This window comes from Oncorhynchus mykiss, chromosome 15 (genome assembly GCF_013265735.2).
Source record: "Oncorhynchus mykiss isolate Arlee chromosome 15, USDA_OmykA_1.1, whole genome shotgun sequence".
NCBI classification, from domain to species: domain Eukaryota; kingdom Metazoa; phylum Chordata; class Actinopteri; order Salmoniformes; family Salmonidae; genus Oncorhynchus; species Oncorhynchus mykiss.
This window is the reverse complement of record NC_048579.1, coordinates 72,158,665-72,229,687: the sequence shown is the minus strand read 5'-3', so window position 1 is coordinate 72,229,687 and position 71,023 is coordinate 72,158,665. Positions and strand designations below refer to the sequence as shown.

Here is a 71,023-nt window from a genome sequence, read left to right as displayed (position 1 = left end):
GACTACTGTTAAGGTAATGCTTTATTTGGTAGGTGCCATTTCCTGGTTCCATCACCTTGGGAACAGAGTCCAGCTCCTCGTTGTTCTTAATAATTAACTACTCCCACGCATGAAGGTATCACACACACACGCACGCACACACACACGTACGCACGCACACACACACACACGCACGCACGCACACACACACACACACACGCACACACACACACACACACCTATCTACCTACTTACCTTCCTGATACTTGAAGTGCTGTGGTCCTGGATCCTATGTCCTAGTAGCCTATGAGACAACATTATTGTTATGGCATGGGTTTGAATCCTGGGTCTACCATGGTAGGGATAACCTACATTTCTTGACACACAAAGTCAGCATGCTGTTTGGGCGTTTGTTACAGAACAATTAACTGATGTTTGAGAGCAGTGGAGGCTGCTGAGGGGAGGACGGCTCACACTAATGGAATGGTATCAAACACATGTAATCCTCTTCTGTTCACTGCATTATTATATTATTATTATGAGCCGTCCTCCCCTCAGCAGCCTCCACTGTTTGAGAGACACAGTTACAGTTTTTTACAATCCCTTTGGCACTCATTTCAGAACCTTGTGGTCATTTTTCAAAACTCTAGACACAAAACTCAAAACGGTCATCACTTGTAACACAGGCTGTCCAATGTTCAAAACATTGCATTGTGCATTCATATCTTTAAATAAACCTTGTACTTGCAGAACCATTGGTTCAAATAACTCATTTATCATGAAATACCATAGGAACATTCATTTAGATCGCCCACACACAAGATACGGATAGTTTCACTGTGTAGTTGTCCGTACAATCATTAAATATTGTAGTATAAAATATGTGATACATGTTTCATTATGCTACTACACGTAAATACATCACTGTAAAAGGACTAGTAGAGAGAATACTACAGACACAGTGAAATCATTGAACAAAATATGAAATGTATTGATGAAATACAATAAAATCAGTCAGGTTTCTTTGAATCAAAGCAAAAATAATTAGCTACAAAAAAAAGAAAAAAACTACAGTAAAACATCACTGCAGTGTTCCTCACCTGGCTTACTGTAAAACATCACTGCAGTGTTCCTCACCGGGCTTACTGTAAAACATCACTGCAGTGTTCCTCACCGGGCTTACTGTAAAACATCACTGCAGTGTTCCTCACCTGGCTTACTGTAAAACATCGCTGCAGTGTTCCTCACCGGGCTTACTGTAAAACATCACTGCAGTGTTCCTCACCTGGCTTACTGTAAAACATCACTGCAGTGTTCCTCACCTGGCTTACTGTAAAACATCACTGCAGTGTTCCTCACCTGCCTTACTGTAAAACATCGCTGCAGTGTTCCTCACCTGGCTTACTGTAAAACAACAACTGCAGTGTTCCTCACCTGGCTTACTGTAAAACATCACTGCAGTGTTCCTCACCTGGCTTACTGTAAAACATCACTGCAGTGTTCCTCACCTGGCTTACTGTAAAACATCACTGCAGTGTTCCTCACCTGGCTTACTGTAAAACATCACTGCAGTGTTCCTCACCTGGCTTACTGTAAAACATCACTGCAGTGTTCCTCACCTGGCTTACTGTAAAACATCACTGCAGTGTTCCTCACCGGGCTTACTGTAAAACATCACTGCAGTGTTCCTCACCTGGCTTACTGTAAAACATCACTGCAGTGTTCCTCACCTGGCTTACTGTAAAACATCACTGCAGTGTTCCTCACCTGGCTTACTGTAAAACATCACTGCAGTGTTCCTCACCTGGCTTACTGTAAAACATCACTGCAGTGTTCCTCACCTGGCTTACTGTAAAACATCACTGCAGTGTTCCTCACCGGGCTTACTGTAAAACATCACTGCAGTGTTCCTCACCTGGCTTACTGTAAAACATCACTGCAGTGTTCCTCACCGGGCTTACTGTAAAACATCACTGCAGTGTTCCTCACCGGGCTTACTGTAAAACATCACTGCAGTGTTCCTCACCGGGCTTACTGTAAAACATCACTGCAGTGTTCCTCACCGGGCTTACTGTAAAACATCACTGCAGTGTTCCTCACCGGGCTTACTGTAAAACATCACTGCAGTGTTCCTCACCTGGCTTACTGTAAAACATCACTGCAGTGTTCCTCACCTGGCTTACTGTAAAACATCACTACAGTGTTCCTCACCTGGCTTACTGTAAAACATCACTGCAGTGTTCCTCACCTGGCTTACTGTAAAACATCACTGCAGTGTTCCTCACCTGGCTTACTGTAAAACATCACTGCAGTGTTCCTCACCTGGCTTACTGTAAAACAACAACTGCAGTGTTCCTCACCTGGCTTACTGTAAAACAACACTGCAGTGTTCCTCACCTGGCTTACTGTAAAACTTCACTGCAGTGTTCCTCACCGGGCTTACTGTAAAACATCACTGCAGTGTTCCTCACCGGGCTTACTGTAAAACATCACTGCAGTGTTCCTCACCGGGCTTACTGTAAAACATCACTGCAGTGTTCCTCACCGGGCTTACTGTAAAACATCACTGCAGTGTTCCTCACCGGGCTTACTGTAAAACATCACTGCAGTGTTCCTCACCTGGCTTACTGTAAAACATCACTGCAGTGTTCCTCACCTGGCTTACTGTAAAACATCACTACAGTGTTCCTCACCTGGCTTACTGTAAAACATCACTGCAGTGTTCCTCACCTGGCTTACTGTAAAACATCACTGCAGTGTTCCTCACCTGGCTTACTGTAAAACATCACTGCAGTGTTCCTCACCTGGCTTACTGTAAAACAACAACTGCAGTGTTCCTCACCTGGCTTACTGTAAAACAACACTGCAGTGTTCCTCACCTGGCTTACTGTAAAACATCACTGCAGTGTTCCTCACCGGGCTTACTGTAAAACATCACTGCAGTGTTCCTCACCGGGCTTACTGTAAAACATCACTGCAGTGTTCCTCACCGGGCTTACTGTAAAACATCACTGCAGTGTTCCTCACCGGGCTTACTGTAAAACATCACTGCAGTGTTCCTCACCGGGCTTACTGTAAAACATCACTGCAGTGTTCCTCACCTGGCTTACTGTAAAACATCAACTGCAGTGTTCCTCACCTGGCTTACTGTAAAAAGCTAAACAAAGGATTGACTACTGTACTTCTAAATTTCCCTCAACCTTGTCTTGTGGATTTGGCCATAGGTTCTCATGCACATCACAATGGATGTTTTCATTAGCCAAACCTCTTGGGAAGAATCTTCGGGCAGGGCAAATCCAGGCCTGACACTGGTCTGCAGTGATGTCATTGCATGGTGAATCCAGGCCTGACACTGGTCTGCAGTGATGTCATTGCATGGTGAATCCAGGCCTGACACTGGTCTGCTGTGATGTCATTGCATGGTGAATCCAGGCCTGACACTGGTCTGCCGTGATGTCATTGCATGCGTCATCCATGGCCTGGAGAAGGGTGGCCTGTTCGTGAGGGCGCCTTTCATATACCTCCATGTGGATAAAAATTCCTCAATCGGGTTTTTAGGAAAGGAGAGTATGGGGGTAAGTACAGGGTGGTAAATTGTGGATGGGCCTGAAACCATGCTTGCACCATTTGAGCATGGTGGAACCTGACATTATCCCACACAATGACATAGGTCTACAGCTCTACAGACCTGATTTAGCCCATCAAGGAAGGTTACATTCGAACAGCGAATCATGTGGCTGCCTGCAACTCAATATATAGAGTATATAGAGTAGAGAGCTTTAGTTGTTGTTCGACCAAACATTAGAATGGGAAACATGCGTAATCTAAGCAACTTTGACCGTGGTATGATTGTTGATGCCACACATGGTGATTCCAGCATCTCAGAAACAGCTGCCTTCCTGGGATTTTTACACACTACAGTCTCTAGAGTTTACAGAGAATGGTGTGATAAACAAAACACATTCAGTGAGCGGCAGTTCTGTGGTCAAAAACACCTTGTTAATGAGAGAGGTCAGAGGAGAATGTCCAGACTCATTCCAGCTAACAGAAAGGCCACAAATGCTCAAATAACAGCTGTTTAAAACAGTGGTGTGCAGAAGGGCATCTCTTAACGTACAACACCGTGAATAATTTTGGCTGTTGTGGAGGTGAAAGGGGGTCCTACCCAGTACTAGATAGGTGTACCTAATAAAGTGGCTGGTGAGTGTACAGTAATGTCAGATCTGAAAACATGATCTGGAAAAGTGGTACATGGGACCATAGAAACAGTGTCTGATAAAGAATGATGATGAAATATTACATCCATAGATAATGTAGTCCAATTAGTTCATGTTCCACGGTAATTGGTGTCAATGGATCTCATTATCCAGAAACTTTCATGATCTAAACATGGAATATTGTTTGTCAGTTTCCATAAAACTATGCATTAAGAGTAACGCAACAGTTACTCATCATTTTGAGCAGTTGTATCAATCTGATAGTTAGATCATTGTAATGAAATGAATAGACAGTCATCTCAGATGTAATGTGTGAATTGCATTTTGAAATGGTAATACTTTGATGTTAAGTTGTGTCATTTTGAACAGGTCATTTTAGTTCAATGAACAAATGCTCTTAGCTTTATGTGTATTGTATCCAAGCAATTGGAAAAAAGTGTTAGAGTTTTGAAAAGTTTGCATTTTGACATTGGTTGTGTTTTGTGTATAGAGTTTTGGAAAATGACATCAAGGTTCCGAAATTAGTGCTAAAGTGATTGTAAATAACTGTAACATCTAAATGCAGAATGGCAGTTCCACCGCCAAGCGCAAGAGGGCAGTGTCATTTGGACACTGAGCCACAACTTACGTGCCGCAGCCATAGAGTAGAGGAAGACCGAAAGACTTCCGCGTACAGACGTTTAATGTATTTTCAGGTGAAATATGCCCCGTTACTGTGCTGTAAAACTTTGCAAAAATCGTGGAGGAACACCCTCTAAAGAAAACAAGAGAATAAGCTTTTACCCGTACGGTATCTAATATTTTCCCATCACGTTTCTATGTGCAGATACAGTCCTACTCCTAGCTAGCTTAACGAGCATGCTCATATTGGTTGCTGGCTAGCGTTGTGTATCCAGCAGTGCCCTCAGAACAAATAGTTTAGCTGTCATAGAAAAACACAAAGCCTCCTTTGTTTACCTTTGTGTTTAACAATTGACGAATGACTGGTGCTGCATTTGTTGTTATTGTGTTTCTTGGTCTTCAGCCTAGGCTGAAACACTAGTAACGTTACAGAAGCAATGCTTTGTATGTAATCTTGATACTTTGGATGGGGCTGACAAATTGAATTAAGGCATGTCAACAAATGTAGCTGTCTTAACAACATGTTTGTATTGTCTCCTCACACAGGTTCCCTTTGCAAGATGAGGTCAGGCTACAGATATGGGTAGACAACATGAAGCGAGAGGAGTGGACCCCCAGCAGACACCAGTACCTGTGTAGTGAACATTTCACTGAGGACTGCTTTGACCTGCGATGGGGGATCCGGTACCTGAAACACACGGCCTTCCCTACCATCTTCCCTCACACACACGATGTAAGTAGACAGACTTCTGTGACACCCAACACAATTATCAGAAGTCTTAATGCACATTTCCAGAATAGTGACAGCTATAAGAGTTTCACATTAGTTTGATCATGCATTTTACACTGATCGTCATTGCAGTGTACAAAGCATTGTGTGGGGATATTTTCTTTGGGATTCATCGGGGCTGGGGTCAATTCAATTTGAAGCCAGTCGATTCAGGAATTTATTTTAATTTAAAATTTAACAATGAAAAAAAAAGTTTTGAAATGAATAGCTTCTTTGTGAATAATAACTCAGTTTATTGAGAGTTTATTGAGAAGTCATTGAAATAGATGCTGTTTTTTCACATTTTGAATAGTTTTTTAAGTTGACTGCCTTGATTTTGAATTGTTTTTTAAGTTGACTGCCTTGATTTTGAATAGTTTTTTAAGTTGACTGCCTTGATTTTGAATTGTTTTTTAAGTTGACTGCCTTGATTTTGAATAGTTTTTTAAGTTGACTGCCTTGATTTTGAATAGTTTTTTAAGTTGACTGCCTTGATTTTGAATAGTTTTTTAAGTTGACTGCCTTGATTTTGAATTGTTTTTTAAGTTGACTGCCTTGATTTTGAATAGTTTTTTAAGTTGACTGCCTTGATTTTGAATTGTTTTTTAAGTTGACTGCCTTGATTTTGAATAGTTTTTTAAGTTGACTGCCTTGATTTTGAATAGTTTTTTAAGTTGACTGCCTTGATTTTGAATAGTTTTTTAAGTTGACTGCCTTGATTTTGAATTGTTTTTTAAGTTGACTGCCTTGATTTTGAATAGTTTTTTAAGTTGACTGCCTTGATTTTGAATAGTTTTTTAAGTTGACTGCCTTGATTTTGAATAGTTTTTTAAGTTGACTGCCTTGATTTTGAATAGTTTTTTAAGTTGACTGCCTTGATTTTGAATAGTTTTTTAAGTTGACTGCCTTGATTTTGAATAGTTTTTTAAGTTGACTGCCTTGATTTTGAATAGTTTTTTAAGTTGACTGCCTTGATTTTGAATAGTTTTTTAAGTTGACTGCCTTGATTTTGAATAGTTTTTTAAGTTGACTGCCTTGATTTTGAATTGTTTTTTAAGTTGACTGCCTTGATTTTGAATAGTTTTTTAAGTTGACTGCCTTGATTTTGAATAGTTTTTTAAGTTGACTGCCTTGATTTTGAATAGTTTTTTAAGTTGACTGCCTTGATTTTGAATAGTTTTTTAAGTTGACTGCCTTGATTTTGAATAGTTTTTTAAGTTGACTGCCTTGATTTTGAATAGTTTTTTAAGTTGACTGCCTTGATTTTGAATAGTTTTTTAAGTTGACTGCCTTGATTTTGAATAGTTTTTTAAGTTGACTGCCTTGATTTTGAATTGTTTTTTAAGTTGACTGCCTTGATTTTGAATAGTTTTTTAAGTTGACTGCCTTGATTTTGAATAGTTTTTTAAGTTGACTGCCTTGATTTTGAATAGTTTTTTAAGTTGACTGCCTTGATTTTGAATAGTTTTTTAAGTTGACTGCCTTGATTTTGAATAGTTTTTTAAGTTGACTGCCTTGATTTTGAATAGTTTTTTAAGTTGACTGCCTTGATTTTGAATAGTTTTTTAAGTTGACTGCCTTGATTTTGAATAGTTTTTTAAGTTGACTGCCTTGATTTTGAATAGTTTTTTAAGTTGACTGCCTTGATTTTGAATAGTTTTTTAAGTTGACTGCCTTGATTTTGAATAGTTTTTTAAGTTGACTGCCTTGATTTTGAATAGTTTTTTAAGTTGACTGCCTTGATTTTGAATAGTTTTTTAAGTTGACTGCCTTGATTTTGAATAGTTTTTTAAGTTGACTGCCTTGATTTTGAATTGTTTTTTAAGTTGACTGCCTTGATTTTGAATTGTTTTTTAAGTTGACTGCCTTGATTTTGAATAGTTTAAGTTGACTGCCTTGATTTTGAATAGTTTTTTAAGTTGACTGCCTTGATTTTGAATAGTTTTTTAAGTTGACTGCCTTGATTTTGAATAGTTTTTTAAGTTGACTGCCTTGATTTTGAATTGTTTTTTAAGTTGACTGCCTTGATTTTGAATAGTTTTTTAAGTTGACTGCCTTGATTTTGAATTGTTTTTTAAGTTGACTGCCTTGATTTTGAATAGTTTTTTAAGTTGACTGCCTTGATTTTGAATAGTTTTTTAAGTTGACTGCCTTGATTTTGAATAGTTTTTTAAGTTGACTGCCTTGATTTTGAATTGTTTTTTAAGTTGACTGCCTTGATTTTGAATAGTTTTTTAAGTTGACTGCCTTGATTTTGAATAGTTTTTTAAGTTGACTGCCTTGATTTTGAATAGTTTTTTAAGTTGACTGCCTTGATTTTGAATAGTTTTTTAAGTTGACTGCCTTGATTTTGAATAGTTTTTTAAGTTGACTGCCTTGATTTTGAATAGTTTTTTAAGTTGACTGCCTTGATTTTGAATAGTTTTTTAAGTTGACTGCCTTGATTTTGAATAGTTTTTTAAGTTGACTGCCTTGATTTTGAATAGTTTTTTAAGTTGACTGCCTTGATTTTGAATTGTTTTTTAAGTTGACTGCCTTGATTTTGAATAGTTTTTTAAGTTGACTGCCTTGATTTTGAATAGTTTTTTAAGTTGACTGCCTTGATTTTGAATAGTTTTTTAAGTTGACTGCCTTGATTTTGAATAGTTTTTTAAGTTGACTGCCTTGATTTTGAATAGTTTTTTAAGTTGACTGCCTTGATTTTGAATAGTTTTTTAAGTTGACTGCCTTGATTTTGAATAGTTTTTTAAGTTGACTGCCTTGATTTTGAATAGTTTTTTAAGTTGACTGCCTTGATTTTGAATTGTTTTTTAAGTTGACTGCCTTGATTTTGAATAGTTTTTTAAGTTGACTGCCTTGATTTTGAATAGTTTTTTAAGTTGACTGCCTTGATTTTGAATAGTTTTTTAAGTTGACTGCCTTGATTTTGAATAGTTTTTTAAGTTGACTGCCTTGATTTTGAATAGTTTTTTAAGTTGACTGCCTTGATTTTGAATAGTTTTTTAAGTTGACTGCCTTGATTTTGAATAGTTTTTTAAGTTGACTGCCTTGATTTTGAATAGTTTTTTAAGTTGACTGCCTTGATTTTGAATAGTTTTTTAAGTTGACTGCCTTGATTTTGAATAGTTTTTTAAGTTGACTGCCTTGATTTTGAATAGTTTTTTAAGTTGACTGCCTTGATTTTGAATAGTTTTTTAAGTTGACTGCCTTGATTTTGAATAGTTTTTTAAGTTGACTGCCTTGATTTTGAATAGTTTTTTAAGTTGACTGCCTTGATTTTGAATTGTTTTTTAAGTTGACTGCCTTGATTTTGAATTGTTTTTTAAGTTGACTGCCTTGATTTTGAATAGTTTTTTAAGTTGACTGCCTTGATTTTGAATAGTTTTTTAAGTTGACTGCCTTGATTTTGAATAGTTTTTTAAGTTGACTGCCTTGATTTTGAATAGTTTTTTAAGTTGACTGCCTTGATTTTGAATTGTTTTTTAAGTTGACTGCCTTGATTTTGAATAGTTTTTTAAGTTGACTGCCTTGATTTTGAATTGTTTTTTAAGTTGACTGCCTTGATTTTGAATAGTTTTTTAAGTTGACTGCCTTGATTTTGAATAGTTTTTTAAGTTGACTGCCTTGATTTTGAATAGTTTTTTAAGTTGACTGCCTTGATTTTGAATTGTTTTTTAAGTTGACTGCCTTGATTTTGAATAGTTTTTTAAGTTGACTGCCTTGATTTTGAATAGTTTTTTAAGTTGACTGCCTTGATTTTGAATAGTTTTTTAAGTTGACTGCCTTGATTTTGAATAGTTTTTTAAGTTGACTGCCTTGATTTTGAATAGTTTTTTAAGTTGACTGCCTTGATTTTGAATTGTTTTTTAAGTTGACTGCCTTGATTTTGAATAGTTTTTTAAGTTGACTGCCTTGATTTTGAATAGTTTTTTAAGTTGACTGCCTTGATTTTGAATAGTTTTTTAAGTTGACTGCCTTGATTTTGAATAGTTTTTTAAGTTGACTGCCTTGATTTTGAATTGTTTTTTAAGTTGACTGCCTTGATTTTGAATAGTTTTTTAAGTTGACTGCCTTGATTTTGAATTGTTTTTTAAGTTGACTGCCTTGATTTTGAATAGTTTTTTAAGTTGACTGCCTTGATTTTGAATAGTTTTTTAAGTTGACTGCCTTGATTTTGAATTGTTTTTTAAGTTGACTGCCTTGATTTTGAATTGTTTTTTAAGTTGACTGCCTTGATTTTGAATAGTTTTTTAAGTTGACTGCCTTGATTTTGAATTGTTTTTCAAGTTGACTGCCTTGATTTTGAAAAGTTTTTTAAGTTGACTGCCTTGATTTTGAATAGTTTTTTAAGTTGACTGCCTTGATTTTGAATTGTTTTTTAAGTTGACTGCCTTGATTTTGAATTGTTTTTTAAGTTGACTGCCTTGATTTTGAATTGTTTTTTAAGTTGACTGCCTTGATTTTGAATAGTTTTTTAAGTTGACTGCCTTGATTTTGAATAGTTTTTTAAGTTGACTGCCTTGATTTTGAATAGTTTTTTAAGTTGACTGCCTTGATTTTGAATAGTTTTTTAAGTTGACTGCCTTGATTTTGAATTGTTTTTTAAGTTGACTGCCTTGATTTTGAATTGTTTTTTAAGTTGACTGCCTTGATTTTGAATAGTTTTTTAAGTTGACTGCCTTGATTTTGAATAGTTTTTTAAGTTGACTGCCTTGATTTTGAATAGTTTTTTAAGTTGACTGCCTTGATTTTGAATAGTTTTTTAAGTTGACTGCCTTGATTTTGAATAGTTTTTTAAGTTGACTGCCTTGATTTTGAATTGAACCATCCCTGGAATTGATTAAAGTGCAACATCACATTGTATCGGTCGTACAACATATTTTACAGTGAAACGCTTTCATTTCTAGATCCAACAATGCAGTTCACCTAATAATACAAAATAACACACAAATCCCCCCAAATAAAAATACATCAATTACAGCACTATACACGGCTATATTATGACAGCATGATTTCTGTTTGTGTTTAATCATCAGTCTTTCCCCCCAGGACGAAGATAAAACCGTTTCCACCAGTAAGAACACCACCAAGCCCAAAACCAGGATATGCGACGCCAACATTGAACTCATCCGCTCCCCCTCCCCTCCTGGCAAGAATACACCTCTGATTCTGAAAAGGACAGTCAGAGTGGAACCAGTCATGGTGAGTGTCACTCCTGTCCCTAACCCTGAGGATGCCAGTGAATCTACGGTCACTACACTGTTATATGAAAGACCACTTGTTTCAGACACAGAGGCCTCTACTCCTAGTGAAATGGTCCTGGGGGAGGTGATGCTCTCAGAGACCCAGGCTGCAGTGTGTGAGGTGAACAGAGAACTATCTGGAGACAGTGGTGGGATACTGACAGCCTCATGCTTGAACCTGTCTGGTGAGACACAGACACTGCAGCAGCTGGATACACTGGACTCCACTGTGACTGTGCTCTGCTGTGAATCCGTCGTCCCTGTCGGTCGTTTCTCTGAATGTGAAGCCACGGTGGACGCCCTCCACGTGGCCCTCGGTCAGACGTTTAGGATCTTCCCTCTGGAGCTGCGGAGGGAGGAGTGGGTGGGAGACCGGGAGGAGGGCCCCGAGGAGGGGGGACACATCTCTGTGTACGAGCACTCCTACTCCAAACAGGACACGGACCAGGAACAGCTGTGGAGGAAGACAGCCAGCCTCCACACCAAGATCATGGAGCTGGATAGGAGAGAGGAAAGTACCATGGCTAAAATACGATCGCTTAAGAGCGAGATGGCACATCTGAAGAAGAGCAACGTTGTTTTAAAAGAAAAGCAGAAATTACTAGAGGACTATATTACTTCTGCGTTGCTCTGATGTCTTAACCTCAGTGCTTTGTTTCCATTAACAACGGTCTTTCTAATGAGATGTATTTTGTCTAGTTATTACAGGGTTATTACAGGGTTATTATAGGGTTATTACAGTCTCAATCACTTGTACTTATTTATTATCTGTTTACATGTTTCACCAGAGTTATATTACTTACTAGTAGTGAAGCCCTTCTCAAAGAGCGTTGGCCAAGGCTACAATCTGTTCTCCAGCTCGTTCTAGCTCTTCCGTTTGTCTCCGCTAGGTGGCACTGTGTCTTTAGGACAGGCCCTGGCACGATGCACTACTGTTTCATGTTTCGACATCACTGACTGACATATTGTCAATATTAGTGGTGTAATTTGGAGCGTTTTAAGGGACGTGATATTCCCTATTCTTGTGCTACAGATGGCTGCTTGTTTTATTCAATGGTATAGTATTCGTATATCAAATCAAATCTACTGTGCGGTCATACGGATCCTTACTGGTTATTAATGTATAAAAAGGTGTTTTTCACTAATGTTTTATGTTTATTTGGATAATAACAAGCAGCCTGCGGTACGTAAGTATCCGAGTGACTGAGACGACTACACCGTTTTAGGTGCATCTTCTTGGTTCTAATTAAATGGTTGAATAGGAAAATGTGCAATGCTTGCTCACTATTCAAAATATATTTTTTATCCAAGCAACTATTAAAAGCTTGACGTTTCGGGTCTTCGGCAATTTCCTTAAATAGACAGGTTCTGATAAATGAACCGGTTCTGGTGAAGACCATTGAAGGCCGAAACGTCAAGCTTTTAATACTTTCTCAAATAAAATCATATATTTGAATGTTAAACAAGCTTTGCACCTTTTTGATGATGTAACTGGTTGCTCCTTGACTCCCATTGGTTGGGCGTCCTCTACTTCTTTCCATAAAGAAATTAAATGGTCAACTGATTTCTCATCACTGAAAATGCAACACTGCGGTCCTCTTTCTTGATGGAAATGGCTTACATTACCTGCAACCCTTTTATCAATGCAATGACATCACACGTGTCATGATGAAGCTGATGGTGCTTTCAAGACAACTGGGGGGGGTCAAATCATGACGTCAGTGAGCTTCATGTTGGAGCTTTATGCAGCTGGGGGGGGTCTAGCTCCGACTCTTTCTGGAGCTCCGACCTTCCTACCTGTGGATCGCTGACATTATGATTTGACCTTATATTTTATGGAGTTCCCGGGCTTCAGAGGCCTGAGTTCCCGAGCTTCAGAGGTCTGAGTTCCCGGGCTTCAGAGGCCTGAGTTCCCGGGCTTAAGAGGCCTGAGTTCCCGGGCTTCAGAGGCCTGAGTTCCCGGGCTTCAGAGGTCTGAGTTCCCGAGCTTCAGAGGCCTGAGTTCCCGGGCTTCAGAGGCCTGAGTTCCCGTGCTTCAGAGGCCTGAGTTCCCGGTGCTTCAGAGGCCTGAGTTCCCGGGCTTCAGAGGCCTGAGTTCCCGGGCTTCAGAGGTCTGAGTTCCCGGGCTTCAGAGGCCTGAGTTCCCGAGCTTCAGAGGCCTGAGTTCCCGGGCTTCAGAGGCCTGAGTTCCCGGGCTTCAGAGGCCTGAGTTCCCGGGCTTCAGAGGCCTGAGTTCCCGACTTGGAATTCCGAGTTGAACGACCGTTCAAAACTATTTTTCCCAGAGCTCGGAGCTCGTTTTAATCCAAATTCACAGATGTTTTGAACGCACTGAAGTCTGAGATTTCCGAGTTCACAGTTGTTATGAACGTGGCGTAACCTCAAACCAGAACTGACCGTTTCATTTCACTTGTAGTGAAACATAATGTGAGCAACCACTAGCATTCCAAAAGGAGCAACAGTAGAGAGATATAGCAGACACATAAAGCAGAATAGAATAGAAGGGCTGCTTGTAGGAAGGGCTGCTTGTAGGAAGGGCTGCTTGTTGGAAGGGCTGCTTGTAGGAAGGGCTGCTTGTAGGAAGGGCTGCTTGTAGCAAGGGCTGCTTGTAGGAAGGGCTGCTTGTAGCAAGGGCTGCTTGTAGGAAGGGCTGCTTGTAGGAAGGGCTGCTTGTAGCAAGGGCTGCCTGTAGGAAGGACTGCTTGTAGCAAGGGCTGCCTGTAGGAAGGGCTGCCTGTAGGAAGGGCTGCTTGTAGGAAGGGCTGCTTGTAGACTATTGTGAGATGAAGGGAGCTCTAATCACAGTGGAGACGACACGCTGTAATTTGGACCTGAGATCTATAAGAGAAACGTCACACGCCTCACAGAGCCACTCTGAAGACACACGACATTGTCACTTTCCCAGTTTATTGATCTCGGGTAAAAAGAACAGCATGTACACTGAGATGACTGATTGATTACTAGTCTGCAATGCTACAAAGTCAACTTCACAGCAATGTTATTGATATCCGAGAAGAACTTTTGAGCAGTAATGAAGAAGCTTGGGACTTCACTGACGATTTAAAATCATATAGGTTGACTTTGATAATGTAAAGATTGGCCTATAGGTCCTGTCTTTGGCTCTAGATGATTGGCCCACGCCCTTGTTCTGTCTCTGTCCAATAGAATGTAGCAGCAGCACAAATACAAGGACACAACAACCAATCATGTCGGTGATAGGAAAACAACATTTATTCAATTCCAGATGTTAATTGCTGTGCTTGTGTGTTTCAATGCAGTACCTTTGTGTTCGCAACACATCTAATGAACTTTATATTACATTAGAACATGGCCCTCAAAATGCTCTCAGCTCTGTCTGTTGCCAAGTGATAGTCTCATCCTGTTTGTATCCTAGATCCTATGCAGAATGCAACCTGCCATCGGGCAGGCGTAATGTCTGCACTGCACCAACCCAGCGGGGTATTTCAGACAGCAGGATTGTTAACTTAGCCAGCTAACTTTGATTAGCAGCCACATGTAACTGTTGATGTTCTGGTTGATTAAGAAAGCTATTTTTTTTATTGGTTGTTTTTATTGGAAATATTGTTTTTATTGGAAACTTCAGAACTGTGAAGTTATTTCAGGCCGTTTTGGACAGTTAGCTGCTAACTCATTGATCCATGTTTTTGGAGCAGCAGCCGATTCACAGGGTTTGTGTGGATACAGGGAGAACTCCAGGTATGGTTGAACTGAACATCTAAGCACTGACTTTTTGCCCTAGAAAAGCACTTACTTTAATTGTAGCCGTAGTCATAACAAAAGACAAGTGGTTGTTAGGTTTTATCAATGCTAATTATATGCTGATGCATTCGTCATAACTGACCTTTCTAAAGGCTATCATTAGATGCCAAATGTTCACTTAGTCTCCCGGTGACATCGCTGCACGACTACGTCAACATTCGTTAGGATTCACCCCTGCATCTTTCTGCCTCCATCCCCTGAGAGAAACGCCTTCCATCCCTGGGACCCGAGGCCTGGTCTGCTTCCCAAAGGGGCTGTGTAACACACTACTCTGGCCCATTTGGAACACGCTCTCTGACTGCACTTGCCTGAACGACTCGTGTGAATAAATGAGGTGTTTAGCATTATTCCAACGCATCAGTCAAGACTCTAAACAAACAGACTTAATGGGGGCCATTGTTTGTTCTGTACTTAGAGTCTAATTTCATTCCAGAGTGAGAAGTCTTTTGATGGTGTTGTTGTTTGTGAAAGGCTAATGCTAAATGAAGCATCCATCCACTGTGTTATGTCCATTCAAACATAGAGCATACTTCTAGTAGTTGAAGGCAAGCTACTAATCACCTCGAGTCTAAAGTATAAACATGTATTATGCATGGTGTTGTCAGAACAGGTCAGTCGTTTTTTGATTTTCTTTTGAGAAAAATGACTCCAGCAAGAGGAAAAAAAAGTGTTTTCTGGAAGTATTTACACGATCATTATTGGTTCAATTGAGTCATGGCGCTGTTCCACGTGTTTCATGCACATCAGTAACCTGCCGCAGCGGGCGTTTCTCTCTGGTCCTGATGAGAAGAATGTACTGTCGGGGGAGGTTCTCTTCTGCACTGTTGAACCAATCCAATAAATATGGAGGAGGAGTTAAGATGGAGTGTTGCCTTGTTGACGTCCTAAAGCGGAAGTCCCGTCACAGACTTCCTATTTCCCCTGAAAACCAGATGCATCCGGTTGTTACCAACCCGCCGAGGGTGGAGGAGATGAGACACGAAGACATCCAATTCATTCACCATGGGTATGTCCCAAATGGCACCCTATTCCCTTTATAGTGCACTACTTATGGCCATAACCCTATGTGGGGAATAGGGAGCCATTTGGGATGCCCACAAGAAGACATCCAATCTATCTCTGAGACTGTGCTTTTAATGTTTGTGATGGGATTAGATGGACATACCAGGGAATTCTTTAACGATCACTCAAGCTTCATGTTAAGCCTGACTGTTGGTCTATCCTGGAGATGGAGGTTGACATGTCTGATCACAGCTGTTGGTCTCTCCTGGAGATGGAAGATGACATGTTTGATCACAGAGCTGTTGGTCTCTCCTGGAGATAGAGGATGACATGTCTGATCACAGAGCTGTTGATCTCTCCTGGAGATGGAAGATGACATGTCTGATCACAGAGCTGTTGGTCTCTCCTGGAGATGGAAGATGACATGTCTGATCACAGAGCTGTTGGTCTCTCCTGGAGATGGAGGATGACATGTCTGATCACAGAGCTGTTGGTCTCTCCTGGAGATAGAGGATGACATGTCTGATCACAGAGCTGTTGATCTCTCCTGGAGATAGAGGATGACATGTCTGATCACAGCTGTTGATCTCTCCTGGAGATGGAGGATGACATGTCTGATCACAGAGCTGTTGATCTCTCCTGGAGATGGAGGAGGACATGTCTGATCACAGAGCTGTTGATCTCTCCTGGAGATAGAGGATGACATGTCTGATCACAGAGCTGTTGATCTCTCCTGGAGATGGAGGATGACATGTCTGATCACAGAGCTGTTGGTCTCTCCTGGAGATGGAGGATGACATGTCTGATCACAGAGCTGTTGATCTCTCCTGGAGATAGAGGATGACATGTCTGATTACAGAGCTGTTGATCTCTCCTGGAGATAGAGGATGACATGTCTGATCACAGAGGGACTAAAGAAGGGTCTGAGGACCACTACAGTCTCTCTCTCTGTCTCTGTCTCTCTCACTCTTGCTCGCTCACAAGCACACTTAGAATCACTACAGTGTCAATGGGGAGGAGTGGCCATAACCACTCCCAAGACATGCTAATATAGCTTAGCCTATAATTGCCATGGAGACACAAAAGCCCCACAGTAACCACTCTGAACCATAGAAGCCAATGAAGAGTCCAAATTGAGTGTTTGTTTGCAGTACAAGACGAGCCAAGTAAACAAACCTGTGGTTGCTGACAGGTGTTCCCGTCATTGTTCATTAGAAATCATCTGTAATTGGGACTGATTGGCTGGGAGAGAAGTCTCTTAATTGATTTTGTATTGAATGCTCAGTCGGTGTCCATCAAGGCTAATTGAGGCTTGTTCATCAAGTAAATGAACAACATGTTTCTTCAGTTAATTCTATAAAGGCAGGTGAGTGACAGGTGAGGTAATCTAACTTCAGTTAATTCTATAAAGGCAGGTGAGTGACAGGTGAGGTAATCTAACTTCAGTTAATTCTATAAAGGCAGGTGAGGTAATCTAACTTCAGTTAATTCTATAAAGGCAGGTAAGTGACAGGTGAGGTAATCTAACTTCAGTTAATTCTATAAAGGCAGGTGAGTGATAGGTGAGGTAATCTAACTTCAGTTAATTCTATAAAGGCAGATGAGTGACAGGTGAGGTAATCTAACTTCAGTTAATTCTATAAAGGCAGGTGAGTGACAGGTGAGGTAATCTAACTTCAGTTAATTCTATAAAGGCAGGTGAGTGACAGGTGAGGTAATCTAACTTCAGTTAATTCTATAAAGGCAGGTGAGGTAATCTAACTTCAGTTAATTCTATAAAGGCAGGTGAGTGACAGGTGAGGTAATCTAACTTCAGTTAATTCTATAAAGGCAGGTGAGTGACAGGTGAGGTAATCTAACTTCAGTTAATTCTATAAAGGCAGATGAGTGACAGGTGAGGTAATCTAACTTCAGTTAATTCTATAAAGGCAGGTGAGTGACAGGTGAGGTAATCTAACTTCAGTTAATTCTATAAAGGCAGGTAAGTGACAGGTGAGGTAATCTAACTTCAGTTAATTCTATAAAGGCAGGTGAGGTAATCTAACTTCAGTTAATTCTATAAAGGCAGGTAAGTGACAGGTGAGGTAATCTAACTTCAGTTAATTCTATAAAGGCAGGTGAGGTAATCTAACTTCAGTTAATTCTATAAAGGCAGGTGAGTGACAGGTGAGGTAATCTAACTTCAGTTAATTCTATAAAGGCAGGTGAGTGACAGGTGAGGTAATCTAACTTCAGTTAATTCTATAAAGGCAGGTGAGTGACAGGTGAGGTAATCTAACTTCAGTTAATTCTATAAAGGCAGGTGAGGTAATCTAACTTCAGTTAATTCTATAAAGGCAGGTGAGTGACAGGTGAGGTAATCTAACTTCAGTTAATTCTATAAAGGCAGGTGAGTGACAGGTGAGGTAATCTAACTTCAGTTAATTCTATAAAGGCAGGTGAGTGACAGGTGAGGTAATCTAACTTCAGTTAATTCTATAAAGGCAGATGAGTGACAGGTGAGGTAATCTAACTTCAGTTAATTCTATAAAGGCAGGTGAGTGACAGGTGAGGTAATCTAACTTCAGTTAATTCTATAAAGGCAGGTAAGTGACAGGTGAGGTAATCTAACTTCAGTTAATTCTATAAAGGCAGGTGAGGTAATCTAACTTCAGTTAATTCTATAAAGGCAGGTAAGTGACAGGTGAGGTAATCTAACTTCAGTTAATTCTATAAAGGCAGGTGAGTGACAGGTGAGGTAATCTAACTTCAGTTAATTCTATAAAGGCAGGTAAGTGACAGGTGAGGTAATCTAACTTCAGTTAATTCTATAAAGGCAGGTGAGGTAATCTAACTTCAGTTAATTCTATAAAGGCAGGTAAGTGACAGGTGAGGTAATCTAACTTCAGTTAATTCTATAAAGGCAGGTGAGGTAATCTAACTTCAGTTAATTCTATAAAGGCAGGTGAGTGACAGGTGAGGTAATCTAACTTCAGTTAATTCTATAAAGGCAGGTGAGTGACAGGTGAGGTAATCTAACTTCAGTTAATTCTATAAAGGCAGGTGAGTGACAGGTGAGGTAATCTAACTTCAGTTAATTCTATAAAGGCAGGTGAGGTAATCTAACTTCAGTTAATTCTATAAAGGCAGGTGAGTGACAGGTGAGGTAATCTAACTTCAGTTAATTCTATAAAGGCAGGTGAGTGACAGGTGAGGTAATCTAACTTCAGTTAATTCTATAAAGGCAGGTGAGTGACAGGTGAGGTAATCTAACTTCAGTTAATTCTATAAAGGCAGATGAGTGACAGGTGAGGTAATCTAACTTCAGTTAATTCTATAAAGGCAGGTGAGTGACAGGTGAGGTAATCTAACTTCAGTTAATTCTATAAAGGCAGGTAAGTGACAGGTGAGGTAATCTAACTTCAGTTAATTCTATAAAGGCAGGTGAGGTAATCTAACTTCAGTTAATTCTATAAAGGCAGGTAAGTGACAGGTGAGGTAATCTAACTTCAGTTAATTCTATAAAGGCAGGTGAGGTAATCTAACTTCAGTTAATTCTATAAAGGCAGGTGAGTGACAGGTGAGGTAATCTAACTTCAGTTAATTCTATAAAGGCAGGTGAGTGACAGGTGAGGTAATCTAACTTCAGTTAATTCTATAAAGGCAGGTGAGTGACAGGTGAGGTAATCTAACTTCAGTTAATTCTATAAAGGCAGGTGAGGTAATCTAACTTCAGTTAATTCTATAAAGGCAGGTGAGTGACAGGTGAGGTAATCTAACTTCAGTTAATTCTATAAAGGCAGGTGAGTGACAGGTGAGGTAATCTAACTTCAGTTAATTCTATAAAGGCAGATGAGTGACAGGTGAGGTAATCTAACTTCAGTTAATTCTATAAAGGCAGGTGAGTGACAGGTGAGGTAATCTAACTTCAGTTAATTCTATAAAGGCAGGTAAGTGACAGGTGAGGTAATCTAACTTCAGTTAATTCTATAAAGGCAGGTGAGGTAATCTAACTTCAGTTAATTCTATAAAGGCAGGTAAGTGACAGGTGAGGTAATCTAACTTCAGTTAATTCTATAAAGGCAGGTGAGGTAATCTAACTTCAGTTAATTCTATAAAGGCAGGTAAGTGACAGGTGAGGTAATCTAACTTCAGTTAATTCTATAAAGGCAGATGAGTGACAGGTGAGGTAATCTAACTTCAGTTAATTCTATAAAGGCAGGTGAGTGACAGGTGAGGTAATCTAACTTCAGTTAATTCTATAAAGGCAGGTGAGTGACAGGTGAGGTAATATACCTTCAGTTAATTCTATAAAGGCAGGTGAGTGACAGGTGAGGTAATATAACTTCAGTTAATTTTATAAAGGCAGGTGAGTGACAGGTGAGGTAATCTAACTTCAGTTAATTCTATAAAGGCAGATGAGTGACAGGTGAGGTAATCTAACTTCAGTTAATTCTATAAAGGCAGGTGAGTGACAGGCGTGGTAATCTAACTTCAGTTAATTCTATAAAGGCAGGTGAGTGACAGGCGCGGTAATCTAACTGTAACCTGTAGAATAAACCCTACAGTACAGCACATACAGTAACATGTAGGAGCCATGTCTTAGGAACAGTGGGTCTTTATAAACTATATTAAAGCAGCACCACACCACTGTTTTGGTAAAAAGCTGAGGGAGAACTATATGTTTAACCATGTTTTGAGGCTATACACTGTTTACAATTGCATTGTTTACAAATATTGGAGTAAAACAAGTTTTTCGATTGGGTTCTGATAGGGTACGACAATTAAACTAAACTCATAGGTCATTCCTAAGTAATATTCTTTAAGAATCGATGGGTAGATAGAATTAATTTCAAAGCCCAAAGATGGATGTAGGAAACGCAGCCTGCCCCCTTAAAGACAAAGTACAGTCATTATGTGAATGCAGGTAGTGGTTATGAAACCCGTTGGACAAGCCATACTACATATCCTATATTGGCATGAGGGGGTGTGGTATATGACCAATATACCACGGTTAAGGGCTGTTCTGAAGCGCAATGCAACACAGAGTGCCTGGATACAGCCCTTAGCCGTGGCATATTGGCCATGTACCACACCCCCTCATGCCAATATACCACGGCTAAGGGCTGTTCTGAAGCGCAACGCAACACAGAGTGCCTGGATACAGCCCTTAGCCGTGGTATATTGGCCATGTACCACACACTTGCTGAAGTATGATGATAGCTTTCAAAGTGAACATGAAAGGCATTTCTCTTCCTCACAGGCAATTTGCAATCAAGTCCTTTGTTCTATTGTCTGCATGTTTACAAGATGGATAAACGTTTGGGAAGAGAATAGATCGTCTTGTGTTTGTCATTTCATGGTCTGTTATTCAGGCAGTCTGAAATTCACAGTAAGTGACCATGAAGAAAACCACAGCCAGGAGCAATCATAACAACATTGTTATAAAGGAGTTTTTGTCAACTCATAAGATTAGTTATTAGTCCGGGGGTGTCCTCGGATGGGGCCACAGTGTCTCCTGACCCCTCCTGTCTCAGCCTCCAGTATTTATGCTGCAGTAGTTTATGTGTCGGGGGGCTAGGGTCAGTTTGTTATATCTGGAGTACTTCTCCTGTCCTATTCGGTGTCCTGTGTGAATCTAAGTGTGTGTTCTCTAATTCTCTCCTTCTCTCTTTCTCTCTCTCGGAGGACCTGAGCCCTAGGACCATGCCCCAGGACTACCTGACATGATGACTCCTTGCTGTCCCCAGTCCACCTGGCTGTGCTGCTGCTCCAGTTTCAACTGACCTGAGCCATAGGACCATGCCCCAGGAATACCTGACATGATGACTCCTTGCTGTCCCCAGTCCACCTGACTGTGCTGCTGCTCCAGTTTCAACTATTCTGCCTTATTATAATTCGACCATGCTGGTCATTTATGAACATTTGAACATCTTGACCATGTTTTGTTATAATCTCCACCCGGCACAGCCAGAAGAGGACTGGCCACCCCACATAGCCTGGTTCCTCTCTAGGTTTCTTCCTAGGTTTTGGCCTTTCTAGGGAGTTTTTCCTAGCCACCGTGCTTCTACACCTGCATTGCTTGCTGTTTGGGGTTTTAGGCTGGGTTTCTGTACAGCACTTTGAGATATCAGCTGATGTACGAAGGGCTATATAAATACATTTGATTTGATTTGATTAGTTGTAAGGCATTTGTTAATGGTTGATTAATGGTTTGACTCAACATTTATATACATTTTTATCAATGTATTTATATACAGTAGTAGTTTATATACAGTAGCAGTCAAAATACTACCTCATGAAGCTGGTTGAGAGAATGCCAAGAGTGTGCAGAGCTGTCATCAAGGCAAAGGGAGGCTACTTTAAATAATCTCAAGTATAAACAAATCAAAATATAATTTAACACTTTTCTGGTTACTACATATGTGTTATTTTATAGTTCTGATGTCTTCACTATTATTCTACAATGTAGAAAATAGTCAAAATAAAGAAAAAACCCTTGAATGAGTAGGTGTGTCCAGACTTTAGACTGGTGCTCTATGTTACTGTGTTTAGTTAGCCAAGACTCAACTTGAAGTTCAGTCTGCCTTCAAGTCAAAACTGTCCTATTCCAATATGTTTTCACCGCAGTGACGGAGGAGGGATTTGGCTTGAAAAACGTATGTCAATCCGTGAATAGAAGGTGTTGCTTGTACTCCTAATTATCCCATTATCCAAGCCACAAAACTGAGAAGATTTTAATAATGCTTGTTTTTCATTAAACTGCATTTTTCGTCAGCATGCTAGGCTAGGTAATGCTAAAGCAACTCATTGGATTCACAACATTATATTAGGGGCTGCAAAATACCTTATTAATAATTAGTAAATGGTTTATAAGGATTTAAATGAATCATCAACTGAGGTATTAGTAAGTAAATGTTCTCACATTTATAAATGTACTCATTAACAATGAATAAATATACCATTCATGACATACTGTATATAAATGCATTTATAAATATGTAAATATATGCTGAGTCAAACCATTAATCAACCAATTAACAAATACATGATCAATAATCTTATGTTGACAATAACTTAGGTTGACAAATAAGTACATTAGTTGTAGATGATTAATAATTTACTAGTTAACATACTATGATGAAACAATTTATGAATGATCTCATAAATCGTTAATAAATCATTTAAAATAACGTTTATAAATGCGTAAATGACTATTTAGAGATTTCTTAATGACATTTACAAATGTAGGAATAATGATGAATAAGTGGTAAGTAATCTCTTTACAAACTGTTTATATATTGTTTATTAAGGGACCTTAACATAAAGTGTTACCAAACTGTCAATAGCATGCATGCAGGGTTGGGTGGGTTACTTTCTAAATGTATCTGTTACAGTTATTAGTTGTCTGTCCAACATTGTAATCAGTAATGTAACTTTGGATTGCCCAAACTCAGTAATGTCATCTGATTATTTTCCCTTTAAGAGGCGTTAGAAGAAGACAAAATGGATCCATCAAATGTGTGTCATCATAGTAGTCTCTGATTGGTGGTCATCATTTGGTGTGTCATCATAGTGCTCTCTGATTGGTGGTCATCATTTGGTGTGTCATCATAGTGCTCTCTGATTGGTGGTCATCATTTGGTGTGTCATCATAGTGCTCTCTGATTGGTGGTCAGACTTGCACAGGTGGAACAAACTTTAACTTGCGTATTTTTACAATTGAATGTCATTGAGGAAACAGAAAGGTGTCATAATGTATTTTTTCCTTCAAACATCCTTTTTGAATTGAAAAGTAATGGAAGACGTAACCATCTAGTATTTCAACAGCATCTGTAATCTGATTACAATATTCATCTAGTATTTCAACAGCATCTGTAATCTGATTACAATATTATTGCCGGTAACGTAACTGATGGTTATCAGATTACATGTAATCAGATACTCCCCAACCCTGCCTGCATGTGTCATACCATTTTGTTTGAAGCTAGAAGGGAGAGAGCACAAGCATATGTCAGTCATTGGAGTTATTCCTTTGACAGTGTGCTTTCCCAGAAACCCCTGAATTATTTCACTTCCCTGTGGAACTTTTTATTTCACCTTTATTTAACCAGGAAAAGCCATTTGAGACACAGAGTCTCACGGGAGGCCTGGTCGAGAAGGCAGCAGCAATCAACACAACAGTAGAGTAGTGTTCAACAGGAAACATTTACACTCCTTCTGAGCAGAGTAATGTTCAACATGAAACACAGTCAGCACAACCACATGACCCCACCTACAGGAAACACAGTCAGCACAACCACATGACCCCACCTACAGGAAACACAGTCAGCACAACCACATGACCCCACCTACAGGAAACATTTACACTCGTCCTGAACAGAGTTTTGCACCAGAATTTTAAAATAATGTTCGTATTAGTAGATAGATACATTCAGACGTGTTCAGTGAATTATTCAAATCATGTACAGACGTGTTTTATTGTTGCATTACACAAAACAGAGAACATACAGATATCTACAGTGCCTTGCGAAAGTATTCGGCCCCCTTGAACTTTGCAACCTTTTGCCACATTTCAGGCTTCAAACATAAAGATACAAAACTTTATTTTTTTGTGAAGAATCAACAACAAGTGGGACACAATCATGAAGTGGAACGACATTTATTGGATATTTCAAACTTTTTTAACAAATCAAAAACTGAAAAATTGGGCGTGCAAAAATATTCAGCCCCCTTAAGTTAATACTTTGTAGCGCCACCTTTTGCTGCAATTACAGCTGTAAGTCGCTTGGGGTATGTCTCTATCAGTTTTGCACATCGAGAGACTGAACGTTTTAACCCATTCCTCCTTGCAAAACAGCTCGAGCTCAGTGAGGTTGGATGGAGAGCATTTGTGAACAGCAGTTTTCAGTTCTTTCCACAGATTCTCGATTGGATTCAGGTCTGGACTTTGACTTGGCCATTCTAACACCTGGATATGTTTATTTTTGAACCATTCCATTGTAGATTTTGCTTTATGTTTTGGATCATTGTCTTGTTGGAAGACAAATCTCCGTCCCAGTCTCAGGTCTTTTGCAGACTCCATCAGGTTTTCTTCCAGAATGGTCCTGTATTTGGTTCCATCCATCTTCCCATCAATTTTAACCATCTTCCCTGTCCCTGCTGAAGAAAAGCAGGCCCAAACCATGATGCTGCCACCACCATGTTTGACAGTGGGGATGGTGTGTTCAGCTGTGTTGCTTTTACGCTAAACATAACGTTTTGCATTGTTGCCAAAAAGTTCAATTTTGGTTTCATCTGACCAGAGCACCTTCTTCCACATGTTTGGTGTGTCTCCCAGGTGGCTTGTGGCAAACTTTAAACAACACTTTTTATGGATATCTTTAAGAAATGGCTTTCTTCTTGCCACTCTTCCATAAAGGCCAGATTTGTGCAATATACGACTGATTGTTGCTCTATGGACAGACTCTCCCACCTCAGCTGTAGATCTCTGCAGTTCATCCAGAGAGATCATGGGCCTCTTGGCTGCATCTCTGATCAGTCTTCTCCTTGTATGAGCTGAAAGTTTAGAGGGACGGCCAGGTCTTGGTAGATTTGCAGTGGTCTGATACTCCTTCCATTTCAATATTATCGCTTGCACAGTGCTCCTTGGGATGTTTAAAGCTTGGGAAATCTTTTTGTATCCAAATCCGGCTTTAAACTTCTTCACAACAGTATCTCGGACCTGCCTGGTGTGTTCCTTGTTCTTCATGATGCTCTCTGCGCTTTTGATGGACCTCTGAGACTATCACAGTGCAGGTGCATTTATACGGAGACTTGATTACACACAGGTGGATTGTATTTATCATCATTAGTCATTTAGGTCAACATTGGATCATTCAGAGATCCTCACTGAACACCTGGAGAGAGTTTGCTGCACTGAAAGTAAAGGGGCTGAATAATTTTGCACGCCCAATTTTTCAGTTTTTGATTTGTTAAAAAAGTTTGAAATATCCAATAAATGTCGTTCCACTTCATGATTGTGTCCCAGTTGTTGTTGATTCTTCACAAAAAAATACAGTTTTATATCTTTATGTTTGAAGCCTGAAATGTGGCAAAAGGTCGCAAAGTTCAAGGGGGCCGAATACTTTCGCAAGGCACTGTATGTAAAGACACGTCAGAGCTCAAACACATCAATAAATAAATGGACCAGATCGTGATAAGAATATACATTATACTCACAAAGCAACCATTCGTTGTTCACCGATGCCCATATCCTTCCTCACAATAGTTTTTCTGGTGGCCAGTCATCCCAGATAATCAGTGATTGATTAGGACAGGAGCTCACCGGAACTGAGTCCCGCCACCTCAAATGTTCTACTGCTCCAGTTCCTGCACCTCTGATAGAATATTAGCTTGACAGAATATACATTACATTTGCTTACTGCTGAGAGCTAAAATGGTCGGCTTGACATACCAATATTGATGTTGAATCAACGAGGATATTTACAAATATTTCCATGTGTCTAAACCATGGGTCCTTAATGACATCAAAGAAATGCTACATACAGTACAAGGTGAAGCAGTGGAGTAGGAGGAGTTCCCATATTGTCCACATGGTCCATCAATAGCTCTGGTCCATGGTGTTATGTATGTGTGGCTTGCTGATGCTGAGCCTTCTGTGAAGCTGAAAGTAGCGCCCTGGGCCAGAGCTAGTCCAACATAGTGTCTCCTAGCTGTAGTAAAGATAGATCCAGGGGTTGGTACAGCTGTTTAGACTGGCAAGCAGCATGATGATGACAAACAGTGGACCTGAGAGAGAGAGAGAGAGAGAGAGAGAGAGAGAGGGAGAGGGAGAGGGAGAGAGAGAAGGGGGGGATATGGCATGATAAAAATAGCACTACAGGTTTCCACAGAAAGAATTGGAAAGGTCATGCAAATCAATGGAACTGGAGGCCAATCAGTGTGATTAAACTAGATACCTGTGGCTTCTAGATACCTGTGGCTTCTAGATACCTGTGGCTTCTAGATACCTGTGGCTTCTAGATATCTGTGGCTTCTAGATACCTGTGGCTTCTAGATACCTGTGGCTTCTAGATACCTTTGGCTTCTAGATATCTGTGGCTTCTAGATATCTGTGGCTTCTAGATACCTGTGGCTTCTAGATACCTGTGGCTTCTAGATACCTGTGGCTTCTAGATACCTGTGGCTTCTAGATACCTGTGGCTTCTAGATAACTGTGGCGTCTAGATACCTGTGGCTTCTAGATACCTGTGGCTTCTAGATACCTGTGGCTTCTAGATACCCGTGGCTTCTAGATACCTGTGGCTTCTAGATACCTGTGGCTTCTAGATATCTGTGGCTTCTAGATACCTGTGGCTTCTAGATATCTGTGGCTTCTAGATACCTGTGGCTTCTAGATACCTGTGGCTTCTAGATATCTGTGGCTTCTAGATACCTGTGGCTTCTAGATATCTGTGGCTTCTAGATACCTGTGGCTTCTAGATACCTGTGGTTTCTAGATATCTGTGGCTTCTAGATAACTGTGCTCCTAACAATGTAGTAAAATGACAAGCAGGTACACAAATAAAATTGAATGTACCATTTGTGGGCGCTGTACTGGGACTCCATGCAGACCACAACTGGACCACAAAGAAGGGGCTCCAGCATATCGAGTAGACCATAATGATGACGAATGTCATTTTGACCGTCTTCAACATCGCGCTCGAGACCCCTTTGGTGCCCGTGCGCCTGTCGCTCGTGGAAGCCTGGAGCGCCTTTCTCTTCATGTTAAAGTATATCCCCGTGCATATTTTAATCTGGCAGTACAGCAAGATGATAACCGGGAGAACAAACACTGATAAAGTAATCCAGCTGATGTATATTTTAGAACCCCAAGGTTCGATAAATGTCGCCCAACAATCATACAGGTTGTCCTCTAGTTCTTGGAGAGAGAAGATGAAGAGTTGCGGAGTGCTGAAAGCCAGAGAGACCAGCCACGCTGCGCCTATGGCGACGTACCTCTTAAAAGAACCCTTCAAGAACGACACCATGGGTTTGCAGACCGCATGGTACCGATCTATGGTCATGGCCACTATCATGTATGTGGAGGCGAACATCCCAACCACCTGAAGATATTTCACCGACCTACAGACGAAATCTGAGCCCCGGAACCGGTGCGTAATCTCCATGCAGAACTGCGGTAGGACTTGGAAGAAAGCGACCACTAGGTCCGCAAAACACAGGTGCAGAAGGAACAGTTGGGTCCTTGTATTCATCTTGCGCTTCCTCCAAAGTGCATGCAGAAGGCACAAATTCCCACATGTGGCTAAGACAAAAATCAATCCCAAAACCCCAGCTTTTATAAGCGCAAAGTCGTGTTCACCTGTCTCATCAGTTCCTCCCGCGTCCTCCCGCTCCGAACTGCCATTGCCACTATAATTGAGTTGTAAACTCATTGTCCCTTACAAGATTTTTTGGTTACCATTTTTTTTCCATTGTTAATTATGTTCAGAAAATTAGGTCCAATACTTTCCTATTGGCAATTCGGCCACTATCTCTCGCCCGATGATGCGCAGTAGTTCTGCGCAGCAGCAACAAGTGCTGGTAGCTGGTAGTAGCGTCGTATTTGCCTGACGACTCACCCTGAATTTGCTGCTCCATTGATAGCTACATACCTTCAAGAAACGTCAGTTTGGCCGCCCGGCGCTATGTGGTTGGGTAACCCTGCAAGCATCGTCTGTCTATGACATGTTGTACGGGCCATCACCGTCCCAGAAAAGATGGGCAGCAACGACAGGTGCACCAGAGCTGGAGGCCTGTTTAAATATGGCTCTGGATGCACGGATGAAATCAGAATGTGCTGTATAGGTAGGTGCGCAGTGCGCATTCCCAGAGTGTAATGAACATCTAGGCTTCAATATGAACACCTCCCCTGGCTTCACACGTGAGTGCACATTCATTTCCTTCAATGTCCCTCATTTCCATTTTCTGTCAATATTAATTGTAGACATAGACCAGTACTTTGTGACCATCAGCCACATGGGCCTAATGAAAAGCCTTTCTTCCACAGAATACAAAAGGAATAGACGACATCCACCCCTAAACTAGACTCTTTCCAATTGAATCCATGTTGAATATGATTGATAAAAGTCAGGTATAAGGACTTGTATCCTTTACAATGTAATGTAAAAGAACATTGGTGTTTCCCCCTCAGCATCCATGTATCAACATGACCCATGTTGATTTAGAAGCATCAAGTCAACATCTGTATTGACTGGTCACTTCATATTCCTGGAGGAAATGAATTCCTAGAGATGCAGACTGTGGTAAATGTCATATTGTGACATGATGTGTTTCTACCGTTACTCTGGGCTCTGTGAGAGCACTTCTCTCAGTCCTGTTTCACCCAGGTCCTTTGTGACAGTCGTGAAGAAAAGGTGATTTGTACAGTACTTATCAGCAGGAAGGCACATATCTGACAGGATGTATTGAAGCTGAGATTTGTGTCTAGCAGCTTGCAGATCCTTCGCTTCTGAGTGTTACAGTGTGCTGAGTGCTGTTATTCATTATCCACAACCTCTCCACACCATGACTGTGTCCCAAATGGCACCCCATTCCCTACATAGTGCACTACTTTAGACCCTATGGGCCCTGGTCAAACGTAGTGCACTATATAGGGAATAGGGTGCCATTTGGGCCGCACATCACATCATGCTAGAATAAAAGGCTGTTCTCCATCAGTGTGAGGAAACACCGACACTGTTTATGGTGCTGTTAAGTACCACATAATAGTATTTTCCTACTATACATATATTATGCATTTCATGCCACCCATCCATGCCACCCATCCATGCCACCCGTCCATGCCACCCATCCATGCCACCCGTCCATGCCACCCATCCATGCCACCCATCTATGCCACCCGTCATGCCACCCGTCCATGCCACCTGTCTATGCCACCCGCCCATGCCACCCATCCATGCCACCCATCCATGCCACCCATCTATGCCACCCGCCATGCCACCCATCCATGCCACCTGTCTATGCCACCCGTCCATGCCACCCATCTATGCCACCCGTCATGCCACCCGTCCATGCCACCTGCCTATGCCAGCCGTCCATGCCACCTGTCTATGCCACCCGTCCATGCCACCCATCCATGCCACCCGTCCATGCCACCTGTCTATGCCACCCGTCATGCCACCCATCTATGCCACCCGTCATGCCACCCATCTATGCCACCCGTCATGCCACCCATCCATGCCATCCGTCCATCAATCAATCAAATGTATTTATTTATAAAGCCATTTTTACATCAGCAGATGTCACAAAGTGCTGTACAGAAACCCAGCCTGAAACCCCAAACAGCAAACAATGCAGATGTAGAAGCACGGTGGCTGGGGAAAACTCCCTAGAGAGGCAGGAACAGGAAGAAACCTAGAGAGGAACCAGGCTCTGAGGGGAGGCCAGTCCTCTTCTGGCTGTGCCAGGTAGAGATTATAACAGTACATGGCCAAGATGTTCAAAAGTTCATAGATGACCAGCAGAGTCAAATAATAATAGTCACAATGCTACTTAATACAATGTTTACATACCCTACATTACTCATCTCATATGTATATGTATATACTGTACTCTATATCATCTACTGCATCTTTATGTAATACATGTATCACTAGCCACTTTAAACTATGCCACTTTGTTTACATACCCTACATTACTCATCTCATATGTATATACTGTACTCGATACCATCTACTGCATCTTGTCTATGCCGTTCTGTACCATCACTCATTCATATATCTTTATGTACATATTCTTTATCCCCTTACACTTGTGTGTATAAGGTAGTAGTTTTGGAATTGTTAGTTAGATTACTCATTGGTTATTACTGCATTGTCGGAACTAGAAGCACAAGCATTTCTCTACACTCGCATTAACATCTGCTAACCATGTGTATGTGACCATTAACATCTGCTAACCATGTGTATGTGACAAATACATGTTATTTTATTTTATTTGACAATGGTTGTGAGAGGGTGCAACAGGTCAGCACCTCAGGAGTAAATGTCAGTTGGCTTTCCATAGCTGATCATTTATGCCACCAGTAATGCCACCCACCATGCCACCCGCCATGCCACCCATATTTGCCACCCATCATGCCACCTACCATGCCAACCGGCATGCCACCCACCATGCCACCCGTCGTGCCACCCACCATGCCACACGCCATGCCACCCATCATGCCACCCACCATGCCACCCACCATGCCACCCATCATGCCACCCACCATGCCACCCACCATGCCAACCATCATGCCACCTGTCATGCCACCCACCATGCCACCCACCATGCCACCCACCATGCCACCCACCATGCCACCCGTCATGCCACCCACCATGCCACCCACCATGCCACCCATCATGCCACCCACCATGCCACCCATCATGCCACCCACCATGCCACCCATCATGCCACCCACCATGCCACCCACCATGCCACCCATCATGCCACCCACCATGCCACCCATCATGCCACCCATCATGTTACCCACCATGCCACCCACCATGCCACCCATCATGCCACCCGTCATGCCACCCACCATGCCGCCCACCATGGCCACCCACCATGCCACCAATCATGCCACCCACCATGCCACCCATCATGCCACCCGTTATGCCACCCACCATGCCACCCACCATGCCACCCGTCGTGCCACCCACCATGCCACCCACCATGCCACCCATCATGCCACCCACCATGCCACCCACCATGCCACCCATCATGCCACCCATCATGCCACCCGTCATGCTCAGTGACAGGGAGCAGTATGATCAGGGCAACATACACACAGACGTAATGTGCATATATTAGTGATGCTCTAAAGCTCGCTGTCGTAAAGCAGGTCAGAAATAGACCCTTTTAGATGATTCATCCAGTGTTTATCACGTTTCCACTGCTGCGTCTTCTGTCTTCACACATCAACTTTTACACAGCATGTCCTCTATGCCTAAAATATATATATATATATATATATATATATATATATATCGTTGTTGTTCCCCAATGGCTCTTAGCTACACTGAAATACACTCTGAAATGAATCTGGAGTGGTGCTGTAAAGCTGTATCTAACTACAGTATACAGTAGATCTGAGCTACACTGAAATACACTCTGAAATGAATCTGGAGTGGTACAGTAAAGCTGTATCTAGCTACAGTATACAGTAGATCTGAGCTACACTGAAATACACACTGAAATGATTCTGGAGTGGTGCTGTAAAGCTGTATCTAGCTACAGTATACAATAGATCTGAGATACACTGAAATTATTCTGGAGTGGTGCTGTAAAGCTGTATCTAGCTACAGTATACAGTAGATCTGAGCTACACTGGCCACTTTGAAATGATTCTGAAGTGGCGCTGTAACACCACATAGCAATAACTGCAATTCTGTCTTCTATGATCCCCTGGGATTCCCAATATCCCCACTCAGTGTGATTCATCTTTAGGTTGCGGAGCATCGCTCACTGTGTACAATAGACTTTAGAATGAATCTGCAGTCATGCAATAAAGCCATATGAGTGTAATTGACTTCAAATCAAATCAAATCAAATCAAATTTTATTTGTCACATACACATGGTTAGCAGATGTTAATGCGAGTGTAGCGAAATGCTTGTGCTTCTAGTTCCGACAATGCAGTAATAACAAGTAATCTAACTAACAATTCCAAAACTACTGTCTTGTACACAGTGTAAGGGGATAAAGAATATGTACATAAGGATATATGAATGAGTGATGGTACAGAGCAGCATAGGCAAGATACAGTAGATGGTATCGGGTACAGTATGTACAATGAGATGAGTATGTAAACAAAGTGGCATAGTATAGTATAAAGTGGCTAGTGATACATGTATTACATAAGGATACCGTCGATGATATAGAGTACAGTATATACGTATGCGTATGAGATGAATAATGTAGGGTAAGTAACATTTATATAAGGTAGCATTGTTTAAAGTGGCTAGTGATATATTTACATCATTTCCCATCAATTCCCATTATTAAAGTGGCTGGAGTTGAGTCAGTGTCAGTGTGTTGGCAGCAGCCACTCAGTGTTAGTGGTGGCTGTTTAACAGTCTGATGGCCTTGAGATAGAAGCTGTTTTTCAGTCTCTCGGTCCCAGCTTTGATGCACCTGTACTGACCTCGCCTTCTGGATGATAGCGGGGTGAACAGGCAGTGGCTCGGGTGGTTGATGTCCTTGATGATCTTTATGGCCTTCCTGTGACATCGGGTGGTGTAGGTGTCCTGGAGGGCAGGTAGTTTGCCCCCGGTGATGCGTTGTGCAGACCTCACTACCCTCTGGAGAGCCTTACGGTTGAGGGCGGTGCAGTTGCCATACCAGGCGGTGATACAGCCCGCCAGGATGCTCTCGATTGTGCATCTGTAGAAGTTTGTGAGTGCTTTTGGTGACAAGCCGAATTTCTTCAGCCTCCTGAGGTTGAAGAGGCGCTGCTGCGCCTTCTTCACGATGCTGTCTGTGTGAGTGGACCAATTCAGTTTGTCTGTGATGTGTATGCCGAGGAACTTAAAACTTGCTACCCTCTCCACTACTGTTCCATCGATGTGGATAGGGGGGTGTTCCCTCTGCTGTTTCCTGACTTCTATATGACCTCATGGGATTCTCTATATCCTCAGCCTCTGTGTGAATCATCTATCGGTTCCAAACATCTGACCATCTCTCTGTGTCTTGTTTACCCCTATCATCAACCTTACCTATACGGTTCCCGGGAGCACGGTGCAAGACCTGGTTGCTATGGGGACTTGTCGTGGTTAAGAGAGAAGGGGAACTTGAATTGGATTGCGCCACTAATATATGGAATTATCTGCTGCCCTTCATAGAAAGGAACAAAATTTCAACATTTACTATTGAGTCACTTCAGAGCACTGTGACAGGAATCTGGATACAGTGTATAATCAGAGAAGACTTTTCTTCTATAGATGACAGAACAATGATGACATATGACATAATAATGACGTATGACATAATAATGGGTTTGCTTCTGCTGTATGTTTTTGATTACCTCTATTGAAACTGTTATTACTGTTTGAATGGAACAAAGCGGGAGGGTTTTTGCTATAAAACATCCATGCATCCATATATACACAAACACAAAAATGTAATTGTGTTTAATTTTGGCAGCTAGGATCAACAGGAATATCCAGCAGCACTGTGCCTCTGTGGGTTGTTTCTGTGTTCCTCCAGCAGCACTGTGCCTCTGTGGGTTGTTTCTGTGTTCCTCCAGCAGCACTGTGCCTCTGTGGGTTGTTTCTGTGTTCCTCCAGCAGCACTGTGCCTCTGTGGGTTGTTTCTGTGACCCTCCAGCAGCACTGTGCCTCTGTGGGTTGTTTCTGTGTTCCTCCAGCAGCACTGTGCCTCTGTGGGTTGTTTCTGTGACCCTCCAGCAGCACTGTGCCTCTGTGGGTTGTTTCTGTGTTCCTCCAGCAGCACTGTGCCTCTGTGGGTTGTTTCTGTGTTCCTCCAGCAGCACTGTGCATCTGTGGGCTGTTTCTGTGTTCCTCCAGCAGCACTGTGCCTCTGTGGGTTGTTTCTGTGTTCCTCCAGCAGCACTGTGCCTCTGTGGACTGTTTCTGTGTTTCCTCCAGCAGCACTGTGCCTCTGTGGGCTGTTTCTGTGTTCCTCCAGCAGCACTGTGCCTCTGTGGGTTGTTTCTGTGTTCCTCCAGCAGCACTGTGCCTCTGTGGGCTGTTTCTGTGTTCCTCCAGCAGCACTGTGCCTCTGTGGGCTGTTTTTGTGTTCCTCCAGCAGCACTGTGCCTCTGTGGGCTGTTTCTTTGTTCCTCCAGCAGCACTGTGCCTCTGTGGGCTGTTTCTTTGTTCCTCCAGCAGCACTGTGCCTCTGTGGGTTGTTTCTGTGCTCCTCCAGCAGCACTGTTCCTCTGTGGGTTGTTTCTGTGTTTCTCCAGCAGCACTGTGCCTATGTGGGTTGTTTCTGTGTTCCTTCAGCAGCACTGTGCCTCTGTGGGTTGTTTCTGTGTTCTTCCAGCAGCACTGTGCCTCTGTGGGTTGTTTCTGTGTTTCTCCAGCAGCACGGTGCCTCTGTGGGTTGTTTCTGTGTTCCTCCAGCAGCACTGTGCCTCTGTGGGTTGTTTCTGTGCTCCTCCAGCAGCACTGTGCCTCTGTGGGTTGTTTCTGTGTTTCTCCAGCAGCACGGTGCCTCTGTGGGTTGTTTCTGTGTTCCTCCAGCAGCACTGTGCCTCTGTGGGTTGTTTCTGTGTTCCTCCAGCAGCACTGTGCCTCTGTGGGTTGTTTCTGTGCTCCTCTAGCAGCACTGTGCCTCTGTGGGCTGTTTCTGTGTTCCTCCATGTTATTACACTCTGTACCAGAGAGTCATTTATTCAACTGGTCTATGCCCACTACTGGTGATGTAGCTACTGTTTGTGTCATGTAATAAGGGTGGAAATCCAATAAACACATTGAGAAATCTATGGACCTTTAGAGCAGGCACAGGAACAGGCACAGGAACAGGCACAGGAACAGACACAGGCACAGAAACAGACACAGGAACAGGAACAGGAACAGGCACAGGAACAGACACAGGAACAGGAACAGGCACAGAAACAGAAACAGACACAGGAACAGGCACAGACACAGACACAGGAACAGGAAAAGGCACAGGAACAGGTACAGGAACAGACACAGGAACAGGCACAGAAACAGACACAGGAACAGGCACAGAAACAGGCACAGGAAAAGGCACAGGAACAGGAACAGACACAGGCACAGGAACAGACACAGGCACAGTAACAGGCACAGGAACAGGCACAGTAACAGACACAGGAACAGGCAAAGTAACAGACACAGACATGGGAACAGACACAGGAACATGCACAGACACAGGAACAGACACATGAACAGGAACAGGCACAGGTACAGGCACAGACACAGGAACAGGCACAATAACAGGCAAAGTAACAGACACAGGAACAGTAACAGACACAGGAACAGGCAAAGTAACAGACACAGACATGGGAACAGACACAGGAACATGCACAGACACATGAACAGGCACAGGAACAGGCACAGTAACAGACACAGGAACAGTAACAGACACAGGAACAGGCACAATAACAGGCAAAGTAACAGACACAGGAACAGACGCAGACACAGGAACAGGCACAGACACAGGAACAGGCACAGACACAGGAACAGGCACAGGAACAGACGCAGACACAGGAACAGACACAGGAACAGGCAAAGTAACAGACACAGACATGGGAACAGACACAGGAACATGCACAGACACAGGAACAGACACATGAACAGGAACAGGCACAGGAACAGGCACAGTAACAGAGACAGGAACAGTAACAGACACAGGAACAGGCACAATAACAGGCAAAGTAACAGACACAGGCACAGGAACAGACGCAGACACAGGAACAGACACAGGAACAGGCACAGACACAGGAACAGGCACAGGAACAGACGCAGACACAGGAACAGACACAGGAACAGGCACAGACACAGGAACAGGCACAGACACAGGAACAGACACAGGAACAGACACAGGAACAGGCACAGACACAGGAACAGGCACAGACACAGGAACAGACACATGAACAGGAACAGGAACAGTAACAGACACAGGAACAGGCAAAGTAACAGACACAGGCACAGGAACAGACGCAGACACGGGAACAGACACAGGAACAGGCACAGACACAGGAACATGCACAGGAACAGGTTCCATTTGGGACCCATCCAGACAGTGGTTTTACATTGAGGTTTGTGAGAATTCGTGGGCACCCCATTATGAGACCTGAATGGACCTTGTCCAATTACCTTTGTTGAAGTCAATGTTCCTCCCCAACCATGTTGTATCAAGATAAGAGACAGGCAAAAACCACTGAGCTCATTTGACATTTGCACACCTTGCTGACATTTCACACTGCATGTTGTTGAACGAGACTCTGCATGGAACAATCCATAGTAGAGATAGATACATCCTCAATGGGGGATGATCAGTGAATGATCTCTAAATCATCCATATTTAATTTGCATCACATGTGTTGATATTGTATTTTATCAATTGAACAATCCTCCTCTTGTGATTGGGTTAACAACAGAAATAATAATGTTATAGATAAACCATTAGCTACTTTCGGTAGTGGGCTGTATGTGGTTATGTCGCTCTCCATGATGCTGGACTGTTGGAGATTACAATTGGATGCACACTCCATCTAGACTTGATCAAATCATTAGTTCATACTCTAATTGGTGAAATAAACATTTGTGCCAAACATAAGTAATACAAATGAGTCATGCGGAATGATTTTTCTCCTATTTAAATTCAATTAAATACTGTAGCTGTTCCACAATGAAACGTAATGATTCACACAGGGAGGATTATCTCACATAAAATGCTGCCCCCTAGTGTTACATAGCAGTCAATGCATGCCCTCTCGTGGTTGGTGGTTATCGGTTGACGTGCCTATGAAACAGCCAATCGAGAAGCAGAGCACCGTAACGCGATCTATTGTATATTTACACATTTCCTGTTTTCCTTAGCGAGCAGATCTGTCAATAAAACGCTGACTATTCAGGTAATTTCCTTGGATGAAATGTTACATTTGTCTAGGTTTTTATCATAATCTACAAAACACCTTTTGAAATGGGCTGTCATAAACTCAATGATGATTAGCGAGCTGATGCTGCTTTGCCAGTTAGCTAACCCAGCGTAAAATAAATTCACGTTCGGTACTAGCTGCTGTGTTGTATCGCTAGTTAGCAATAAAACGACCGAGTTGTTGTAAAACACATAGCTTCGCTGATATGCAGCTATGTTTTTTTCCAACTCTTCACAGTGAAGGCAGTGGTCCCTTTATTGATACAAGCCCATGTAATGACTCGTGTGTTCCCCTTTGGCCTGGAAATGTACTCGCTAGGTAACGTTAGGTGTCTCATACGAGATGAATATTCGCCACAGTAACGTTAGCTGTCCATTCCAATGTTTACATTGCTAAAAGTCGACAGTATTCTGGAGCAACGTTTTGCTCTCGATGACGTCTTTCAACCACTTCTCCCTGAACCTCGTTTTCCCTGGCCTGTGTGTCAGCCTGTTCGACTCCACTAGAAAGTACACCTCCACGGGCAAAGTCTGAGGTTTGATCTTGGAAATCACAATGACAAAGTAGACACTGGCAGTCGCCTTGGCAATCGGGGTGCGTCGGGTGGGGATGCTCCATTGTGCCCGGTAGTGGTACTGTTTGTGAAACTCATGATCCGTCTCCTCGAGGAATACTAGGCTAAAAAGCCAGCTGGTGTGCACCTCCCATGTGTGGATGTACTCCTCGATTCGCACTTTCCCCAGTTCAATTGTAAAGTCCTTGCAAGTGATCCATTCGATGTTTCTAAACTCGTATTCGGTGGAGTCTTCCACCTCTTGCTGGTGGCCGAGGGCACCGCGTGCGTTCTCCAGTACATTTTTCACGATTTCAGATGCTCTCAAGCTTAGGTTTGATGAAGGCCTCTCGTCCATCGTGTTTCTCTTCGTATATCAAAACTTACTTTGATAAAGTATTTGGAAACCCGTAGATATCAGTCGTTTTCTACACTGGAAAACGAATGTTGTTGTTTTGAAGGGTTTCCATGGCTACCATGGAACAGAAGGAACATCCGGGGATTTGATAGCACTGGTTGGCCATTCAAACCCTATCTATTTTTTTTGTGTGAGACAAATACCTTTGTTCATTCTAATGAGGGGCTCCATTGTGGTTTTACTTTAGGCTAAATGGTATGTTTATTTAGCTAGACTTTGCACAAAGTCCTCTGACATCCATTAGCTTTCTTTCTCTTATATTCTAGGAGGCAGCTTCATTCCTAGATGACCTATGCTGGACCAGAGCCAAGAGGACTGACCCAGTCTCTAGAGGTTGTCCTGACTGACCCAGTCTCCAGAGGTTGTCCTGACTGACCCAGTCTCCAGAGGTTGTCCTGACTGACCCAGTCTCCAGAGGTTGTCCTGACTGACCCAGTCTCCAGAGGTTGTCCTGACTGACCCAGTCTCCAGAGGTTTAACTCTCTCCTGTCTCTGGTGTGAGCTGACGCATGTCGCGGATCAGGAGCACGCTCAACACTGTTACTAAAGCAGTAAGTGGCAGCGACCTCCTCTCCAAGATCTCCCGCCTTAAGCCCAGTGCCGCAGCCGCCCATGCAGAGAAGGTACTGGCCGAAGCGGAGCCTCTGACTCCATCTCCAACTCCGGCAGCTAGTGACCCTTCAGCTGCTGCAATAGACATGAAGCCACCAGAGCAGGATCAGACAGTAGGACAGGACCAGAACAATGGAGAGGAGGGGAAGGAGAATCAGCCACTTCAGCCTTTAGAGAAACCCTTCATGGCCAACGTCAAGCCCAAACAGAGCCTCGCTGCGTCAGTGGCTAACTCCGCCGCATCAGTGGCTATATCCACCGCTAGCTCCTCGTCAGCCATTGCCAAGCAGACGTTACAGCTGTTCCAACCAGAGGCCCTGTCCACCAACATGGACGAGACATACAGCACCCTGTCTCAACACGTCAACGACTACTTTGGGAGTTGTAGTAGTCTATCAACAGGAGATGACAAGAAGCCTCACCATATAAATGTCAATGCTCAAGCATCCACGTCCTCCAAGCCTGCTCTCAGTCTACGCTATCAGAGTACTAAGAGCGGGGACCACATCCCCGTTTCACTACCTGTGGCAGCTGAGACCAAGGCTATCCAGGGCAAGGCAGCTACCCCACAACCGACTCCTCCCCTGGAGGAGGTTAGCTCAACCTCGGGTGTTCCCACCCGAGAGAGCCCTGCCACAGATAGTACTTCCTCTGACCCAGTCACCTATACCTCCACCCCTACCCCCACCCTAACACCCTCTAAAAAAGGTGGGTTTGGGCAGTATCTGTCTGACCCTCGTCCCAATGTTCAGGCATTCTTTGGCAGCTATATAGCACCCTTGGTACCTAGTAAGTTCAGAGCTGATCCCAAGAGTGTCACAGCAGCAGTTGAAGAGAAGACCACGGAGGAGGCTGTGAGGAAGCCTGGAGAGAAGATGGAGACTGAGGAGCAGAAGAAGAATGCTGAAGAGGGGGCCAAGAAACTACTGCTGAGCCAGAGAGAGAAGGTACTGAAACTGATTCATATAAATTAATGATTCTCTGCCATGTGAATTAATTAAAATAAACTTTTAATACCCTGTCGGTTTGAAGTGTCTTACCCTGTCGGTTTGAAGTGTCTTACCCCCTGTCGGTTTGAAGTGTCTTACCCTGTCGGTTTGAAGTGTCTTACCCTGTCGGTTTGAAGTGTCTTACCCTGTCGGTTTGAAGTGTCTTACCCTGTCGGTTTGAAGTGTCTTACCCTGTCGGTTTGAAGTGTCTTACCCTGTCGGTTTGAAGTGTCTTACCCTGTCGGTTTGAAGTGTCTTACCCCCTGTCGGTTTGAAGTGTCTTACCCTGTCGGTTTGAAGTGTCTTACCCTGTCGGTTTGAAGTGTCTTACCCTGTCGGTTTGAAGTGTCTTACCCTGTCGGTTTGAAGTGTCTTACCCCCTGTCGGTTTGAAGTGTCTTACCCCCTGTCGGTTTGAAGTGTCTTACCCCCTGTCTGTTTGAAGTGTCTTACCCCCTGTCGGTTTGAAGTGTCTTACCCTGTCGGTTTGAAGTGTCTTACCCTGTCGGTTTGAAGTGTCTTACCCTGTCGGTTTGAAGTGTCTTACCCTGTCGGTTTGAAGTGTCTTACCCTGTCGGTTTGAAGTGTCTTACCCTGTCGGTTTGAAGTGTCTTACCCTGTCGGTTTGAAGTGTCTTACCCTGTCGGTTTGAAGTGTCTTACCCTGTCGGTTTGAAGTGTCTTACCCTGTCGGTTTGAAGTGTCTTACCCTGTCGGTTTGAAGTGTCTTACCCTGTCGGTTTGAAGTGTCTTACCCCCTGTCGGTTTGAAGTGTCTTACCCCCTGTCGGTTTGAAGTGTCTTACCCCCTGTCTGTTTGAAGTGTCTTACCCCCTGTCTGTTTGAAGTGTCTTACCCCCTGTCTGTTTGAAGTGTCTTACCCCCTGTCTGTTTGAAGTGTCTTACCCCCTGTCGGTTTGAAGTGTCTTACCCCCTGTCGGTTTGAAGTGTCTTACCCCCTGTCTGTTTGAAGTGTCTTACCCTGTCTGTTTGAAGTGTCTTACCCCCTGTCGGTTTGAAGTGTCTTACCCCCTGTCGGTTTGAAGTGTCTTACCCCCTGTCGGTTTGAAGTGTCTTACCCCCTGTCGGTTTGAAGTGTCTTACCCCCTGTCGGTTTGAAGTGTCTTACCCCCTGTCGGTTTGAAGTGTCTTACCCCCTGTCGGTTTGAAGTGTCTTACCCCCTGTCGGTTTGAAGTGTCTTACCCTGTCGGTTTGAAGTGTCTTACCCTGTCGGTTTGAAGTGTCTTACCCTGTCGGTTTGAAGTGTCTTACCCCCTGTCGGTTTGAAGTGTCTTACCCCCTGTCGGTTTGAAGCGTCTTACCCCCTGTCGGTTTGAAGCGTCTTACCCCCTGTCGGTTTGAAGTGTCTTACCCCCTGTCGGTTTGAAGCGTCTTACCCCCTGTCGGTTTGAAGTGTCTTACCCCCTGTCGGTTTGAAGCGTCTTACCCCCTGTCGGTTTGAAGCGTCTTACCCCCTTTCGGTTTGAAGTGTCTTACCCCCTTTCGGTTTGAAGTGTCTTACCCTGTCGGTTTGAAGTGTCTTACCCCCTGTCGGTTTGAAGTGTCTTACCCTGTCGGTTTGAAGTGTCTTACCCTGTCGGTTTGAAGTGTCTTACCCTGTCGGTTTGAAGTGTCTTACCCCCTGTCGGTTTGAAGTGTCTTACCCTGTCGGTTTGAAGTGTCTTACCCCCTGTCGGTTTGAAGTGTCTTACCCCCTGTCGGTTTGAAGTGTCTTACCCCCTGTCGGTTTGAAGTGTCTTACCCTGTCGGTTTGAAGCGTCTTACCCCCTGTCTGTTTGAAGAGTCTTACCCCCTGTCGGTTTGAAGCGTCTTACCCCCTGTCGGTTTGAAGCGTCTTACCCCCTGTCGGTTTGAAGCGTCTTACCCCCTGTCGGTTTGAAGTGTCTTACCCCCTGTCGGTTTGAAGCGTCTTACCCCCTGTCGGTTTTTAAATTTGTACATTTTTAAAAAAGGATCCTGGGTATGTTCTGTGCCCTCCCATCCCAGATCATAGCGCGGGTGAGTATGGACAACAGGACCAGAGCCTTGGTGCAGGGCATCCAGAAAGCCACAGACATGAATGTCCACACCAGCCGTGTGGAGGAGCTTAGTCTGCATCTTCTGGAGTACCCTGAGACACGCGGTGTGGCCGTCAAGGTGTGGGGCTGTTTTTCTAGACAATGGAAACTTCAGTCCTTGTAGATATACTGTGGGTATATTTACATTCATATTTTAGTCATGTAGCAGAAGCTCTGATAGACCAACTTCTAATCAGTGCATTCAACTAAGATGGGTACATGTAGAAGTGTGTGAATTTGCTGAAGTGAACCCCCCCCCCAGGAGAGGGTGATCCCGTGCCTGTTGCGTCTGAGGCAGACCAGAGACCCCCGGCTCCAGGCTGCAGTGAGAGAGGCCCTGGCCCTGGTGGGATACACAGACCCTGTGAAGGGCCAGGGTATACGGATCCTGGCCATCGATGGAGGGGGGACCAGGGGACTGGTAGCCCTGCAGACCCTACACAAACTGCAGACACTGACAGGCAAACCCATCTACCAGCTGTTTGACTACATCTGTGGGGTCAGCACAGGTAGGCTGTTTCACCAAGTTCCCTGTATTTTCTACAACATGATATCGGTCCACAATACTAGGGCTGGTTTCCCAGACACAGATCAGGCCTAGTCCTGAGAACATAACCCATTGAGCATTCTTTTTAGGCCAAGACTAGGTTTCATTTATGTCTTAGAAACCAGTCACTTATGTTTAATGAAAGGCACTTTTCAGTCGTCTTAAAATCAAAAAGTCAGGGCCTCCCGAGTGGCGCAGCGCTTGAGGCGTCATCACAGACCGGCTGCGACCGGGAGACCCATGAGGCGACGCACAATTGTCCCAGCATCGTCCGGATTAGGGGAGGGTTCGGGCCTGGCGCAAACCCTAGCGACTCCTGTGGTGGGCCTGGCGCATGTACTCTGACACGGTCGCCAGCTATATGGTGTTTCCTCTGACACGTTGGTGCGGCTGGCTTCCGGGTTAAGCGAGCTGTGTGTCAAGAGGCAGTATGGCTTGGCGGGGTCGTGTTTCGGAGGACGCATGGCTCTCAACCTTCGCCTCTCCCTCTGTATGGGAGTTGCAGCGATGGGACAAGACTGTAACTACCAATTGGATATCACGACATTGGGGAGGATAATACTTTTTTATAAATCTGAAAGTCCTGTTTGGCACGTGGCATCTTAACACGATGAACCCCTATCCCGCAGGTGCCATCCTGGCCTTCATGTTGGGGGTGTTCCAGATTCCTCTGGATGATTGTGAGGAACTCTACAGGAAGCTGGGTTCTGATGTGTTCAAACAGAACGTGATCGTGGGAACTGTCAAGATGGGCTGGAGCCACGCCTTCTACGACAGCCAGATCTGGGAGAACATCCTCAAGTGAGTACAGTACCCTGCTGCTCCGACTAGTATACTGTCATGTCAATACCCTGCTGCTCCGTCTAGTATACTGTCATGTCAGTACCCTGCTGCTCCGTCTAGTATACTGTCATGTCAGTACCCTGCTGCTCTGTCTAGTATACTGTCATGTCAGTACCCTGCTGCTCCGTCTAGGATACTGTCATGTCAGTACCCTGCTGCTCCGTCTAGTAAACTGTCATGTCAGTACCCTGCTGCTCTGTCTAGAATACTGTCATGTCAATACCCTGCTGCTCCGTCTAGGATACTGTCATGTCAGTACCCTGCTGCTCCGTCTAGTATACTGTCATGTCAGTACCCTGCTGCTCCGTCTAGTATACTGTCATGTCAGTACCCTGCTGCTCCGTCTAGAATAATGTCATGTCAATACCCTGCTGCTCCGTCTAGGATACTGTCATGTCAGTACCCTGCTGCTCCGTCTAGAATACTGTCATGTCAGTACCCTGCTGCTCCGTCTAGGATACTGTCATGTCAGTACCCTGCTGCTCCGTCTAGTATACTGTCATGTCAGTACCCTGCTGCTCCGTCTAGTATACTGTCATGTCAATACCCTGCTGCTCCGTCTAGGATACTGTCATGTCAGTTCCCTGCTGCTCCGTCTAGGATACTGTCATGTCTGTACCCTGCTGCTCCGTCTAGTATACTGTCATGTCAGTACCCTGCTGCTCCGTCTAGTATACTGTCATGTCAGTACCCTGCTGATCCGTCTAGTATACTGTCATGTCAGTACCCTGCTGCTCCGTCTAGTATACTGTCATGTCAGTACCCATGTCAGTACCCTGCTGCTCCATCTAGGATACTGTCATGTCAGTACCCTGCTGCTCCGTCTAGGATACTGTCATGTCAGTACCCTGCTGCTCCGTCTAGTATACTGTCATGTCAGTACCCTGCTGCTCCGTCTAGGATACTGTCATGTCAGTACCCTGCTGCTCCGTCTAGTATACTGTCATGTCAGTACCCTGCTGCTCCGTCTAGGATACTGTCATGTCAGTACCCTGCTGCTCCGTCTAGGATACTGTCATGTCAGTACCCTGCTGCTCCGTCTAGGATACTGTCATGTCAGTACCCTGCTGCTCCGTCTAGTATACTGTCATGTCAGTATCCTGCTGCTCCGTCTAGGATACTGTCATGTCAGTACCCTGCTGCTCCGTCTAGGATACTGTCATGTCAGTACCCTGCTGCTCCGTCTAGTATACTGTCATGTCAGTACCATGCTGCTCCGTCTAGTTTACTGTCATGTCAGTACCCTGCTGCTCCGTCTAGGATACTGTCATGTCAGTACCCTGCTGCTCCGTCTAGTATACTGTCATGTCAGTACCCATGTCAGTACCCTGCTGCTCCATCTAGTATACTGTCATGTCAGTACCCTGCTGCTCCGTCTAGTATACTGTCATGTCAGTACCCTGCTGCTCCGTCTAGTATACTGTCATGTCAATACCCTGCTGCTCCGTCTAGTATACTGTCATGTCAGTACCCTGCTGCTCCGTCTAGTATACTGTCGTGTCAATACCCTGCTGCTCCGTCTAGTATACTGTCATGTCAGTACCCTGCTGCTCCGTCTAGAATACTGTCATGTCAATACCCTGCTGCTCCGTCTAGTATACTGTCATGTCAATACCCTGCTGCTCCGTCTAGTATACTGTCATGTCAGTACCCTGCTGCTCCGTCTAGTATACTGTCATGTCAGTACCCTGCTGCTCCGTCTAGTATACTGTCATGTCAATACCCTGCTGCTCCGTCTAGGATACTGTCATGTCAGTATCCTGCTGCTCCGTCTAGGATACTGTCATGTCAGTATCCTGCTGCTCCGTCTAGGATACTGTCATGTCAGTACCCTGCTGCTCCGTCTAGGATACTGTCATGTCAGTACCCTGCTGCTCCGTCTAGTTTACTGTCATGTCAGTACCCTGCTGCTCCGTCTAGTTTACTGTCATGTCAGTACCCTGCTGCTCCGTCTAGGATACTGTCATGTCAGTACCCTGCTGCTCCGTCTAGTATACTGTCATGTCAGTACCCATGTCAGTACCCTGCTGCTCCATCTAGTATACTGTCATGTCAGTACCCTGCTGCTCCGTCTAGTATACTGTCATGTCAGTACCCTGCTGCTCCGTCTAGTATACTGTCATGTCAATACCCTGCTGCTCCGTCTAGTATACTGTCATGTCAGTACCCTGCTGCTCCGTCTAGTATACTGTCGTGCCAATACCCTGCTGCTCCGTCTAGTATACTGTCATGTCAGTACCCTGCTGCTCCGTCTAGATTACTGTCATGTCAATACCCTGCTGCTCCGTCTAGTATACTGTCATGTCAATACCCTGCTGCTCCGTCTAGTATACTGTCATGTCAGTACCCTGCTGCTCCGTCTAGTATACTGTCATGTCAGTACCCTGCTGCTCCGTCTAGTATACTGTCATGTCAGTACCCTGCTGCTCCGTCTAGTATACTGTCATGTCAGTACCCTGCTGCTCCGTCTAGTATACTGTCATGTCAGTACCCTGCTGCTCCGTCTAGTATACTGTCATGTCAGTACCCTGCTGCTCCGTCTAGTATACTGTCATGTCAGTACCCTGCTGCTACGTCTAGTATACTGTCATGTCAGTACCCTGCTGCTCCGTCTAGTATACTGTCATGTCAGTACCCTGCTGCTCCGTCTAGTATACTGTCATGTCAGTACCCTGCTGCTCCGTCTAGTATACTGTCATGTCAGTACCCTGCTGCTCCGTCTAGTATACTGTCATGTCAGTACCCTGCTGCTCCGTCTAGTATACTGTCATGTCAGTACCCTGCTGCTCCGTCTAGTATACTGTCATGTCAGTACCCTGCTGCTCCGTCTAGTATACTGTCATGTCAATACCCTGCTGCTCCGTCTAGGATACTGTCATGTCAGTACCCTGCTGCTCCGTCTAGTATACTGTCATGTCAATACCCTGCTGCTCCGTCTAGTATACTGTCATGTCAGTACCCTGCTGCTCCGTCTAGTATACTGTCATGTCAGTACCCTGCTGCTCCGTCTAGTATACTGTCATGTCAATACCCTGCTGCTCCGTCTAGGATACTGTCATGTCAGTTCCCTGCTGCTCCGTCTAGGATACTGTCATGTCAGTTCCCTGCTGCTCCGTCTAGGATACTGTCATGTCAGTGGTAAAATATCTTGACAGTGAAGTCTGACCTATGAAAATCATGTTCTTATTTTGGAGCATGCAAATTTACAGTATAATTTTTTCTGATTTGATAATGAAGTGGTGAATGTTTTGTGTGTAACAGGGAGAGAATGGGAGAAGGCCTCATGGTGGAGACAGCCCGGGATCCAAAATGCCCAAAGGTTAGGTTTGATCTATACATCCCTTTAACAACCATACACTTACACAGGGAACAAAGACTTAATCAAGTCCATATCGACGGGTAGGCGGACGAGTCACCAAAATGATACACACGCATCGATACGGCTGGATGGCCTGCGTTGTTATGATCCTGGACGGTCACATAGCAACAATGACAAGAAGCTGCCATGTAGGGAGTCCTAGGTTGCTCTTTTAGTCTCATTGTGTCTTGTTCTTGACACCATGTCTTGTTTTGAGGGGTTTTGACTCATGTCATGTCAATGCTAATGGGGCTAAAATCCGCTAGCTAGCTAATCAACAACTGTAACGGTGCATTTAAGAGACAACAAGTGCTCATTGAAAACATAAATACATTTGCACAATAAACATTGGAGACTAAATATACTTTACATGTTGTTAACAATCTAAGCCAACCCGTCTGTTGTGCACGTTGGTTTTGTTGCTAAACAACCAACCCATCTCTTCTCTCATGAACACGTCTTCATTTAGTTCATGCCTCTGTTCCTCCTCTAGGTGTCAGCAGTGAGCACCATAGTGAACAGGGGTCTGCCTCTGAAGGCCTATGTGTTCAGGAACTACAGCATGCTACCAGGGGTCAGGTCCCACTACATAGGAGACTGTAAACACAAGATGTGGCAGGCCATCAGAGCCTCCTCCGCCGCCCCAGGGTACTTCCAGGAGTATACACTGGGAAAAGACCTGCACCAGGTAACCAATTCATCTATCTCTGTATGTGTAGCTTTAGTACTCTCTCTCTGTTTATCTACCTCAGCCTCTCTCTTTCTCTCTGTTTATCTACCTCAACCTCTCTCTCTGTTTCTACCTCAGTCTCTCTCTGTTTCTACCTCAGCCTCTCTCTGTTTATCTACCTCAACCTCTTTCTCTCTCTGTTTATCTACCTCAACCTCTCTCTGTTTATCTACCTCAACCTCTCTCTGTTTATCTACCTCAACCTCTCTCTCTTTCTCTGTTTATCTACCTCTCTCTCTCTGTATCTACCCCTCTCTCTGTTTATCTACCTCAACCTCTCTCTTTCTCTCTGTTTATCTACCTCAGCCTCTCTCTGTTTATCTACCTCAACCTCTCTCTCTCTCTCTGTTTATCTACCTCAACCTCTCTTTCTCTCTGTTTATCTACCTCAGCCTCTCTTTCTCTCTGTTTATCTACCTCACCCTGTCTCTCTCTCTCTGTTTATCTACCTCACCCTGTCTCTCTCTCTCTTTATCTACCTCAACCTCTCTTTCTCTCTGTTTATCTACCTCACCCTGTCTCTCTCTCTCTGTTTATCTACCTCACCCTGTCTCTCTCTCTCTGTTTATCTACCTCACCCTGTCTCTCTCTCTCTGTTTATCTACCTCAACCTCTCTCTTTCTCTCTGTTTATCTACCTCAACCTCTCTTTCTCTCTGTTTATCTACCTCACCCTGTCTCTCTCTCTGTTTATCTACCTCACCCTGTCTCTCTCTCTCTGTTTATCTACCTCACCCTGTCTCTCTCTCTGTTTATCTACCTCAACCTCTCTCTCTCTCTCTGTTTATCTACCTCAACCTCTCTCTCTCTCTCTCTGTTTATCTACCTCAACCTCTCTCTCTCTCTCTGTTTATCTACCTCAACCTCTCTCTCTCTCTCTGTTTATCTACCTCAACCTCTCTCTCTCTCTCTGTTTATCTACCTCAACCTCTCTCTCTCTCTCTGTTTATCTACCTCAACCTCTCTCTCTCTCTCTGTTTATCTACCTCAGCCTCTCTCTTTCTCTATTACCCCTCTTTCTTTGTCTCTCTGTCTCTATGATCTCTCTCTGACTGTCACTCATTTACCCAACACTTCTCGCAAATCAATACACTTTCAGTACAGATAGTCCTCTCCGAGGCCTGAGGCCATTAACTGTAGGGCCGTAGTGTGTGTTTCTGTGTGTTTAATTAGCCCGTTCTCTCAGCTGGAGATCCAGAGAGTAAATGTAGAGCCTCTCTCTCTCTGTTCCATTTCAATTCAATTCAAATTTGAGGGGCCTCATTGTCATGGGAAACATATGTTAACATCGTCAAAGCAAGTGAAGTAGATAATAAACCAAAGTGAAATAAACAATAAAAAATGAACAGTTAAAATTACACTCAAGTTCCAAATAATAAAGACATTTGTCTATATACAGTGTTGTAACGATGTGAAAATAGTTAAAGTACAAAATGGAAAATAAATAAATATGGGTTATATTTACAATGGTACCACCTCATTTTGTGGGCAGTGGGCACATAGCCTGTCTTCTCTTGAGAGCCATGTCTGCCTACGGCGGCCTTTCTCAATAGCAAGGCTATGCTCACTGTTTTTTTTGTAACTTGACACATTGGAAAAAATGATATTTTTGTTTTCTCATGATGTGGTTGGGTCTAATTGTGTTGCTGTCCTGGGGCTCTGTGGGGTCTAATTGTGTTGCTGTCCTGGGGCTCTGTGGGGTCTAATTGTGTTGCTGTCCTGGGGCTCTGTGGGGTCTAATTGTGTTGCTGTCCTGGGGCTCTGTGGGGTCTAATTGTGTTGCTGTCCTGGGGCTCTGTGGGGTCTAATTGTGTTGCTGTCCTGGGGCTCTGTGGGGTCTAATTGTGTTGCTGTCCTGGGGCTCTGTGGGGTCTAATTGTGTTGCTGTCCTGGGGCTCTGTGGGGTCTAATTGTGTTGCTGTCCTGGGGCTCTGTGGGGTCTAATTGTGTTGCTGTCCTGGGGCTCTGTGGGGTCTAATTGTGTTGCTGTCCTGGGGCTCTGTGGGGTCTAATTGTGTTGCTGTCCTGGGGCTCTGTGGGGTCTAATTGTGTTGCTGTCCTGGGGCTCTGTGGGGTCTAATTGTGTTGCTGTCCTGGGGCTCTGTGGGGTCTGTTTGTGTTTGTGAACAGAACTCTCACTCTCACTTCAGACACGCATATCAAAGACTGAGCCCCCTGTGATGAAGAAGGGTTCCTGTAGGTGCTGCTGTCTGTAGGGGAATGGCAGGACAGTGACTCTTAATGAAAGAGAATATCTGATGTCTAGCCAACCCTCTGTCAGGTTGTACCTCAACAGCCTGTTTGTTTGTCTATTTTCTAGCTAAACAAAATGGTATTTGACCTGTGTAATTTGGACGCCACTCCGTTGACCTGCTTTAGTTTTGTTTGGTTGTAGACTGTACACCTGCGTCAGAGATCAAAAGCTATTTCCTGGATGTTAGTTTGTTTCAGGAAGTAGGAAGTCAGAGCTAAGTGCAAAGCAAGCTCTCTTCTCAGAGCCTTAGAAATCTCCATGGCAACCAGTGAATATTCTATCTACTCGACCAAGTGGGTTTGGGCCTCCCTCCATCTGGGCAGAGCCCTTAGACAGCCGCTCTTTAACCTTTACCCAGAGTCTGAAAGGAGAGGTCGCTGCCTGCCTGCCACACAGCCCCTTTGATCAGGCATTCACAAAGGAGCACAGTGCTCTGCCACACACACTCCAATCATTTATTGATATTTAAACACGCACGGCACGCACACGCCACAGGATTAGTCGGTGTGAGATCTGTGTGTGTGTGGAGAGAGATGGATGATTTGGTGACGTGCTTTATTTACTGTGTGCCACTGTGTTTTTGGCCCTGTTTCCCTTGTCTCAAAAGCTTCACAACAGACCAAAGAGGAGAGTGTAGACTAGAGATGTATTCAAAGTCCACAGCTCTTGACTCGCCTCTTCAGAGAGCTGGGTTGTTTTTGGAGTTTTCTCTACTGATCAATGGACATATTTGGTCGTTTTAATGTGCCAGTAATCATTTGAATCCGTAGCTTGTCACGAGACTTGGCTGTTATCTTGGATGAACCTCCTTTTAATCATTGAACTTCCTGCTTCAACATTTTGATAAGGGGAAGTCCATTTCATGACACAGTGCTTTCATTATCCATAATGTCCCTTTAGCTCCCTGTCCCTTCTCTGACAATGCTACATACCCAGTGGACTGGCCTAACTAATATCTAATTACATAGTCAATAGACTCTTATCACTAATCCCTTTATGTTCTGTTTCATGTATTGTGTGTGTGTGTGTGTGTGTGTGTGTGTGTGGATTAACATGCAAGTAGCAGCTTTAGCTCTTGGCTGAGAAACCGGTTGACAGCTGAACTCCCTCTGCTCTCAGTCAGTCCGGATGGAGACGCCCACCAGCCCACCAGCCCGTCCATAAAAAAATCAGTGTTTTAAAGGGGAATGGAAAGACTAGGCTTTAGAACACCAGCTAACTGCTCTGAGATGTACTCAGACCAGGACCTCTGCATGCATTAACCAGCTAACTGCTCTGAGATGTACTCAGACCAAGACCTCTGCAAGCATTAACCAGCTAACTGCTCTGAGATGTACTCAGACCAGGACCTCTGCATGCATTAACCAGCTAACTGCTCTGAGATGTACTCAGACCAGGACCTCTGCATGCATTAACCAGATAACTGCTCTGAGATGTACTCAGACCAGGACCTCTGCATGCATTAACCAGCTAACTGCTCTGAGATGTACTCAGACCAGGACCTCTGCATGCATTAACCAGCTAACTGCTCTGAGATGTACTCAGACCAGGACCTCTGCATGCATTAACCAGCTAACTGCTCTGAGATGTACTCAGACCAGGACCTCTGCATGCATTAACCAGCTACATTTGCTGGTGTCAAACCGTATATGAAAACATGATACATATTTTGAAAGCTGAGAAACAGCCCTTTCAAATGACATGACAAATTGGCATCACAGCCATCAAATGGTGTCGTTTTTTCCCCAAACTGCCACACAACTTCCTAATGAAGATGGAGAAAAACTTAAAGCATATTGAGTGTTCCGTGTTCTGTAAGGATGGATCATCTGGAATCAGAATAGTGTTCCGTGTTCCGTAAGGATGGATCATCTGGAATCAGAATAGTGTTCCGTGTTCTGTAAGGATGGATCATCTGGAATCAGAATAGTGTTCCGTGTTCTGTAAGGATTGATCATCTGGAATCAGAATAGTGTTCCGTGTTCTGTAAGGATGGATCATCTGGAATCAGAATAGTGTTCCGTGTTCTGTAAGGATGGATCATCTGGAATCAGAATAGTGTTCTGTAAGGATGGATCATCTGGAATCAGAATAGTGTTCCGTGTTCTGTAAGGATGGATCATCTGGAATCAAAATAGTGTTCCGTGTTCTGTAAGGATGGATCATCTGGAATCAGAATAGTGTTCCGTGTTCTGTAAGGATGGATCATCTTCTAGGTGTTAGCGGGGTGAACAGGCCGTGGCTCGGGTGGCTGAGGTTCTTGATGATCTTCTAGGTGTTAGCGGGGTGAACAGGCCGTGGCTCGGGTGGCTGAGGTCCTTGATGATCTTCTAGATGTTAGCGGGGTGAACAGGCCGTGGCTCGGGTGGCTGAGGTCCTTGATGATCTTCTAGATGTTAGCGGGGTGAACAGGCCGTGGCTCGGGTGGCTGAGGTCCTTGATGATCTTCTAGGTGTTAGCGGGGTGAACATGCCGTGGCTCGGGAGGCTGAGGTCCTTGATGATCTTCTAGATGTTAGCGGGGTGAACAGGCCGTGGCTCGGGTGGCTGAGGTCCTTGATGATCTTCTAGATGTTAGCGGGGTGAACAGGTTGTGGCTCGGGTGGCTGAGGTCCTTGATGATCTTCTAGATGTTAGCGGGGTGAACAGGTTGTGGCTCGGGAGGCTGAGGTCCTTGATGATCTTCTAGGTGTTAGTGGGGTGAACAGGCCGTGGCTCGGGTGGCTGAGGTCCTTGATGATCTTCTAGGTGTTAGCGGGGTGAACATGCCGTGGCTCGGGTGGCTGAGGTCCTTGATGATCTTCTAGGTGTTAGCGGGGTGAACAGGCCGTGGCTCGGGTGGCTGAGGTCCTTGAGGATCTTCTAGATGTTAGTGGGGTGAACAGGCCGTGGCTCGGGAGGCTGAGGTCCTTGATGATCTTCTAGATGTTAGCGGGGTGAACAGGCCGTGGCTCGGGAGGCTGAGGTCCTTGAGGATCTTCTTGTCCTTCATGTGACACCGGGTGCTGTAGATGTCCTGGAGGGCAGGCAGTGAGCCCCCGGTTAATGCGTTGGGCTTACCACACCACCTGCTACGGTTGTATAGTACTGGTTCTATAGTAGAGTCATGGTGAACTAATACACAGTGATCTGGTATATTTAAACATGTAGCTAGTCTGGCTCGGCCATGTGCTGCAGTTTAGTTCACTGGTGTTTGTTTTACTGGCATGAATGTTGTTCCATCATAAATACACTGACAGAGAGGATACGTCCCAAATGCCACCCTATTCTCTATATAGTGCAGTACTTTTGACCATAACCCTATAGTAGTGCACTACATAGGGAATAGGGTGCTATTTGTGGGACACCCAGAGTCTAGAGGGGAGATGAGCAGAGCGTGGCTCCCAGTTCGACCTCCCCAGTGTTCAAGAGGAAATGGGACAGAAAATGTGATCTCTTCTGCCTCAGCTGAATGCAACATGTCCTCCCTCCCAGTCCCGGTCATCTGCCCATCTGGACACAGCTAAACAATGAGACTAGAGCCAGTACATCCATTTTGTGCTAGTGTTGTGTTAGGATATCGTGCATGAAGAGAAGCTGAGAAGCCTCAGTCAGGGACTCTCAGGCTGGATTTAAATGAGCAGGTTTGTTTGTTATAGCTAAATGACCTGCTGTTATGGGGATTTAAATGAGCAGGTTTGTTTGTTATAGCTAGATAAATTACCTGCTGTTATGGGGATTTAAATGAGCAGGTTTGTTTGTTATATCTAGCTAAATGACCTGCTGTTATGGGGATTTAAATGAGCAGGTTTGTTTGTTATAGCTAAATGACCTGCTGTTATGGGGATTTAAATGAGCAGGTTTGTTTGTTATAGCTAGCTAAATGACCTGCTGTTATGGGGATTTAAATGAGCAGGTTTGTTTGTTATAGCTAGCTAAATGACCTGCTGTTATGGGGATTTAAATGAGCAGGTTTGTTTGTTATAGCTAAATGACCTGCTGTTATGGGGATTTAAATGAGCAGGTTTGTTTGTTATAGCTAGCTAAATGACCTGCTGTTATGGGGATTTAAATGAGCAGGTTTGTTTGTTATAGCTAGCTAAATGACCTGCTGTTATGGGGATTTAAATGAGCAGGTTTGTTTGTTATAGCTAGCTAAATGACCTGCTGTTATGGGGATTTAAATGAGCAGGTTTGTTTGTTATAGCTAAATGACCTGCTGTTATGGGGATTTAAATGAGCAAGTTTGTTTGTTATAGCTAAATGACCTGCTGTTATGGGGATTTAAATGAGCAGGTTTGTTTGTTATAGCTAAATGACCTGCTGTTATGGGGATTTAAATGAGCAGGTTTGTTTGTTATAGCTAGCTAAATGACCTGCTGTTATGGGGATTTAAATGAGCAGGTTTGTTTGTTATAGCTAGCTAAATGACCTGCTGTTATGGGGATTTAAATGAGCAGGTTTGTTTGTTATAGCTAGCTAAATGACCTGCTGTTATGGGGATTTAAATGAGCAGGTTTGTTTGTTATAGCTAGATAAATGATCTGCTGTTATGGGGATTTAAATGAGCAGGTTTGTTTGTTATAGCTAAATGACCTGCTGTTATGGGGATTTAAATGAGCAGGTTTGTTTGTTATAGCTAAATGACCTGCTGTTATGGGGATTTAAATGAGCAGGTTTGTTTGTTATAGCTAGATAAATGATCTGCTGTTATGGGGATTTAAATGAGCAGGTTTGTTTGTTATAGCTAAATGACCTGCTGTTATGGGGATTTAAATGAGCAGGTTTGTTTGTTATAGCTAGCTAAATGACCTGCTGTTATGGGGATTTAAATGAGCAGGTTTGTTTGTTATAGCTAGATAAATTACCTGCTGTTGTAATGGGGATTTCATTCCAAGCTCATGGCCAAATTATCTTACTTGTGAAATTATGACATTGCTTTTTTCTTTGTATAAGTAAACTGAAATTCCAATTCCAATTTCCTTGTTGAAAACATGAGAATTTAATCGTTTTTTTTAGTTTAGTTTAGTTGATATGCTTGAAGTCATAAAGAGCGCAATGCTTGACGCACAACGAAGAGCTGCTGGCAAAACGCACGAAAGTGCTGTTTGAATGAATGTTTACCCGCCTGCTTCTGCCTACCACCGCTCAGTCAGATACTTGTATGCTTGTATGCTCAGTCAGATTATATGCAACACAGGACAAGCTAAATAATATCTAGTAATATCATCAACCATGTGTAGTTAACTAGTGATTATGATTGATTGTTTTTTATAAAATAAGTTTAATGCTAGCTAGCAACTTACCTTGGCTTACTGCATTTGCGTAACAGTCTCCTTGTGGAGTGCAACGAGAGAGAGGCAGGTCGTTATTGCGTTGGACTAGTTAACTGTAAGGTTGCAAGATTGGATTCCCCGAGCTGACAAGGTGAAAATCTGTCTTTCTGCCCCTGAACGAGGCAGTTAACCCACCATTCCTAGGCCGTCATTGAAAATAAGAATGTGTTCTTAACTGACTTGTCTAGTTAAATAAAGGTGTAAAAAAATATATTTTAAAAATTCGGCAAATCGGCGCCCAAAAATACCGATTTCCGATTGTTATGAAAACTTGAAATCGGCCATTCCGATTAATCGGTCGACCTCTACTAACAGGTATAACTAACAAAGAAATAAATAAACAGGGAGGGCCAATAGTGTTCTCTCTCTGTAAGTGTGTGGCTGGAACTATAGTCAGTCAATATCAACATTCTCTCAAACTTCCTAGACATTCAGACATCCTGTGTTTGCTCTCCCTTGTCAACATATTTTATCTCTCTGTCTGTCTCTCTCTCTCTGTCTCCCACATGGATAGATAGAGATCTTTAAATATGTTTTATTGTGGTGTCAGTGAGTGCACAGGCAGCGCCATCGAGGCCATCTCCATTTTGAAGCAGTCCATTTTCTTCTTCTACTACATCTATGATTTAGCAAACAAACTGAAAGTATGCCCACCTAGTGTTTGCTCATCGGTATAATTAATTCGCTGGTCCCTCCTGATGACCCGGATGGAATAATGTGATCCTTCCTTAACCCATAGGAAGTCCCACCCAGACTTCTTTAAAATTGTGGAAGCCCGCAATGGCCATGCCAACACAGGTTTTTATCCATCTAGAGTCCTCTAACTCTAAGAAGGTACCAGAACAAAGCTTGGTTGTTATTTTGACAGAGGCACTGAACTGTGGTTCCACAGAACTTCCTTCACAGCTTGTTACCTTCAGCATGTTAGTTTGCCAGGGACATACTGCATCATGATAACATAAAGACCAGTGATCTGGTCACACTGTACCAGGGACATACTGCATCATGATAACATAAAGACCAGTGATCTGGTCACACTGTACCAGGGACATACTGCATCATGATAACATAAAGACCAGTGATCTGGTCACAGTTTAATTGCAGCCAGGCAAGGTTTTATTTGGCTAGTTCAGTGTTTAATCATGAGGCCTGCAGCGAAGTGTCCAGATGCATTAAGGTGCCATGAAATCTCTGCTTAGTCACGATGATGCACAGCAGGAGAATCACGTTGGCTTGTTGGTTAACAGGTCTCAAGAGCCTGAGGAACAAAAAAATAATCACCTGATTAAAAACAAGTTAGCACTGAGAATTGTCTTGTAATATGTTCACTATCACTGTTGACTGTGACATTTCCTCTAGTTTGAAAGCCCAAATAGTGAGACTTTCATGTAAGTTTTTAGAAGAGGCAGTGCTGAACATAACGCCATGGCAACACTGGAGACTCATTGTCTTGTTTCTCTTCAGTGTTTTTAGAAGAGGCAGTGCTGAACATAACGCCATGGCAACACTGGAGACTCATTGTCTTGTTTCTCTTCAGTGTTTTTAGAAGAGGCAGTGCTGAACATAACGCCATGGCAACACTGGAGACTCATTGTCTTGTTTCTCTTCAGTGTTTTTAGAAGAGGCAGTGCTGAACATAACGCCATGGCAACACTGGAGACTCATTGTCTTGTTTCTCTTCAGTGTTTCTGTAGTGAGAAGCCAGTGAGGTTGTTGAGAGAGAGGCTTAGCCCAGAGAGCTGTTGTAGCTCTGACCCCCACAGAGTGGAAACGACCTTTGACCTGCAGTCAGCAGGGGTCAAGGCCTTATTGTGAGCCACACTCTCTCCCACAGTTCACCATGAGTAGATCATTGTTTTAGCAGTTTAATCCTATCCAAACAGCCCAGTTAGAAAACCCTTCACCCAGTGTGCGTTCCAAACTACACCCTATTCCCTACGTAGTGCATTACTTATTACCAGGGCCCATAGGGCTCTCAGAAGTAGTGCACTATATAGGAAATAGGGTGCCATTTTGGACGCAGACTTAGTGGATGAAGTCCAAGAGTAAGTGGACTTGGAGAGGGTAGCTAAGAGGGAGAGAGGGAAGACATAACTTAAAAAGACTAAACCTGGCTTTGCCAAGACGAGGTCACTGCTCAGCTAGTGTCTGGAGCACATACTCTCAAGTAAGTGTGTGTGTGTGTGTGTGAGAGAGAGAGAGCCCTTACTTACCCTCTGTGTCTGGCCAATCTTGTCTGTCTGCAGCCGCTGACATTCACAACTGCTTCTGGAAATGAGACTTGAATAATTAATTGCACCGTATCAAAGCCTCTTTCTACTGTGGAGCACCGACTCTGTTGAGGTGATTGTACAACATTGAGGTAATTGAGCTATCCTACCCTGTATGGGTAATACACTGTTTCCCTTTTGTTGGGCTGGTCAGAAAGACATTTCTACCATACGTTTAACTCCTTGTTATTCAGACCACTATCACACTACAGGCAAGCAGACTCTGGTCTGGTCTATTCATCTCTGGGATGTATTAGACTGTGTACCACTCCTCACCAGCCCTGGAGGGGTTGATAGGGACGTGTTTCCACAAGCTTGGTGGGCCAGTAGAACAGCCTCGTAGTCCCAGGTCAGGAAGCTTAAACATGCCTGGTGTTTAGATACAGAGCAGTATTGATCAGGGCCTGGTGTTTAGATACAGAGCAGTATTGATCAGGGCCTGGTGTTTAGATACAGAGCAGCATTGATCAGGGCCTGGTGTTTAGATACAGAGCAGTATTGATCAGGGCCTGGTGTTTAGATGCAGAGCAGTATTGATCAGGGCCTGGTGTTTAGATACAGAGCAGTATTGATCAGGGCCTGGTGTTTAGATACAGAGCAGTATTGATCAGGGCCTGGTGTTTAGATACAGAGCAGCATTGATCAGGGCCTGGTGTTTAGATACAGAGCAGTATTGATCAGGGCCTGGTGTTTAGATGCAGAGCAGTATTGATCAGGGCCTGGTGTTTAGATACAGAGCAGTATTGATCAGGGCCTGGTGTTTAGATACAGAGCAGCATTGATCAGGGCCTGGTGTTTAGATACAGAGCAGTATTGATCAGGGCCTGGTGTTTAGATACAGAGCAGTATTGATCAGGGCCTGGTGTTTAGATACAGAGCAGTATTGATCAGGGCCTGGTGTTTAGATACAGAGCAGTAGTGATCAGGGCCTGGTGTTTAGATACAGAGCAGTATTGATCAGGGCCTGGTGTTTAGATACAGAGCAGTATTGATCAGGGCCTGGTGTTTAGATACAGAGCAGCATTGATCAGGGCCTGGTGTTTAGATACAGAGCAGCATTGATCAGGGCCTGGTGTTTAGATACAGAGCAGTAGTGATCAGGGCCTGGTGTTTAGATACAGAGCAGTAGTGATCAGGGCCTGGTGTTTAGATACAGAGCAGCATTGATCAGGGCCTGGTGTTTAGATACAGAGCAGTATTGATCAGGGCCTGGTGTTTAGATACAGAGCAGTATTGATCAGGGCCTGGTGTTTAGATACAGAGCAGCATTGATCAGGGCCTGGTGTTTAGATGCAGAGCAGCATTGATCAGGGCCTGGTGTTTATATGCAGAGCAGCATTGATCAGGGCCTGGTGTTTAGATACAGAGCAGTATTGATCAGGGCCTGGTGTTTAGATACAGAGCAGCATTGATCAGGGCCTGGTGTTTAGATGCAGAGCAGTATTGATCAGGGCCTGGTGTTTAGATACAGAGCAGCATTGATCAGGGCCTGGTGTTTAGATACAGAGCAGCACTGACATGGTGATTTACTGTGTTCTACCTCAGACATTATGTACTAGGACATGGTGGTGATTTACTGTGTTCTACCTCAGACATTATGTACTAGGACATGGTGGTGATTTACTGTGTTCTACCTCAGACATTATGTACTATAGGACATGGTGGTGATTTACTGTGTTCTACCTCAGACATTATGTACTAGGACATGGTGGTGATTTACTGTGTTCTACCTCAGACATTATGTACTATAGGACATGGTGGTGATTTACTGTGTTCTACCTCAGACATTATGTACTAGGACATGGTGGTGATTTACTGTGTTCTACCTCAGACATTATGTACTAGGACATGGTGGTGATTTACTGTGTTCTACCTCAGACATTATGTACTATAGGACATGGTGGTGATTTACTGTGTTCTACCTCAGACATTATGTACTAGGACATGGTGATGATTTACTATGTTCTACCTCAGACATTATGTACTAGGACATGGTGATTTACTGTTTTCTACCTCAGGCATTATGTACTAGGATATAGTGATTTACTGTGTTCTACCTCAGGCATTATGTACTAGGACATGGTGGTGATTTACTGTGTTCTACCTCAGACATTATGTACTAGGACATGGTGGTGATTTACTGTGTTCTACCTCAGACATTATGTACTAGGACATGGTGGTGATTTACTGTGTTCTACCTCAGACATTATGTACTAGGACATGGTGATTTACTGTGTTCTACCTCAGACATTATGTACTAGGACATGGTGGTGATTTACTGTGTTCTACCTCAGGCATTATGTACTAGGACATGGTGATTTACTGTGTTCTACCTCAGGCATTATGTACTAGGACATGGTGATTTACTGTGTTCTACCTCAGACATTATGTACTAGGGCATGGTGGTGATTTACTGTGTTCTACCTTAGACATTATGTACTAGGACATGGTTATTTACTGTGTTTTACCTCAGACATTATGTACTAGGACATGGTTATTTACTGTGTTCTACCTTAGACATTATGTACTAGGACATGGTGATGATTTACTGTGTTCTACCTCAGACATTATGTACTAGGACATGGTTATTTACTGTGTTCTACCTCAGACATTATGTACTAGGACATGGTGATTTACTGTGTTCTACCTCAGACATTATGTACTAGGGCATGGTGATTTACTGTGTTCTACCTCAGACATTATGTACTAGGACATGGTGATTTACTGTGTTCTACCTCAGACATTATGTACTAGGACATGGTGGTGATTTACTGTGTTCTACCTCAGACATTATGTACTAGGACATGGTGGTGATTTACTGTGTTCTACCTCAGACATTATGTACTAGGACATGGTGGTGATTTACTGTGTTCTACCTCAGACATTATGTACTAGGACATGGTGGTGATTTACTGTGTTCTACCTCAGACATTATGTACTAGGACATGGTGATTTACTGTTTTCTACCTCAGGCATTATGTACTAGGATATAGTGATTTACTGTGTTCTACCTCAGGCATTATGTACTAGGACATGGTGGTGATTTACTGTGTTCTACCTCAGACATTATGTACTAGGACATGGTTATTTACTGTGTTCTACCTCAGACATTATGTACTAGGACATGGTGATTTACTGTGTTCTACCTCAGACATTATGTACTAGGACATGGTGGTGATTTACTGTGTTCTACCTCAGACATTATGTACTAGGACATGGTGATAATTTACTGTGTTCTACCTCAGGCATTATGTACTAGGACATGGTGGTGATTTACTGTGTTCTACCTCAGACATTATGTACTAGGACATGGTGATTTACTGTGTTCTACCTCAGACATTATGTACTAGGGCATGGTGATTTACTGTGTTCTACCTCAGACATTATGTACTAGGACATGGTGATTTACTGTGTTCTACCTCAGACATTATGTACTAGGGCATGGTGATTTACTGTGTTCTACCTCAGACATTATGTACTAGGACATGGTGGTGATTTACTGTGTTCTACCTCAGACATTATGTACTAGGACATGGTGGTGATTTACTGTGTTCTACCTCAGACATTATGTACTAGGACATGGTGGTGATTTACTGTGTTCTACCTCAGACATTATGTACTAGGACATGGTGGTGATTTACTGTGTTCTACCTCAGGCATTATGTACTAGGACATGGTGATTTACTGTGTTCTACCTCAGGCATTATGTACTAGGACATGGTGATTTACTGTGTTCTACCTCAGACATTATGTACTAGGACATGGTGATTTACTGTGTTCTACCTCAGACATTATGTACTATAGGACATGGTGATTTACTGTGTTCTACCTCAATATTATTAGACATTTACCAAGCTTAATGTCATGTACCTTTATACATACAAGATAAGAAAGCAGACATTAAATCAAATCAAATTCTATTGGTCACATTAGCAATGTTATTGCAGGTGTAGCAAAATGCGTGTGTTTCTAGCTCCAATAGTGCAGTAATATCTAACAATAAACACAAACCTAAAAGTAAAATAATGGAATTAAGGAATATATAAATATTAGGACGAGCCATGTCGGAGTGGCATTGACTAAAAGACAGTATATACATATGAGATGAGTAAAGCACAAATATGTAAACATTTTAACAACATACCGGTCCGTCTAAAATCCTTGTGGTATTTTTCTAAAGTCAGATTGTCTCTGTGTGTTTCCAGGATGGTGGTCTCCTCATCAACAACCCCACAGCGTTGGCCATCCATGAGTGTAAGCTGCTGTGGCCCAACACCCCAGTGCAGTGTGTTGTCTCCCTGGGTACAGGTCGCTATGAGACCGTCAACAAGAACAATACCACCTCCACCAGTCTCAAAGCCAAGATCACCAACGTCATCAGCAGTGCCACCGACACAGAGGGTGGGTCACCAAGGGACCATGGAGTGTGTGTGGTGTACTGTGTGTAGTTGGTGTGTGTCTGTCCTTTGACAGGGATGAAACCACATTAGGTTATTTCTAACATCAGATTAAAGGCTGTCAGCCAGCCAGCCAGTCAGTCAGTCAGTCAGCCAGTCAGTCAGCCAGCCAGTCGGTCAGAGACATGTGCTTCACTAAAACAGACGCTGCATGTAGTCCCTGTAGGTAGTTGGAAGACCATTGTTTTCTGTGCATCTCATTAAGAGACTCATTCGCTGCATGTAGTCCCTGTAGGTAGTTGGAGGACCATTGTTTTCTGTGAATCTCATTAAGTGACTCATTCGCTGCATGTAGTCCCTGTAGGTAGTTGGAGGACCATTGTTTTCTGTGCATCTCATTAAGTGACTCATTCGCTGCATGTAGTCCCTGTAGGTAGTTGGAGGACCATTGTTTTCTGTGAATCTCATTAAGTGACTCATTCGCTGCATGTAGTCCCTGTAGGTAGTTGGAAGACCATTGTTTTCTGTGCATCTCATTAAGAGACTCATTCGCTGCATGTAGTCCCTGTAGGTAGTTGGAAGACCATTGTTTTCTGTGCATCTCATTAAGAGACTCATTCGCTGCATGTAGTCCCTGTAGGTAGTTGGAAGACCATTGTTTTCTGTGCATCTCATTAAGTGACTCATTCGCTGCATGTAGTCCCTGTAGGTAGTTGGAAGACCATTGTTTTCTGTGCATCTCATTAAGTGACTCATTCGCTGCATGTAGTCCCTGTAGGTAGTTGGAAGACCATTGTTTTCTGTGCATCTCATTAAGAGACTCATTCGCTGCATGTAGTCCCAGTAGGTAGTTGGAAGACCATTGTTTTGCCTCATGCTGTATTTCAGTCACTCCTTCAATGATTTCCTTTTGACCAACACAGCTCAGAACATCAAGTTCATCAGCTCCCCAGTGCTTGACCTCTCTCTGATTCCTCTCATTCATCAGCTCCCCAGTGCTTTACCTCTCTCTGATTCCTCTCATTCATCAGCTCCCCAGTACTTGACCTCTCTCTGATTCCTCTCATTCATCAGCTCCCCAGTGCTTGACCTCTCTCTGATTCCTCTCATTCATCAGCTCCCCAGTGCTTGACCTCTCTCTGATTCCTCTCATTCATCAGCTCCCCAGTGCTTGACCTCTCTCTGATTCCTCTCATTCATCAGCTCCCCAGTACTCCCTCTCTCTGATTCCTACCTGTGTAGATGGTCTGAGTGATGTTTAGTCAGTGTGTGCGGGTGATGGCACTATGAACAACTTGATTCCTACCTGTGTAGATGGTCTGAGTGATGTTTAGTCAGTGTGTGCGGGTGGATCTCTATAAAGCAGGAAGTCATAATAAATCAGTCACATATGGACTAACTTTGTGTCCCTCATCAGAAGTCCACGTCTTGTTCTCTCCTTCTCCCAGACAGCTGCTTCCTCTAAGCTAGCTACACTAACAACATGATAGCTATCAAGATATACAGTGCCATGCGAAAGTATTCGGCCCCCTTGAACTTTGCGACCTTTTGCCACATTTCAGGCTTCAAACATAAAGATATAAAACTGTATTTTTTTGTGAAGAATCAACAACAAGTGGGACACAATCGTGAAGTGGAACGACATTTATTGGATATTTCAAACTTTTTTAACAAATCAAAAACTGAAAAATTGGGCGTACAAAATTATTCAGCCCCCTTAAGTTAATACTTTGTAGCGCCACCTTTTGCTGCGATTACAGCTGTAAGTCGCTTGGGGTATGTCTCTCTCAGTTTTGCACATCGAGAGACTGAATTTTTTTCCCATTCCTCCTTGCAAAACAGCTCGAGCTCAGTGAGGTTGGATGGAGAGCATTTGTGAACAGCAGTTTTCAGTTCTTTCCACAGATTCTTGATTGGATTCAGGTCTGGACTTTGACTTGGCCATTCTAACACCTGGATATGTTTATTTTTGAACCATTCCATTGTAGATTTTGCTTTATGTTTTGGATCATTGTCTTGTTGGAAGACAAATTTTAACCATCTTCCCTGTCCCTGCTGAAGAAAAGCAGGCCCAAACCATGATGCTGCCACCACCATGTTTGACAGTGGGGATGGTGTGTTCAGGGTTATGAGCTGTGTTGCTTTTACGCCAAACATAACGTTTTGCATTGTTGCCAAAAAGTTCAATTTTGGTTTCATCTGACCAGAGCACCTTCTTCCACATGTTTGGTGTGTCTCCCAGGTGGCTTGTGGCAAACTTTAAACGACACTTTTTATGGATATCTTTAAGAAATGGCTTTCTTCTTGCCACTCTTCCATAAAGGCCAGATTTGTGCAATATACGACTGATTGTTGTCCTATGGACAGAGTCTCCCACCTCAGCTGTAGATCTCTGCAGTTCATCCAGAGTGATCATGGGCCTCTTGGCTGCATCTCTGATCAGTCTTCTCCTTGTATGAGCTGAAAGTTTAGAGGGACGGCCAGGTCTTGGTAGATTTGCAGTGGTCTGATACTCCTTCCATTTCAATATTATCGCTTGCACAGTGCTCCTTGGGATGTTTAAAGCTTGGGAAATCTTTTTGTATCCAAATCCGGCTTTAAACTTCTTCACAACAGTATCTCGGACCTGCCTGGTGTGTTCCTTGTTCTTCATGATGCTCTCTGCGCTTTTAACGGACCTCTGAGACTATCACAGTGCAGGTGCATTTATACGGAGACTTGATTACACACAGGTGGAGTGTATTTATCATCATTAGTCATTTAGGTCAACATTGGATCATTCAGAGATCCTCACTGCTGGAGAGAGTTTGCTGCACTGAAAGTAAAGGGGCTGAATAATTTTGCACGCCCTATTTTTCAGTTTTTGATTTGTTAAAAAAGTTTGAAATATCCAATAAGTGTCGTTCCACTTCATGATTGTGTCCCACTTGTTGTTGATTCTTCACAAAAAAATACAGTTTTATATCTTTATGTTTGAAGCCTGAAATGTGGCAAAAGGTCGCAAAGTTCAAGGGGGCCGAATACTTTCGCAAGGCACTGTACAATGATTTAACTGTACTCCAGCAACATGACCTAACCTCTCTCACCTCTTCTCTCTCCGTCAGAGGTCCACATCATGCTGGACGCCCTCCTTCCACCCAACACCTACTTCCGTTTCAACCCCTACATGAGCGAGGACATCCCATTGGACGAGAGCCGCCCGGAGAGGCTGACCTTCCTGCAGGAGGAAGGAACTCGCTACCTGGAGAGGAACGAAGCCAAACTGAACAAGGCAGCGTCGGTGCTGGCTCTGGAGAAGAGCGCCATCCAGAGGCTGGCTGAATGGTGCAAACTGAAGGCCGACATGTACGAGGGCTTGCCCTTCATCTCCAAACTGTAGGGGACGTTTAGAGGTGAAAGGTCAGACAGGCTGAGAGACACTCATTTAGACTGATTATGAAGATAATATAGGAGCCGTAAAGGTCTGACATGTATGAGGGCCCTTCATCTCCAAACTGTAGGAAGCGACCTGCAGAGGTTAAAGTTCAAAAGGCACTGCAGGCGGTAGCTGCTGAGAAACTCATTTAGACCTCAAAATAAACATCATGTGCTTTGATATGACTATCAGTGGAGGCTGGTGGAATCATCTATAGGAGGAAAGGCTCATTGTAATGGTCGGAATGGAATAAATGGAACTGAGTCAAACGTGGTTTCCATGTGTTTGATGTGTTTGGTACCGTTCCATTGATTCCATTCCAGCCATTACAATGATCCCATCCTCCTACAGCTCCTCCAACCAGCCTCCTCTGGACTCCATATCTTCTTGATGCAGATCATGTGATATGACTGCAGATCATGTGATATGACTGCAGATCATGTGATATGACTGCAGATCATGTGATATGACTGCGGTCCATTTGAATTTCTGCTGCTCAGGCAGGATGTTGTTACCTTTGACCTGTGAGAGGTGGTACAGAAGGATGTGTTGTAGTGTTTCTGAAAGGGGTTTGGCTGGTTGGGCTGAAGGAATCAACCTTTTGACTGGTCCTAAATAAAGTGCCACTGTGATGAGAGCACACAGGCCGTGTTTACGCAGACAGGCCGTGTTTACGCAGGCAGGCCGTGTTTACGCAGGCAGGCCGTGTTTACGCAGGCAGGCCGTGTTTACGCAGACAGGCCGTGTTTACGCAGACAGGCCGTGTTTACGCAGGCAGGCCGTGTTTACGCAGGCAGGCCGTGTTTACGCAGGCAGGCCGTGTTTACTCAGGCAGGCCGTGTTTACTCAGGCAGGCCGTGTTTACGCAGACAGGCCGTGTTTACGCAGGCAGGCCGTGTTTACGCAGGCAGGCCGTGTTTACGCAGGCAGGCCGTGTTTACACAGGCAGGCCGTGTTTACGCAGGCAGGCCGTGTTCACGCAGGCAGGCCGTGTTCACGCAGGCAGGCAGGCCGTGTTTACGCAGGCAGGCCGTGTTTACGCAGGCAGGCCGTGTTCACGCAGGCAGGCCGTGTTCACGCAGGCAGGCAGGCCGTGTTCACGCAGGCAGGCAGGCCGTGTTCACGCAGGCAGGCAGGCCGTGTTTACGCAGGCAGGCAGGCCGTGTTTACGCAGGCAGGCAGGCCGTGTTTACGCAGGCAGGCAGGCCGTGTTTACGCAGGCAGGCAGGCCGTGTTTACGCAGGCAGGCAGGCCGTGTTTACGCAGGCAGGCAGGCCGTGTTTACGCAGGCAGGCAGGCCGTGTTTACGCAGGCAGGCCGTGTTTACGCAGGCAGGCAGGCCGTGTTTACGCAGGCAGGCAGGCCGTGTTTACGCAGGCAGGCAGGCCGTGTTTACACAGGCAGCCCAATTCTAATATTTTGCCCCCCTAAAAATCAGATATTTTGCCAATAATTGGGCTGCCTGTGTAAACAGCCATAATGGTGTGAATGGTAGACAGGCGTAGCCATAATGGTGTGAATGGTAAACAGGCGTAGCCATAATGGTGTGAATGGTAGGCAGGCGTAGCCTACCATTTACTGTTTTGATTTAAGAGTGCAGGTTTTGCAGGGAAGCTGTTTTTGACAACGACCTACTTAACATGTACTGGTATGTCAGAGATTCAGGGTCTGTTATTAGCAACTCATTCTAATGTAATTACTGTAAATATGAATGTTGTAACTGACATTGGTGTCACCTCATTTAAATGCTTCAAACTTGAACTAGGCATGTAAAGTAGAATGGTATCAAACATGTAATTATGCCTTTTTTCACAGACTAATGAAATCATGCACTTTGTAAATTGTCACATTGTTCTTATCTTAAGAGCTCTGTAAGGGATAAAATGTAAATGGTTGGATAGGTGGTTTTGAATAATATTGAAGAGTTGATGGTATTCGCTTTATAATGAAGTTGAACCACCTAATTCCTTTCTCCTGCAGCGGCCCTGTAGGTGGAGGGTGTAGAATGAAAATGTGTTGTTGAAACCGGCTTCTGTTGTTGTGTTGTCTGTTGAAGCTGTGTCTCATAACTACACTATTATACATGATCATCTGATCTGTACTGATGTCTATTAAAGCTGAAGTGATAGTCTACGACCTTAAACCACACGCACACGCACACGCACACGCACACACACACACACACACACACACACACACACACAGAGAGGTCTATAATAGAGGTGTCATGGAAGAATGTGGAGTGTCCTCTGTGATTCATTGTTTTTTCCAATTGCAGAATTGATTTGTTACGTTGTTTCATTCAGAGAACTGACCTTCCATGACGACACTCACTCCTCCCAGTCAAATGAGAATCACCCCAATCAACCCTACCCACGTAACACAGCGCTATATGGTGGTCTCTCAAATGGCACCCTATACCCTATTTAGTGCACTACTTTTGACCTGGTTCCATAAGGCTCTGGTCAAAAGTAGTGCACTATATAGGGAATAGGGTTCCATTTGCATAGCAGTACGTCGGAGGACACATTATCGCCTCATAGAGGAACCATTGAAATGGTCACCAGAACCAAACACATGAGGAATCAGGCATCATTGATGGAATAAGATTATTTTAGATTGTTGTGATCCCAGCTTGGTGTGACGTTTGAACCCAAACATGACACTGTGGTTGGAGGTCCTAATTGAACGCACGGATTTCAACCCTCAATTCTTGGATTGTGGTCTGATTTGCATGTGCAGTGACTCATTCATCCTCTATCATATGATAGATTTAGACTTTCTATAAAACCCTTGTTGGGTTGAGGGGAAGTGACTGAGATCGCATGTGTTCCCTATTTAGATCATTACCCTGTGTGAGTGGATTGTGTGGTATCACACTAACTGTGGACCCTAACCATACCACTGTTGTTAGGTGTGTGATATCACACTAACTGTGGACCCTAACCATACCACTGTTGTTAGGTGTGTGATTGTGTGGTATCACCCTAACCATACCACTGTTAGGTGTGTGATTGCGTGGTATCACCCTAACCATACCACTGTTGTTAGGTGTGTGATTGTGTGGTATCACCCTAACCATACCACTGTTAGGTGTGTGATTGCGTGGTATCACCCTAGCCATACCACTGTTAGGTGTGTGATTGTGTGGTATCACACTAACTGTGGACCCTAACCATACCACTGTTGTTAGGTGTGTGATTGTGTGGTATCACCCTAGCCATACCACTGTTAGGTGTGTGATTGTGTGGTATCACCCTAGCCATACCACTGTTAGGTGTGTGATTGTGTGGTATCACACTAACTGTGGACCCTAACCATACCACTGTTGTTAGGTGTGTGATTGTGTGGTATCACACTAACTGTGGACCCTAACCATACCACTGTTGTTAGGTGTGTGATTGTGTGGTATCACCCTAGCCATACCACTGTTAGGTGTGTGATTGTGTGGTATCACCCTAGCCATACCACTGTTAGGTGTGTGATTGTGTGGTATCACACTAACTGTGGACCCTAACCATACCACTGTTGTTAGGTGTGTGATTGTGTGGTATCACACTAACTGTGGACCCTAACCATACCACTGTTGTTAGGTGTGTGATATCACACTAACTGTGGACCCTAACCATACCACTGTTGTTAGGTGTGTGATTGCGTGAGCAGTGATCATTCATCCTGTCGGGCTGAGTTTTAACCTGGCCTGGTCTCACTCTGGAATGTTCCCTATTTCTCTCTCTGGAGAACTGCGATTGGATGGCATTACACATCCTACAGGAGCGCGTGAAGCAGTGGAGGCTGCTGAGGGGAGGACGGCTCATAATGGAGTGAACTGAATGGTATCAACTCCCTTCACACCATTCTGGCCATTATTATGAGCCGTCCTCCCCTCAGCAGCCTCCCCTGGTGTGAAGTGATATGTGTCTGTCTGTGTGATGGCATGACAAATCCTACAGGAGTGTGTGAAGGGAACCTGAAAGCAGCAGTGTTGGGGTGTGGATAGAGGTTTGGTGGGGCTGTTAGGGTGTGGATAGAGGTTTGGTGGGGGTGTTAGGGTGTGGATAGAGGTTTGGTGGGGGTGTTAGGGTGTGGATAGAGGTTTGGTGGGGGTGTGGATAGAGGTTTGGTGGGGGTGTGGATAGAGGTTTGGTGGGGGTGTTAGGGTGTGGATAGAGGTTTGGTGGGGGTGTTAGGGTGTGGATAGAGATTTGGTGGGGGTGTTAGGGTGTGGATAGAGGTTTGGTAGGGGTGTTAGGGTGTGGATAGAGGTTTGGTGGGGGTGTTAGGGTGTGGATAGAGGTTTGGTGGGGGTGTTGGGGTGTGGATAGAGGTTTGGTGTGGATAGAGGTTTGGTGGGGGTGTTAGGGTGTGGATAGAGGTTTGGTGGGGGTGTTGGGGTGTGGATAGAGGTTTGGTGGGGGTGTTAGGGTGTGGATAGAGGTTTGGTGGGGGTGTTAGGGTGTGGATAGAGGTTTGGTGGGGGTGTTAGGGTGTGGATAGAGGTTTGGTGGGGGTGTTAGGGTGTGGATAGAGGTTTGGTGGGGGTGTTAGGGTGTGGATAGAGGTTTGGTGGGGGTGTTAGGGTGTGGATAGAGGTTTGGTAGGGGTGTTAGGGTGTGGATAGAGGTTTGGTGGGGTGTTAGGGTGTGGATAGAGGTTTGGTGGGGGTGTTAGGGTGTGGATAGAGGTTTGGTAGGGGTGTTAGGGTGTGGATAGAGGTTTGGTGGGGGTGTTAGGGTGTGGATAGAGGTTTGGTGGGGGTGTTGGGGTGTGGATAGAGGTTTGGTGGGGGTGTTAGGGTGTGGATAGAGGTTTGGTGGGGGTGTTGGGGTGTGGATAGAGGTTTGGTGGGGGTGTTAGGGTGTGGATAGAGGTTTGGTGGGGGTGTTAGGGTGTGGATAGAGGTTTGGTGGGGGTGTTGGGGTGTGGATAGAGGTTTGGTGGGGGTGTTGGGGTGTGGATAGAGGTTTGGTGGGGGTGTTGGGGTGTGGATAGAGGTTTGGTGGGGGTGTTAGGGTGTGGATAGAGGTTTGGTGGGGGTGTTAGGGTGTGGATAGAGGTTTGGTGGGGGTGTTGGGGTGTGGATAGAGGTTTGGTGGGGGTGTTAGGGTGTGGATAGAGGTTTGGTGGGGGTGTTAGGGTGTGGATAGAGGTTTGGTGGGGGTGTTAGGGTGTGGATAGAGGTTTGGTGGGGGTGTTAGGGTGTGGATAGAGGTTTGGTAGGAGTGTTAGGGTGTGGATAGAGGTTTGGTAGGGGTGTTAGGGTGTGGATAGAGGTTTGGTGGGGGTGTTAGGGTGTGGATAGAGGTTTGGTAGGAGTGTTAGGGTGTGGATAGAGGTTTGGTGGGGGTGTTAGGTTGTGGATAGAGGTTTGGTAGGAGTGTTAGGGTGTGGATAGAGGTTTGGTGGGGGTGTTAGGGTGTGGATAGAGGTTTGGTGGGGGTGTTAGGGTGTGGATAGAGGTTTGGTGGGGGTGTTGGGGTGTGGATAGAGGTTTGGTGGGGGTGTTAGGGTGTGGATAGAGGTTTGGTGGGGGTGTTAGGGTGTGGATAGAGGTTTGGTGGGGGTGTTAGGGTGTGGATAGAGGTTTGGTGGGGGTGTTAGGGTGTGGATAGAGGTTTGGTAGGAGTGTTAGGGTGTGGATAGAGGTTTGGTAGGGGTGTTAGGGTGTGGATAGAGGTTTGGTGGGGGTGTTAGGGTGTGGATAGAGGTTTGGTAGGAGTGTTAGGGTGTGGATAGAGGTTTGGTGGGGGTGTTAGGTTGTGGATAGAGGTTTGGTAGGAGTGTTAGGGTGTGGATAGAGGTTTGGTAGGGGTGTTAGGGTGTGGATAGAGGTTTGGTAGGGGTGTTAGGGTGTGGATAGAGGTTTGGTGGGGGTGTTAAGGTGGATAGAGGTTTGGTGGGGGTGTTAGGGTGTGGATAGAGGTTTGGTTGGGGTGTTAGGTTGTGGATAGAGGTTTGGTAGGGGTGTTAGGGTGTGGATAGAGGTTTGGTAGGAGTGTTAGGGTGTGGATAGAGGTTTGGTAGG

At 44.0% G+C, this 71,023-nt stretch overlaps 4 protein-coding genes across 18 annotated transcripts in view; 2 read left to right on the top strand and 2 right to left on the bottom strand.

Annotated features, from left to right (window-relative positions):
• Positions 1-69, bottom strand: part of si:ch73-139j3.4 (CD82 antigen) — a 6,981-nt gene extending 6,912 nt beyond the window's left edge. The window contains exon 1 of the mRNA XM_036945256.1: positions 1-69. This exon is cut by the window's left edge and continues 168 nt beyond it. The gene's annotated coding sequence lies outside the window, so the exon portion shown is untranslated.
• A 4,493-nt stretch (positions 70-4,562) lies between these two features.
• On the top strand, positions 4,563-18,712 carry LOC110499794 (THAP domain-containing protein 5). 14 transcript variants are annotated; one of them, XR_005036212.1, is made up of 5 exons: positions 4,563-4,981; positions 5,364-5,550; positions 10,636-17,646; positions 17,685-17,690; positions 17,729-18,712. XR_005036212.1 is itself a non-coding variant. In XM_036945255.1 (3 exons), the coding sequence occupies exons 2-3, from the start codon at positions 5,410-5,412 to the stop codon at positions 11,461-11,463; spliced, it is 969 nt and encodes a 322-aa protein (XP_036801150.1). In that variant the 5' UTR covers positions 4,563-4,891; positions 5,364-5,409; the 3' UTR covers positions 11,464-18,712. The 14 variants fall into 14 exon arrangements, 3 of the variants coding, with proteins under 3 accessions (XP_036801150.1, XP_021432531.2, XP_021432533.2); XR_005036213.1 differs by having other exon boundaries at positions 10,636-18,435; positions 18,474-18,479; positions 18,518-18,712; XR_005036205.1 differs by having other exon boundaries at positions 10,636-17,080; positions 17,119-18,712.
• Positions 18,713-25,741: 7,029 nt separating this feature from the next.
• Positions 25,742-28,721, bottom strand: LOC110490794 (arg8-vasotocin receptor-like). Its single transcript, XM_036945253.1, has 2 exons — positions 27,172-28,721; positions 25,742-26,381 (listed from the first exon to the last, which is right to left on the bottom strand). The coding sequence occupies exons 1-2, from the start codon at positions 28,025-28,027 to the stop codon at positions 26,302-26,304; spliced, it is 936 nt and encodes a 311-aa protein (XP_036801148.1). The 5' UTR covers positions 28,028-28,721; the 3' UTR covers positions 25,742-26,301.
• An 8,157-nt stretch (positions 28,722-36,878) lies between these two features.
• On the top strand, positions 36,879-67,027 carry LOC110490626 (calcium-independent phospholipase A2-gamma-like). Of its 2 annotated transcripts, XM_036945251.1 has the most exons (9): positions 36,879-37,199; positions 38,461-39,753; positions 41,801-41,950; positions 42,134-42,380; positions 43,048-43,219; positions 46,523-46,580; positions 47,113-47,307; positions 61,392-61,587; positions 64,688-67,027. In XM_036945251.1, exons 2-9 carry the CDS (start codon positions 38,704-38,706, stop codon positions 64,960-64,962), a joined length of 2,343 nt encoding a protein of 780 aa, XP_036801146.1. In that variant the 5' UTR covers positions 36,879-37,199; positions 38,461-38,703; the 3' UTR covers positions 64,963-67,027. The 2 variants fall into 2 exon arrangements, with proteins under 2 accessions (XP_036801146.1, XP_036801147.1); XM_036945252.1 differs by lacking the exon at positions 36,879-37,199 and having other exon boundaries at positions 38,381-39,753.
• The last annotated feature ends 3,996 nt before the right edge of the window (positions 67,028-71,023 follow it).

Coding starts and splice junctions, on each gene's coding strand:
- LOC110490794 (XM_036945253.1), bottom strand. CDS start 28,027: ATGAGTTTACAACTCAATTATAGTGGCAATGGCAGTTCGGAGCGGGAG. Junction 26,382..27,171: donor CAGTACAGCGCCCACAAATG/GTACATTCAATT, acceptor TCTCTCTCTCAG/GTCCACTGTTTGTCATCATC.
- LOC110499794 (XM_021576856.2), top strand. CDS start 4,899: ATGCCCCGTTACTGTGCTGTAAAACTTTGCAAAAATCGTGGAGGAACA. Junction 4,982..5,363: donor AAGAGAATAAGCTTTTACCC/GTACGGTATCTA, acceptor CTCCTCACACAG/GTTCCCTTTGCAAGATGAGG. Junction 5,551..10,635: donor TCTTCCCTCACACACACGAT/GTAAGTAGACAG, acceptor CTTTCCCCCCAG/GACGAAGATAAAACCGTTTC.
- LOC110490626 (XM_036945251.1), top strand. CDS start 38,704: ATGTCGCGGATCAGGAGCACGCTCAACACTGTTACTAAAGCAGTAAGT. Junction 41,951..42,133: donor CACGCGGTGTGGCCGTCAAG/GTGTGGGGCTGT, acceptor CCCCCCCCCCAG/GAGAGGGTGATCCCGTGCCT. Junction 42,381..43,047: donor CATCTGTGGGGTCAGCACAG/GTAGGCTGTTTC, acceptor CCTATCCCGCAG/GTGCCATCCTGGCCTTCATG.